General features: G+C 37.8%; 2 protein-coding genes and 1 non-coding gene across 3 annotated transcripts; 1 reads left to right on the top strand and 2 right to left on the bottom strand.

The window, feature by feature from the left end:
- Positions 1-32,268: 32,268 nt before the first annotated feature.
- On the bottom strand, positions 32,269-35,058 carry LOC130935790 (peptidyl-prolyl cis-trans isomerase CYP18-2). Its single transcript, XM_057865685.1, has 6 exons — positions 34,877-35,058; positions 34,682-34,777; positions 34,525-34,586; positions 34,281-34,414; positions 33,282-33,366; positions 32,269-32,622 (listed from the first exon to the last, which is right to left on the bottom strand). Exons 1-6 carry the CDS (start codon positions 34,946-34,948, stop codon positions 32,577-32,579), a joined length of 495 nt encoding a protein of 164 aa, XP_057721668.1. The 5' UTR covers positions 34,949-35,058; the 3' UTR covers positions 32,269-32,576.
- A 116-nt stretch (positions 35,059-35,174) lies between these two features.
- Positions 35,175-39,048, top strand: LOC130933109 (mitochondrial fission protein ELM1-like). Its single transcript, XM_057862622.1, has 11 exons — positions 35,175-35,384; positions 35,476-35,602; positions 35,707-35,773; positions 35,877-35,973; positions 36,261-36,410; positions 36,528-36,654; positions 37,413-37,525; positions 37,765-37,828; positions 37,914-38,007; positions 38,128-38,236; positions 38,511-39,048. Exons 1-11 carry the CDS (start codon positions 35,214-35,216, stop codon positions 38,610-38,612), a joined length of 1,221 nt encoding a protein of 406 aa, XP_057718605.1. The 5' UTR covers positions 35,175-35,213; the 3' UTR covers positions 38,613-39,048.
- Positions 39,049-52,416: 13,368 nt separating this feature from the next.
- Positions 52,417-52,520, bottom strand: LOC130937672 (small nucleolar RNA R71). Its single transcript, XR_009068879.1, has one exon. It is a non-coding gene; the product is annotated as a small nucleolar RNA R71 (small nucleolar RNA).
- Positions 52,521-72,089: the final 19,569 nt, after the last annotated feature.

The following is a 72,089-nucleotide window of genomic DNA, read 5'->3' on the forward strand; positions in this document are numbered from 1 at the left end:
CTTCTTTCAGATCAAATTTCACTTCCGGGATCACTGACCTCAGACCCATTATTTTGTGGTAATGGTCTCATGTTCTTTAGTTAAGAACTTCTCTTGATTCCAAAGATTCTTTGGATTATTCTCTTTCTTGCCTCTTAAATTGGTTGTGTTTTCCCTTAGGGGCCATGATATTGATGAATCTTGGCTTAGTGATCACGGAAAAGCACACCAAACTTAGAGGTTTGCTTGTCCTCAAGCAAAAGAAAGAAAGAAGAGAGAAAGAGGAAATTCGAATGGTGTGGGTAAAGGGGGTTCCAAACGTGAATTATAAGGGAGGGGAGAAGAGATTTCGAAAAAAAATAAAAATTTGAAAGGAGATTTGAGAAGATATGAAAAGAAATTGAGAAAAGGGTGAGTTTTTGAAGAAGATTGGGGTTAATTTGAAATAGATTGAAGAATGGTTTGATTTGTGAAGATTTGAAAGTGAATGATGAAAGGTTGAAGTGCATTTATGTAGAAGAGTATGGTTAAAAAGAGGAAAGTTTGAAAAAAAAATTGAGTTGAAAACAAAATGTGGTCCCCCCACCTTTCTGGCGTTAAACGCCAGAATGGCACCCATTCTGGCGTTAACGCCCATTTGCTACCCTTTTGGGCGTTTAACGCCCAGCCAGGTGCCTGGCTGGCGTTAAACGCCAGAAAATCCTTGTCACTGGGCTTTTTTCCAAAACGCCCAGGATGCTGCACACCTGGCGTTAAACGCCCAGAATGGTGCCCATTCTGGCGTTTAATGCCCAAAATGGTACCATTACTGGCGTTAAACGCCCAGAATGGTGCCCATTCTGGCATTTAACGCCCAAAATGCCCCCTTATTGGCGTTTTTTCGCCAGTAAGCTCATTTTCTCTGCTTTTTGAGCTGAATCCTTCTGTAACTCCGTGAATTCCTTCATTTTTGATACTTGCCTCTGTAAGAACAATTCATACAACTTTCTAATGACTGGGTTACCTCCCAGCAAGCGCTTCTTTACTGTCTTTAGCTGGACTTTTACTGAGAATCACTCAAGCCTCAGTTTTGAGCATTCCTGCTCAAAATTTCCTTCAAGATAGTGCTTGATTCTCTGTCCATTAACAATGAACTTTTTGTCAGAATCAACATCCTGAAGCTCAACATATCCATATGGTGAAACTCCTGTAATCACATACGGACCCCTCCACCGGGATTTGAGTTTTCTTGGAAACAATTTGAGCCTAGAGTTAAAGAGCAGAACTTTTTGTCCTGGCTCAAAGACTCTGGTTGACAACTTCTTGTCATGCCATTTCTTTGCCTTTTCCTTATAAATTTTTGCATTTTCAAAGGCATTGAGTCTGAACTCCTCTAGCTCATTTAACTGGAGCAATCTTTTTTCACCAGCTAACTGTGCATCCATGTTTAGGAATCTGGTTGCCCAGTAGGCTTTATGTTCCAGTTCCACAGGCAAATGACAGGCCTTCCCATACACCAGTTGGTATGGAGAGGTTCCTATAGGAGTCTTGAATGCTGTTCTGTATGCCCACAGAGCATCATCCAAGCTCTTTGCCCAATCCTTTCTCGGGCTATCACAGTCGTTCTAGGATTCTTTTTAGCTCTCTGTTAGAGACTTCAGCTTGCCATTTGTCTGTGGATGATATGCAGTTGCCACTTTATGGCTAATTCATATCTAACCATAGCAGAGTATAGCTGTTTGTTGCAGAAATGAGTGCCCCATCACTGATTAGCACTCTGGGGACGCCAAACCTGTTGAAAATGTTTTTCTGGAGGAATTTCAGTACGGTTTTGGTATCATTAGTGGGTGTAGCAATTGCTTCTACCCACTTAGATACATAGTCCACTGCCACCAGAATATAAGTGTTTGAGTATGATGGTGGGAATGGTCCCATGAAATCAATTCCCCATACATCAAACAATTCTATCTCTAATATCCCTTGTTGAGGCATGGCATATCCGTTAGGCAGGTTACCAGCTCTTTGGCAACTGTCACAGTTACGCACAAACTCTCGGAAATCTTTATAGAGAGTAGGCCAGTAGAAGCCGCACTGGAGAACTTTAGTGGCTGTTCACTCACTTCCAAAATGTCCCCCATACTGTGATCCATGGCAGTGCCACAGGATCCTTTGTGCTTCTTTTCTGGGTACACACCTGCGGATCACTCCGTCAGCACATCTCTTAAAGAGATATGGTTCATCCCAAAGGTAGTACTTGGCATCTGAAATTAGTTTCTTTCTCTGCACATAACTGTACTCTTTGGGTATGAACCTCACAGTTTTATAGTTTGCAATATCTGCAAACCATGGAGCTTCCTGAATGGCAAAGAGTTGCTCATCTGGGAAAGTCTCAGAGATCTCAGTAGAAGGGAGGGACGTCCCAGCTACTGGGTCTATCCGGGACAGATGATCAGCCACTTGGTTCTCTGTCCCTTTTCTGTCTCTTATTTCTATATCAAACTCTTGCAGAAGCAACATCCATCTTATAAGCCTGGGTTTTGAATCCTGCTTTGTGAGTAAGTATTTAAGAGCAGCATGGTCAGTGTACACAATCACCTTTGATCCCACTAGGTAGGATCTAAACTTGTCAATGGCATAGACCACTGCAAGTAATTCTTTTTCTGTGGTTGTGTAATTCTTCTGTGCATCATTTAGAACACGGCTAGCATAATAAATGACATGCAGAAGTTTGTTATGCCTCTGTCCCAACACTGCACCAATGGCATGATCACTGGCATCACACATTAATTCAAATGGTAATGCCCAATCTGGTGCAGAGATGACTGGTGCTGTGACCAGCTTAGCTTTCAGGGTCTCAAATGCCTGCAGACACTGTGTGTCAAACTCAAATGGTGTGTCAGCAGCTAACAGGTTACTCAGAGGTTTAGCAATTTTCGAAAAATCCTTAATAAACCTTCTGTAGAATCCTGCATGCCCCAGAAAGCTTCTGATTGCCTTAACATTGGCAGGTGGTGGTAATTTTTCAATTACCTCTACCTTTGCCTTATCCACCTCTATTCCCCTGCTTGAAATTTTGTGCCCAAGGACAATTCCTTCAGTCACCATAAAGTGACATTTCTCCCAGTTTAAAACCAGGTTAGTCTCTTGGCATCTTTTCAGGACAAGTGATAGGTGGTTAAGACAGGAGCTGAATGAATCTCCATATACTGAAAAGTCATCCATGAAGACTTCCAGAAATTTCTCTACCATATCTGAAAAAATAGAGAGCATGCACCTCTGAAAGGTTGCAGGTGCATTGCACAGACCAAAAGGCATCCTTCTGTAGGCAAACACGCCAGAAGGGCAAGTAAATGCTGTTTTCTCTTGATCCTGAGGATCTACTGCAATTTGGTTGTAGCCTGAATAGCCATCCAAAAAGCAGTAATAATCATGACCAGCTAGTCTTTCTAGCATTTGGTCTATGAATGGTAAAGGAAAATGATCCTTTCTGGTGGCTGTATTGAGCCTTCTGTAGTCAATACACATGCGCCACCCTGTGACTGTCCTTGTGGGAACCAGTTCATTTTTTTCATTATGAACCACTGTCATGCCTCCCTTTTTGGGAACAACTTGGACAGGGCTCACCCAGGGGCTATCAGAAATAGGATAAATAATCCCAGCCTCTAGTAATTTAGTGACCTCTTTCTGCACCACCTCCTTCATGGCTGGATTTAGCCTCCTCTGTGGTTGAACCACTGGTTTGGCATTATCCTCCAACAGGATCTTGTGCATGCATCTAGCTGGGCTAATACCCTTGAGATCACTTATGGACCACCCAAGAGCTGTCTTGTGCGTCCTTAGCACTTGAATCAGTGCTTCCTCTTCCTGTGGATCTAAAGCAGAGCTTATAATCACTGGAAAAGTGTCACCCTCTCCTAGAAATGCATATTTCAGAGATGGTGGTAGAGGTTTGAGTTCAGGTTTGGGAGGTTTATCCTCCTTCTGAGGAATTTTCGAAAATTCCTTTACTTCCTCTAGTCCTTCTTGATCAGGTTGAGCATCTTTGAAGATGTCCTCAAGCTCTGATTCTAGGCTTTCAGCCATATTGATCTCTTCTACCAGAGAGTCAATAATGTCAGCGCCCATGCAGTCATTTGGTGTGTCTGGATGCTGCATAGCTTTTACAGCATTCAACTTGAACTCATCCTCATTGACTCTCAAGGTTACTTCCCCCTTTTGTACATCAATGAGAGTTCGTCCAGTTGCTAGGAAAGGTCTTCCTAGAATGAGAGTTGCACTCTTGTGCTCCTCCATTTCCAGCACCACAAAGTCAGTTGGAAAGGCAAATGGCCCAACTTTGACAATCATGTCCTCTATTATGCCTGATGGGTGTTTAATGGAGCCATCAGCAAGTTGGAGGCATATCCTGGTTGGTTTGACTTCTCCAATCAACCCAAGCTTTCTGATAGTGGATGCAGGTATTAGATTGATGCTTGCTCCAAGATCACATAAAGCTGTCTTGGTGCAATTGCCTTCTAATGTGCATGGTATCAGAAAGCTTCCAGGATCTTGAAGCTTTCTGGTAAGCTTTTAGAATGACTGCACTGCATTCTTCAGTGAGAAACACTTTTTCAGTTTCTCTCCAATCCTTCTTATGACTTAAGATTTCCTTCATGAATTTAGCATAAGAAGGTATTTGCTCAAGTGCCTCTGCAAAAGGAATCTTTATTTCAAGAGTCCTTAAATAGTCTGTAAAGCGGGCAAATTGCTTATCCTGTTCCGCTTTGCGGAGTTTCTGAGGATAAGGCATCTTGGCTTGATATTCTTCAACCTTAGATGCTGCAGGTTTATTCCTTACAGAAGTGGTTGAAGAAGCCTTGTTAGAGGGATTACTGTCAGCACTCTCAGGTGTCTAATTTTCCCTTGGCGTTTGGACGCCAGGATTGGGTGGAAAATGGGCGTTTAACGCCAACTTTTCCCCCTTTTCTGGCGTTTGAACGCCAGAACTGGGCAAGGAATGGGCGTTTAACGCCAGCTTTCCTTCCCTTTCTGGCGTTTGAACGCCAATATTCCTCTCTGGGCTCTTATTGTCCTCAGAGGGATTTTTAACAGTGGTTTGGTTGTCCTCTGTCATTTGTTCCTTGTTTGGCTTTTTACTCTTTTGAACATTGTTATTCAAGGTCTTTCCACTCCTCAATTGAACTGCTTGACACTCCTCTGTTATTTGTTTAGATATTTGCTGTTTTGCTTGATTCAACTGTAGTTCTATGCTCTTATTAGCAACTTTAGTTTCATGGAGCATCTCTTTGAATTCTGCTAACTGTTCAGTCATCAGGAGCAATTGTTGATTAAGCTCATTCATCTGTTCTTGAGGATTAGGATCAGTGACTAATGCCATGACCTTCTCCTTTGGAACGAACTCATTGCTAGAATATAAGTATTGGTTTCTAGCAACAGTGTCTATAAGCTCTTGAGCTTCTTCAATTGTCTTCCTCATGTGTATAGATCCACCAGCTGAGTGGTCTAAAGACATCTGAGCTTTTTCTGTAAGCCCATAGTAGAAAATGTCTAACTGTACCCACTCTGAAAACATTTCAGAGGGACATTTCCTTAGCATACCTCTATACCTCTCCCAGGCATTGTAAAGGGATTCATTATCCTCTTGTTTAAAGCCTTGGATGTCCAGCCTTAGCTGTGTCATCCTCTTTGGAGGGTAAAAATGATTCAGGAATTTTTCTGACAACTGTTTCCATGTCTTTATGCTTGCTGTAGGTTGGTTATTTAACCACCTTTTAGCTTGATCTTTTACAGCAAATGGAAACAGTAATAGTCTGTAGACATCCTGATCTACCTCTTTATCATGTACTGTGTTAGCAATTTGCAAGAACTGTGCCAGAAACTCAGTAGGTTCTTCCTGTGGAAGACCGGAATACTGGCAATTTTGCTGCACTATGATAATGAGTTGAGGGTTTAGCTCAAAGCTGCTTGCTTTGATGGGGGGCGTGCAAATGCTACTCCCATATGCAGCTGTAATGGGGTTAGCATATGACCCCAGAGTCCTTCTGGACTGATTAATTCCACTTAAGTCCATAATGGACAAAAGGGAAATGATAATGATTGCAAAGAGATAAATTTTTTTTATTTATTTTATTGTATTTTTTTGAAATATCCAAAAAAAATTAAAATAAAATAAAGGAAAATTAAAATGAAAATTCGAAAATCAAAAGAGAATAAGATCAAAGTAAATTGAGAACTGAATCAATTAGTAAAAAAAAGATTTTGAAAACAGCAATTAAAAAGATATGATTGAAAAATTTTTATGAAAAAGATTTGATTTTTGAAAAGAGGAAAGAGAAAAACACAAAAAGACACCAAACTTAAAATTTTTAGAAAATCAAACACACAGTTTTCGAAAATTTTAAAGGAAAAACACAAAGAGGACACCAAACTTAGAATTTTTATGAATCAAAAAGGGACTAAGAACATACAAAAACGAAAATCAGAAGAAAAACAAAAGCATGCAATTGACACCAAACTTAAAATATGAAACTAGACTTAACTAAAAGACTCTAAACCAATAAAAACAAAACAGTCCTAATCTAAGCAACAAGATAAGCCGTCAGTTGTCCAAACTCGAACAATCCCCGGCAACGGCGCCAAAAACTTGGTGCACGAAATTGCAATCACACTTTTGCAAATCCGCACAACTAACCAGCAAGTGCACTGGGTCGTCCAAGTAATACCTTGCGTGAGCAATGGTCGATCCCACGGAGATTGTCGGCTTGAAGCAAGCTATGGTTATCTTGTAAATCTTAGTCAGGATATCAGAAATTATCAGGATTGATTGTAAAAAGCAAAAGAACATGAAAAAGGTACTTGTTTTGCAGTAATGGAGAATAGGTTGAGGTTTGGAGATGCTCCATCTTCTGAATCTCTGCTTTCCTACTGTCTTCTTCTTCAAACTCGCAAGTCTCCTTCCATGGCAAGCTGTGTGTAGGATTTCACCGTTGTCAGTGGCTACCTCCCATCCTCTCAGTGAAAGCGATTGCATATGCTCTGTCACAGCATAGCGGAATTCATCTGTCGGTTCTCAATCAGGCCGGAATAGAATCCAGTGATTCTTTTGCGTCTGTCACTAACGCCCCGCCTTCAGGAGATTGAAGCACGTCACAGTCATTCAATCATTGAATCCTACTCAGAATACCACAGACAAGGTTTAGACCTTCCGGATTCTCTTGAATACCGCCATCAGTCCTAGCTTATACCACGAAGATTCCGATTAAAGAATCCAAGAGATAACTACTTAATCTAAGGTAGAACGGAGGTGGTTGTCAGTCACACGTTCATGGTTGAGAATGATGATGATTGTCACAGATCATCACATTCATCCGGATTAAGAACAAGTATTATCTTAGAATGGAAGCAAGCATGATTGAATAAGAAATAGTGGTAATTGCATTAATCCATCAGGACACAGCAGAGCTCCTCACCCCCAACCATGGGGTTTAGAGGCTCATACTGTGGAAAGAAACGTGTAAGAAATGTTATGAGGTCATAAGGTACGGATACAATGTCAAAAGATCCTATTAATAGTAAACTAGTATCCTAAGGTTTACAGAAATGAGTAAATTACAGAAAAATCCACTTCCGGGCCCACTTGGTGTGTGCTTGGGCTGAGAAATGAAGCATTTTCGTGTAGAGACCTTTTCTGGAGTTAAACGCCAGCTTTCATGCCAGTTTGGGCGTTTAACTCCAAGTTTTATGCCAGTTCCGGCGTTTAACGCTGGAATTTCTGTAGGTGACTTTGAGCGCCGGTTTGGGCCATCAAATCTTGGGCAAAGTATGGACTATCATATATTGCTGGAAAGCCCAGGATGTCTACTTTCCAATGCCGTTGAGAGCGCGCCAATTGGGCTTCTGTAGCTCCAGAAAATCCACTTCGAGTGCAGGGAGGTCAGAATCCAACAGCATCTGCAGTCCTTTTCAGTCTCTGGATCAGATTTTTGCTCAGGACCCTCAATTTCAGCCAGAAAATACCTGAAATCACAGAAAAACACACAAACTCATAGTAAAGTCCAGAAAAGTGAATTTTAACTAAAAACTAATAAAAATATACTAAAAACTAATTAAAAGATACTAAAAACATACTAAAAACAATGCCAAAAAGCGTATAAATTATCCGCTCATCACAGGATCCCCACCTACCTCACCCTCTTTCTCTCTATTCACGGTCATCCCTTCTGTTTTTCACCACTCACATCCATCCATCTCTTCCCCACCCAAACCCACCCTACATAGCCGAATACACATCTCTCTCCCTCTCCTCCATATCTTCTTCTTCTTCTATTCTTTTTTCTTTTGCTCGAGGGCGAGCAACATTCTAAGTTTGGTGTGGTAAAAGCATAGCTTTTTGCTTTTCCATAACCATTGATGGCACCTAAGGCCAGAGAAACCTCAGAAAAAAAAGAGAAGAAGAAGAAACAGGGAAGACAATTGCTTCCACCTCTGAGTCATGGGAGATGGAGAGATTCATCTCAAGGGTCTATAGCTCAATGGTAGAACATTTGACTGCAAATCAAGAGATCCCTGAGATACCTCAGGGGATACATTTTCCTCCACACAACTATTGGGAGCAACTAAGGATAAGAGCACCAAAATCACTAGGAATCAAGCAACAGAGGCAAGGAAAAGACATAAAGGAGCTCAAAAAGTACCATTGGTCCTTCAAAAGGCGCCACCCTGACTAAGGTGGACTCATTCCTTAACTTCCTTGTTCTTATCTCTGTTTTTCGATTTTTTATGCTATATGTGTGTTTATGTTTTGTGTCTCTACTTCATGATCATTAGTATGTAGTAACTATGCCTTAAGGCTATAAATAATTCCATGAATCCTTCACCTCTCTTAAATGAAAAATGTTTTTGATTCAAAAGAACAAGAAGTACATGAATTTTGAAATTATCCTTGACTTTAGTTTAATTATATTGATGTGGTGACAATACTTTTTGTTTCTGAATGAATGCTTAAACAGTGCATATTTTTTATCTTGTTGTTTATGAATGTTAAAATTTTTGGCTCTTGAAAGAATGATGAACAAAGAGAAATGTTATTGATAATCTGAAAAATCATAAAATTGATTCTTGAAGCAAGAAAAAGCAGTGAAAAAACAAAAGCTTGCGGAAAAAAAAGTGGCAAAAAAAATTTAGAAAGAAAAAGAAAAAGCAAGCAGAAAAAGCCAATAACCCTTAAAACCAAAAGGCAAGGGTAAAAAGGATCCAAGGCTTTGAGCATCAATGGATAGGAGGGCCAAAGGAAATAAATCCAGGCCTAAGCGGCTAAATCAAGCTGTCCCTAACCATGTGCTTGTGTCATGAAGGCCCAAGTGAAAAGCTTGAGACTGAGTGGTTAAAGTCATGATCCAAAGCAAAAAGAGTGTGCTTAAGAGCTCTGGACACCTCTAACTGGGGACTCTAGCAAAGCTAAGTCACAATCTGAAAAGGTTCACCCAGTCATGTGTCTGTGGCATTTATGTATCCGGTGGTAATACTGGAAAACAAAGTGCTTAGGGCCACGGCCAAGACTCATAAAAGTAGTTGTGTTCAAGAATCAACATACTTAACTAGGAGAATCAATAATACTATCCGAAATTCTAAGTTCCTAGAGAAGCCAATCATTCTAAACTTCAAAGAAAAAAGTGAGATGTCAAAACTGTTCAGAAGCAAAAAGCTACAAGTCCTGCTCATCTAATTAGAATTAATATTCATTGATATTTTGAAATTTATAGTATATTCTCTTCTTTTTATCCTATTTGATTTTTAGTTGCTTGGGGACAAGCAACAATTTAAGTTTGGTGTTGTGATGAGCGGATAATTTATACGCTTTTTGGCATTGTTTTTAGGTAGTTTTTAGTATGATCTAGTTACTTTTAGGGGTGTTTTCATTAGTTTTTATGCTAAATTCATATTTCTGGACTTTACTGTGAGTTTGTGTGTTTTTCTGTGATTTCAGGTATTTTCTGGCTGAAATTGAGGGACCTGAGCAAAACTCTAAAAGAAGGCTGACAAAGGACTGCTGATGCTGTTGGAATCTAACCTCCCTGCACTTGAAATGGATTTTCTGGAGCTATAGAACTCCAAATGGCGCGCTCTTAATGGTGTTAAAAAGTAGACATCCAGAGCTTTCCAGCAATATATAATAGTTCATACTTTATTTGAGATTTGACGATGTAAACTGGCGCTCAACGCCAGCTCCATGCTGCATTTTGGAGTCAAACGCCAGAAACACGTCACGAACCAGAGTTGAACGCCCAAAACACGTTACAACTTGGCATTCAACTCCAAGAGAAGCCTCAGCTCATGGATAGATCAAGCTCAGCCCAAGCACACACCAAGTGGTCCCCGGAAGTGAATTTATGCATCAATTACTTACCTCTGTAAACCCTAGTAGCGAGTTTAGTATAAATATAACTTTTTACTAGTTTATTAGGATCTTTGATTGTATTATTAAATCTTTGGACGTTTAGTTCTTAGATCTGGGGGCTGGCCATTCGGCCATGCCTGGACCTTTCACTTATGTATTTTCAACGGTGGAGTTTCTACACACCATAGATTAAGCGTGTGGAGCTCTGCTGTACCTCAAGTTTTAATGCAATTACTACTATTTTCTATCCAATTCGATTTATTCCGGTTCTAAGATATTCGTTGCACTTCAACTTGATGAATGTGATGATCCATGACACTCATCATCATTCTCACGTATGAACGCGCGTGACTGACAACCACTTCCGTTCTACCTTAGACCGGGCGCATATCTCTTGGATTCCTTGATCAGAATCTTCGTGGTATAAGCTAGAATTGATGGCGGCATTCATGGGAATCCAGAAAGTCTAACCTTGTCTGTGGTATTCCGAGTAGGATTCCGGGATTGAATGACTGTGACGAGCTTCAAACTCCTGAAGGCTGGGTGTTAATGACAGATGCAAAAGAATCACTGGATTCTATTCCAACCTGATTGAGAACCGACAGATGATTAGCAGTGCTGTGACAGAGCATTTGGACCATTTTCACTGAGAGGATGGGATGTAGCCATTGACAACGGTGTTGCCCTACATACAGCTTGCCATAGAAAGGAGTGATGAAAAACTAGAAGGAAGAAGCAGGAAAGCAGAGATTCAGAAGGAACACAGCACCTCCATACACCTATCTGAAATTCCCACCATTGAATTACATGAGTAACTTTATCTTTATTTTCTATTTATTTTATTATCTTTATTTAAACCAATAATCTCTTAATCTAGTTAAATCCGCCTGACTGGGATTTACAAGATGACCATAGCTTGCTTCATACCAACAATCTCTGTGGGATCGACCCTTACTCACGTAAGGTATTACTTGGACGACCCAATACACTTGCTGGTTAGTTGTGCGGAGTTGTGACAAAGTGTGATTCACGTTTGAGAGCACCAAGCCTTTGGAGCCATTGTTGATGATCACAATTTCGTCCACCAATATGCCATTTGGAGAGGCTAGCCATTTGGCCATGCCTAGACCTTGTTCTTATGTATTTTCAACGGTGGAGTTTTTACACACCAAAGATTAAGGTGTGGAGTCCTGTTGTTCCTCGAGTATTAATACAAAGTACTATTGTTCTTCTATTCAATTCATGCTTATTCTTATTCTAAGATATTCAATCGCACACAAGAACATGATGAATGTGATGATTATGTGACACTCATCACCATTCTTTCTTATGAACGCGTGATTGACAACCACTTCTGTTCTACATGAAAACAAGCTTGAATGTATATCTCTTGGGTTTCTAATCAATGGTTCACATCGACTCCCCTCTGACAATAGGGCATCTGAATCTGAGATTAGAACCTTCGTGGTATAGGCTAGAATCAATTGGCATCATTCCTGAGATCCGGAAAGTCTAAATCCTGTCTGTGGTATTCTGAGTAGGATCTGGGAATGGATGACTGTGACGAGCTTCAAACTTGCGACTGTAGGGCATAGTGACAGAAGCAAAAGGATAGCAAATTCTATTCCTACATGATCGAGAACCAACAGCTGATTAGCCATACGATATCTGTGCATGGTATTTTTCATCTGAGACGAGCAATCCGACAGTTGATTAGCCGTACAGAAATCGTAGAGGACCATTTTCACTGAGAGGACGGGAAGTAGCCATTGACAACGGTGACACCCAACATACAGCTTGCCATAGAAAGGAGTATGAAGGATTGGATGAAGGCAATAGGAAAGTAGAGATTCAAAAGGAACAATGTATCTCCATACGCTTATCTGAAATTTTCACCAATGAATTACATAAGTATCTCTATCTTTATCTTTCATTTTATTTGAATTTTAATTATTAAAACTCTATAACCATTTGAATCCTCCTGACTGAGATTTACAAGATGACCATTGCTTGCTTCAAGCCAACAATCTCCGTGGGATCGACCCTTACTCACGTAGGGTTTATTACTTGGACGACCCAGTGCACTTGCTAGTTAGTTGTGCGATGTTGTGAAAAAGAGTGAGATTACAATTGTGTGTACCAAGTTGTTGACGCCATTGAGATCACAATTTTGTGCACCATTATGTGTAAGCATCATAATATTTTTCATGTGATTTATATGGTTTTTTCTTGATTTGTTAGAGAATTTTAGTGGATTATTCTCCCATTGGATGCTACTTTGAGTTTTGTGACTTTTGATCGATTTCAAGTAGCATTCGAATGAAGAATTGATGGAAAAGCGCATGAAGAAGCAAAGGAGGACCATGTGTACGCATCATGCACGCGTACACATCACTGGAGTAAAAAGGGAGATCGTGTGTACGCATGCGTTGTGTGTACAAACGACTACAAAGGCTTAAAAGAGACAATTTTCCTCTGGATGGTTGGCACTAAACACCGAGTGAGACAGTTCTCCTCTGGATGGTTGGCACTAATCACCACGACTCGGCGTTTAGCGCCCAAAGTTTCATCATTCGTACCACAATTCAGGAAACCTGGTGCTAAACGCCCAACCACTGGCGTTTAGTGCTCAAGTCCATATTTTGCATGCAAGCCTCGCTGCCTAGGTGGTGCTAAACGTCCAGTACCTGGCATTTATAACAAATCAATAAAGCTTTTGGAGATTTGATTTTGTAAATCAAATATCTATTAGAAAAGATCTCTTAGGGTTTTATTTGAGTTTTAAATCTCTTTTTAATTAGGACTATAAATAGGATTTGGATCTGCCCACGCGGGGACTTCTCTTTTTCAAATTTTAATTATGCACTTTTACATTTTTTTCTTTGCTAGAATTTTCTACACCATGAGCAACTAAACTTTCATTGCTAAGGTTAGGAGCTCTGTTTACTTGAATGGAATAATAAATATTTGTTCTTCTACCTTTGATTAACGCCTTGGTTATTGTTCAAGGATTGGTCTCGTTCTTCATCTTAGGGATTAGTGATTATTAGAAAATAACTCTAATTCTACTTGAATTCTATTTGAGTCTTGAAAAATTTATATCATTAGAATTACAGCTTGAAATCAACTCCTCATAACTTCTAAGTATCTAGACTTAGTGTGGTACATGACATATAACTGCATTATGCTTTGGGATTCTTAGGATTGTGTGGCTTATAAATCAGAAATTGGAGTTAACCCTCTAATGTAATTGAGTGATCAAGGAATTGACGGTCAGTTAGGTCAGAGGAGATTGGATTGCCTAGGAATAGGAATTTAATCACTTGAGGTTTGCCATAAACATAATCATTGCGTGATCAAGGTGTTCAACATCGAATATTAATCTAGACATTTAAACATATCTGAAGCCTTAACTCCCTTCTCATATTGTTTTCTCAACCATTTACTAATTGACAATCACAACTCTTATTCCAATTTGTCTAACTAGAATAGCTAATTAATCGTTGCTTGCTTAGTCCGTTAATCCTCGTGGGATTGAAACTCACTCACCGTGAGTTATTACTTGGTACGACCCAGTACACTTGCCGATAAGTTGTGGATTGTAATTTTTGCCAAGTTCTTCGCGTCGTTGTCCGGGATTAATTGTGACTAACAACTACTAGTTGATTATTTGCCTAAATTAGACCTTTTTCTTTGTTTTAGTCTTTGTTTAGTTGTTATTTTATTCTAATTTATCTCTCTTCCTTTTTAATTTTTGTTTCTTCTAGTCCTATTTTTCTTTAAATTTTTCCTTTTTTCTTTATTATTTTAGTTCTTTTTCTTCTATTTTCGTGTGCCTCACTGGGATCTTTTCACTGTGACGTTGAGAATCCCAATTTTCCTTATTCTAATTGTTTATGTACAGGAACAGGGATAAAGAGCTTCTTCTATATGACCCTGAGATTGAAAGGACTCTTCAGAAGTAAAGGAGACAAGTTAGAGCTCAAGAAGTTTAAGAAGTCTTTGGGGACGAGTCTGAGGAGGAAGCTGAATTCATTATGGTTGAGAATACTGAACATCTAGTGGTCAGCAACCCCAACAATGCTACGCCAGTCAGAAGAACTCCGGGCTCTTATACTAAGCCTAATCCCGAGAGTTGTGTGGAAATTATTGTACCACCGTTGTGCATGCGAACAACATTGAGTGGAAGCCTCCACTCATATCTTTCGTTCAACAAAATTGTCAGTTCGGTGGAAGCCTGCAGGAGGACCCTAATCTTTTTATATCCAATTTTTTGAGGATATATGATACAGTCAATACCAATGCGATTCCTGCAGATGTCAATAGGTTGATGTTATTCACTTTTGCTGTTAGGGACCGAGCTAATCGGTGGCTTGAGACACAACCTAAGAAGAGTATAGCAACTTGGACAGACTTGGTTAGTAAATTTTTAACCAAATTCTTTCTGCCTCATAGGTTGACCAAGTCGAGGACTGATATTCAGATATTCGAATAGCTTGAAGAAAAGTCTCTCTATGTAGCTTGTGAGAGATACAAGGTGGTGCACGAAATGCAATCTCACTCTTTGACAATTCGCACAACTAACCAGCAAGTGCACTGGGTCGTCCAAGTAATACCTTACGTGAGTAAGGGTCGATCCCACGGAGATTATTGGTTTGAAGCAAGCTATGTTTATTTTATTATTCTTAGTCAGGATATCAATTAAAATTATCGGTTGAAATTATTAGAAAAATAAAAGAGCGTGAATTAATTACTTGTAATACAGTAATGGAGGATATGTTGGAGTTTTGGAGATGCTTTGTCTTCTGAATTTTTGTAATGTAATATTCCATCCATGGAAAAGTGCAAAGTTCCTTCCATGGCAAGCTGTATGTAGGGTGTCACCATTGTCAGTGGCTACCTCCCATCCTCTCAGTGAAAACGGTCCAGATGCTCTGTCACAGCACGGCTAATCAGTTGTTGGTTCTCGATCATGTTGGAATAGGATCCATTGATCCTTTTGCGTTTCTCATCACACCCAGCAATCGCGAGTTTAAAGCTTGTCACAGCCATTCGATCCTTGAATCCTACTTGGAATACCACATACAAGGTTTAGACTTTTCGGATCCTCAAGAGTGGCTGCCATCAATTCTAGCTTATACCACGAAGATTCTGATTAAGGAATCTAAGAGAAGCTCATTCAATCTAATGTAGAACGGAGGTAGTTGTCAGGCACACGTTCATGGATTAAGGAAGGTGATGAGTGTCACGGATCATCACCTTCTTCATGATTAAGCGCGAATGAACATCTTAGATAGGAACACACACGTTTGAATGGAGAAATAGAAACAATTGCATTAATTCATCGAGACGCTGCAGAGCTCCTCACCCCCAGCAATGGAGTTTAGAGACTCATGCCGTCAAAGTGTATAAAATTCAGATCTGAAAATGTCATGAGATACAAAATAAGTCTCTAAAAGTTGTTTAAATAGTAAACTAGAAACCTAGGTTTACAGAACATGAGTAAACTAAGATAATTGGTGCAGAAATCCACTTCTGGGGCCCACTTGGTATGTGCTGGGGCTGAGACTTTAGCCTCTCACGTGCTTGGGCTGTTTCTGGAGTTGAATGCCAGGTTGTAACGTGATTTGGGCGTTGAACTCCAACTTGTAACCTGTTTCTGGCGCTGGACGCCAGACAGCAGCATAAAACTGGCGTTGAACGCCAGTTTACATCATCTATCTTCGCACAAAGTATAGACTATTGTATATTGCTGGAAAGCTCTGGATGTCTAATTTCCAACGCCATTGAGAGCGCGCCATTTGGAGTTCTGTAGCTCCAGAAAATCCATTTCGAGTGCAGGGAGGTCAGATTCCAACAGCATCAGCAGTCCTTTGTCAGCCTCCTATCAAAGTTTTGCTCAAGTCCCTCAATTTCAGCCAGAAAATATCTAAAATCACAGAAAAACACACAAACTCATAGTAAAGTCCAGAAATATGATTTTTGCCTAAAAACTAATAATATTCTACTAAAAACTAATTAAAACATACTAAAATCTACATGAAATTACCCCCAAAAAGCGTATAAAATATCCGCTCATCACAACACCAAACTTAAACCGTTGCTTGTCCCCAAGCAACTAGATAAATAAAAGAGGATAAAAAGAAGTCAAGAAGCAATAATATCTCAGAGTTTTAAGTGAAGCCCAGATTCTAATTAGATGAGCGGGACTAGTAGCTTTTTGCTTCTGAATAGTTTTGGCATCTCACTTTATCCTTTGAAATTCAGAATGGTTGGCATCCATAGGAACTTAGAATTCAGATAGTGTGATTAATTCTCCTAGTTTAGCATGTTGATTCTTGAACACAGCTACTTTTATGAGTCTTGGCCGTGACCCTAAGCATTTTGTTTTCCAGTATTACCACCGGATACATAAATGCCACAAACACATGACTGGGTGAACCTTTTCAGATTGTGACTCAGCTTTGCTAAAGTCCCCAATTAGAGGTGTCCAGAGCTCTTAAGCACACTCTTTTTACTTTGGATCACGACTTTAACCATTCAGTCTCAAGCTTTTCACTTGGACCTGCATGCCACAAGCACATGGTTAGGGACAGCTTGATTTAGCCGCTTAGGCCTGGATTTATTTTCTTGGGCCCTCCTATCCATTGATGCTCAAAACCTTGGATCCTTTTTACCCCTGCCTTTTAGTTTTAAGGGCTATTGGCTTTTTCTGCTTGCTTTTTCTTTTTCTTTCTATTTATTTATTTATTTATTTATTTTTTCACACAAGCTTTTGCTATTTCACTGCTTTTTCTTACTTCAAGAATCAATTTTTCTGATTTTTCAGATCATCAATAACATTTCTCTTTTTCATCATTCTTTCAAGAGCCAACAATTTTAACATTCATAAACAACAAGATCAAAAATATGCACTGTTCAAGCATTCATTCAGAAGACAAAAAGTATTGCCACCACATATAAATAATTAGAATTTTTCTTATTAAGAACTCAAAAAAAATATTGCCTCTTTATTCTAAAAATCTACTATTTTATTCATGTTTGATGATGATGAGAAAAATAAATTATAACTTAATTGGAAGTAAAATCAGAATAGATATGCTAATTACTACTACTACTACTACTGTATAACTTCTAAGGTAAATTTCTATAATAACACTATCACAGAGTTAAAGCTAAAATTAGAACTCAACAACCTGTGTTTTGGGAAGTGGATGTTCCTCTGATCTGTGGGGTGCTTGGTCCTTCAAGGATTAATTTCTGGCGCTTCAGCTCCCTTAAATCACGCCCTTGCTCTTCTTGTTCCCTAAGCAGTTTGCAAAGCATGCTACTTTGATTATTCTGTTCTTCCTTTATTTGGTTCATAGCTTCTTGCAACTTGGAAATAGATGCCTCAAGATGTTCCCAATATTCGAATTGAGGAAGTTCTGGGAGGACTTCTTGTGCTCTCCTCTTGATTGGATCATCCTGCAGCTATTGTCTTTCCATTGATATTTTAGTGATTGGCCTCTCAACTGAGATATACTCAGTTATTCCCATCTTCACTCCGGCATCTCTGCAGAGCATAGAAATTAAACTTGGATAGGCCAATCTGGCATCCTTGGAATTCTTGTTTGCTATTTTGTATATTTCATACGAGATCAGTTGATGGACTTCTACTTCTTTTCCCAACATGATGCAGTGAATCATCACTGCTCTTTTAACAGTAACTTCAGAACGGTTGCTAGTGGGCAATATAGAACGCCCAATGAAGTCCAGCCAGCCTCTGGCAGCTGGTTTGAGATCTTCTCTTTTGAGTTGATTTGGGATGCCAGTGGTGCTGGTGGTCCACCTGGCTTCAGGGATGCATATATCCTTTAGAATCTTGTCCAGGCCTTTGTTTACCCTCATCATTCTCCTAATAAAGGAGTCTGGGTCATCTTTCAGTTAAGGAAGCTTAAAGATCTCCCTTATTTTGTCAGGATGGGTGTGAACAATCTTTCCTCTGACTAAGGTCCGATGATCATAGAGGGCAGCTCCAATTATTCTTTGCCTGTCTGTCTGCCATAGATTAGCATAGAACTCCTGAACCATGTTCCTTCCCACTTTTGTTTCAGGATTAGCTAGGATTTCCCAGTTCCTGTTTCGAATTTGCTCTTGGATCTCCGGATATTCATCTTCTTTCAGATCGAACTTGACTTCCGGGATTACTGATCTTAGACTCATTATTTTATATTAATGGTCTGAATGTTCTTTAGTTAAGAACTTTTGTTGATTCCAAAGTGGCTTTGGAATATTCTCTTTCTTGCCTCTTGGGTTGGGTTGTTTTCCTTTAGGGGCCATGATCAAAGTGAGTATGTTTTTGTGATCACGGATAGGCACACCAAACTTAGAGGTTTGCTTGTTCTCAAGCAAAAGGAAAGAGAGGAAAGGGATAGGAGGAGAGCAAGTGCGGAATGGTGGATGATGAGAGGGGTGCCGAAAGTGGATATAAAGGGAGGGGGTGGGTTTTCAAAAATAAGAAAAAGATATAAGATAAAAGATAAATATGATAAGAAAAGGATATAATTTTAAAAAGATATGAATGATATTTAAAAATGAATCTGAATTTTTAATTTGAAAAAAATTTTAAAAGATAATTAAGTTTGAAAGAAAAAATGGAAAAAGGGTTGGATTGGATTGGAAAAAGGTTTATGTTCATGTATGAAGCTATATAATTTTTGAAAAAGGGATTTTAGAAATTAGGGTTCTTAGAGAACTATTTTGATTTGAAGGATGACATTTTGAAACATGTTCATGCAAGAAATCATGATTTGAAACATAAATAATTAGAAAATTTGTAAAGAAAAACGAATTTTACCTCCTCCCCACCATCCTGGCGTTAAACGCCCAACTGCTGCATGTTTTGGGCATTTAACGCCCAATTGCTGCTTCTCCTGGGCGTTCAACGCCCAGCTGTTGCTTCTTTCTGGCGTTGAACGCCAGGAAGTCCTTTGTCACTGGGCGTTTTTCTAAACGCCCAGGATGCTATAATTCTGGCGTTAAATGCCCAGAAGGAGCTTCTTTCTGGCGTTCAACGCCCAGAAGATGCTCCTTTCTGGCGTTCAACGCCCAGATGGCTATCCTTACTGGCGTTGAACGCCCAGTGGATGCTTCTTTTGGGCGTTCAACGCCCAAAACGTTTCTTACTGGCTTTTTCACGCCAGTGAGCTTCCAAATTCCCCTGTAACTCTGTGAATTCAATCAATTGCTATTTTACCTTTTGAATATACTTTGACCTATACCTGTAAAAATTAATTAACAAAAACAAATAAAATTAAATTTTGTGAATGGCTGGGTTGCCTCCCAACAAGCGCCTCTTTATTGTCTTTAGCTGGATTATTACTGAGCTCTAATCAAGTCTCAGTTTTGAGTATTCTTGCTCAAAATTACCTTCAAGATAATGTTTAACTCTCTGTCCATTAACAATGAACTTTTTGTTAGAGTCATTATCCTGAAGCTCTACGTATCCATATGGCGATACACTTGTAATCACATATGGACCTCTCCACCGGAACTTCAATTTCCCGGGGAATAATTTGAGCCTAGAATTGAATAGCAGAACTTTCTGCCCTGGCTCAAAGACTCTGGATGACAATTTCTTATATTGCCATCTTTTTGCTTTCTCTTTGTATATTTTTGCATTCTCGAAAGCATTGAGTCTAAATTCCTCTAGCTCATTTAACTAAAGCAATCGTTTTTCTCCAGCTAACTTGGCATCAAGGTTCAGGAATCTAGTTGCCCAGTAGGCCTTATGTTCCAGTTCCACTGGCAAGTGACATGCCTTTCCATACACAAGCTGGTATGGAGAGGTCCATATAGGAGTCTTGAATGCTGTTCTGTATGCCCACAGAGCATCATCCAAGCTTCTTGCCCAATCCCTTCTACGGTTAATTACAGTCCGTTCCAGGATTCTTTTGAGTTCTCTATTTGAGACTTCAGCTTGCCCATTTGTCTGTGGATGGTATGGAGTGGCTACCCTGTGGCTAACTCCATAACGAACCAAAGCAGAGTAAAGCTGTTTATTGCAGAAATGAGTGCCCCCATCACTGATTAATACTCTAGGGGTACCAAATCTGCTGAAGATGTGTTTCTGGAGGAATTTTAACACTGTTTTAGTGTCATTAGTAGGTGTTGCAATAGCTTCCACCCATTTGGATACATAATCAACTGCCACCAGAATATAAGTGTTTGAGTATGATGGTGGGAAAGGTCCCATGAAGTCAATACCCCATACATCAAACAACTCAATCTCTAAGATCCCTTGTTGAGGCATAGCATAACTGTGAGGCAGATTACCAGATCTTTGGCAACTGTCACAATTAAGTACAAACACTCGGGAGTCTTTATAGAGAGTAGGCCAGTAGAAGCCACATTGGAGGACTCTTGTGGCTGTTCGCTCACTTCCAAAATGTCCTCCATACTGTGATCCATGGCAGTGCCATAGGATCTTATGCGCTTCTTCTTTAGGCACACATCTACGGATTACTCCGTCTGTACATCTCTTAAAGAGATACGGCTCATCCCAAAGATAATACTTTGCATCCGTGATTAGCTTCTTTGATTGCTGCCTACTGTACTCTTTGCGTATGAATCTCACTGCCTTGTAGTTTGAAATGTCTGCAAACCACGGCACTTCCTGGATGGCAACGAGTTGCTCATCCGAAAAGGTCTCAGAGATCTCAGTAAGAGGGAGGGACGCCCCTTCTACTGGTTCTATTCGGGACAGGTGATCTACTACTTGGTTCTCTGTCCCTTTTCTGTCTCTTATTTCTATATCAAACTCTTGCAGAAGCAACACCCATCTGATGAGTCTAGGTTTTAAATCCTGCTTTGTGAGTAGATATTTAAGAGCAGCATGATCAGTGTACACAATCACTTTTGATCCTACTAAATAGGATCTGAACTTGTCAATGGCATAAACCACTGCAAGTAATTCTTTTTCTGTGGTAATGTCCAGTTTGGTGCAGAGATGACTAGTGCTGTGACCAGCTTAGCTTTCAGAGTCTTAAACGCCTGCAAACACTCCTTATCAAAGATAAATGGTGTGTCAGCAGCTAGCAGATTACTTAGAGGTTTGGCGATTTTTGAAAAATCCTTTATAAACCTCCTATAGAATCCTGCATGCCCCAGAAAGCTTCTGATTGCCTTAACATTGGCTGGTGGTGGTAATTTTTCAATTACCTCTACCTTAGCTTGATCCACCTCTATTCCCTTGTTCGAGATTTTGTGCCCAAGGACAATTCCTTCAGTCACCATAAAGTGACATTTCTCCCAGTTTAAAACTAGGTTGGCCTCTTGGCATCTCTTTAGAACAAGTGCTAGATGGTCAAGACAGGAGCTGAATGAGTCTCCAAATACTGAAAAGTCATCCATGAAGACTTCCAGAAATTTTTCCACCATATCAGAGAAAATTGAGAGCATGCACCTCCGAAAGGTTGCAGGTGCATTGCACAAACCAAATGGCATCCTTCTGTATGCAAATACTCTAGATGGACATGTGAATGCCGTTTTCTCTTGATCCTGGGGATCTACTGCAATTTGATTATAACCTGAATATCCATCCAGGAAGCAGTAGTATTCATGACCTGCTAGTCTTTCTAGCATCTGGTCTATGAATGGTAAAAGAAAATGATCCTTTCTGGTGGCTGTATTGAGCCGTCTATAATCAATACACATACGCCACCCTATAACTGTTCTTGTTGGAACAAGTTCATTTTTTTCATTATGAACCACTGTCATGCCTCCCTTCTTAGGGACGACTTGAACAGGGCTTACCCAAGGGCTATTAGAAATAGGATAAATAATCCCAGCCTCTAGTAATTTAGTGACTTCCTTCTGCACCACTTCCTTCATGGCTGGATTCAGCCGCCTTTATGGTTGGACCACTGGCTTAGCGTCACCCTCCAATAAGATCTTGTGCATGCATCTGGCTGGGCTAATGCCCTTAAGATCACTGATGGACCACCCAAGAGCTGTCTTGTGTGTCTTTAGCACTTGAATTAGTGCTTCCTCTTCCTGTGGCTCTAAGGTAGAGCTTATGATTACAGGAAAGGTATCACCTTCTCCCAGAAATGCATATTTCAGGGATGGTGGCAATGGTTTGAGCTCGGGTTTAGGAGGTTTCTCCTCTTCCTGAGGGATTTTCAGATGTTCTATTATTCTCTCTGATTCCACCAGATCAGGCTGAACATCTTTAAAGATGTCCTCTAGCTCTGATTCGAGACTCTCAGTCATATTGACCTCTCTTACCAGAGAGTCAATAATATCAACAGTCATGCAGTCATTTGGGGTGTCTGGATGTTGCATGGCTTTGACAACATTCAACTTGAACTCCTCCTCATTGACTCTCAGGGTTACTTCCTCTTTTTGGACGTCAATGAGGGTTCGGCCAGTTGCTAGGAAAGGTCTTCCTAGAATGAGAGTTACACTCTTGTGCTCCTCCATTTCCAGCACCACAAAGTCAGTAAGAAAGGCAAATGGCCCAACCTTAACAATCATGTCTTCAATCATGCCTGATGGGTATTTAATGGAGCCATCAGCAAGTTGAAGACATATCCGGGTTGGTTTGACTTCTTCAGTCAAACCAAGCTTTGTGATAATAGATGCAGGTATTAAGTTGATACTTGCCACAAGATCACATAGAGCTTGCTTGGTACAAGTACCCTATAATGTGCATGGTATCATAAAGCTTCCAGGATCCTTAAGCTTCTCAGGTAAGCTTTCCAAGATAACTGCACTGCATTGTTCAGTGAGGTAAACTTTTTCAGTTTCTCTCCAATCCTTCTTATGACTTAAGATCTCTTTCATGAACTTGGCATAAGAGGGTATTTGCTCAAGTGCTTCTGCAAACGGAATCTTTATTTCAAGAGTCCTGAGATAGTCTGCAAAGCGGGCAAATTGCTTATCCTGTTCCGCTTGGCGGAGTTTTTGAGGATAAGGCATTTTGGCTTTGTATTCCTCAACCTTAGTTGCTGCAGGTTTATTACTTGTAGAAGTGAGTTGGGAAGCCTTTTTAGAAGGGTTGTTATCAGCACTTGTATGTGTCTGATCCCCCACTGGTATTTGAATGCCAGGGGTGGAAGCTGGAGTGGCGTTAGGCGCCAGCTCTTTGCCTGTTTCTGGCATCTGAACGCCAGAACTGTGCTCCCTTTGGGCGTTCAACGCCAAGTCTTTGCTTGTTTCTGGCGTTGAACGCCAGGAATGAGCATGGTTTGGGCGTTCAGCGCCAGCATTATTCCTCTCTGGGCTCTGATTGTCCTCAGAGGGATTTTGAGTAGTCATTTGTTCATTTCTTGGCTTCCTGCTGCTTTGAAGTGAGGTATTTAATATTTTCCCACTTCTTAGTTGAACTGCTTGGCATTCTTCTGTTATTTGTTTTGACAGTTGCTTTTCTGTTTGCTTTAACTGTGCTTCCATATTTCTGTTAGCCATTCTTGTTTCTTGTAGTATTTCCTTGAATTCGGCTAGCTGCTGAGTTAGAAAATCCAGCTGCTGATTGAATTCATTAGCCTGATCTACAGGACTAGGTTCAGCAGTTACTGTTTTAGCTTCTTCTTTCATGGAAGATTCACTGCTTAGGTACAGATGCTGATTTCTGGCAACTGTATCAATAAGCTCTTGAGCTTCTTCAATTGTTTTTCTCATATGTATAGATCCACCAGCTGAGTGATCTAGAGAAATCTGAGCTTTTTCTGTAAGCCCATAGTAGAAGATGTCTAATTGCACCCACTCTGAAAACATTTCAAAGGGGCATTTTCTCAGCATCTCTCTGTATCTCTCCCAAGTATCATAAAGAGATTCATTATCTCCTTGTTTGAAGCCTTGGATGCTCAGCCTTAGCCGTGTCATCCGTTTTGGAGAAAAATAGTGATTCAAGAATTTTTCTAACAGCTGTTTCCATGTCCTTATGCTGTTCTTAGGTTGGTTATTTAACCACCTCTTAGCTTGATCTTTTACAGCAAATGGAAACAGTAATAATCTGTAGACATCCTGATCTACTTCCTTATCATGTACTGTGTCAGCAATTTGTAAAAATTGTGCCAGAAACTCTGTAGGTTCTTCATGTGGAAGACCAGAATACTGGCAGCTTTGCTGCACCATGATAATGAGCTGAGGATTCAACTCAAAGCTACTAACTCCAATGGAGGGTATACAGATACTACTCCCATATGAAGCAGTAGTGGGGTTAGCATATGACCCCAGAGTCCTCCTGGACTGTTCATTTCCACTTAGTTCCATGATGGAGCAAAGGAGATAGTATGGATGTTGATATTGTCTATTTTATTATAAGAATAATTTTTGAAATAATAAAATAAAACAAAAACCGAAATAAAAATAAAATAAATAAAGAAAGAAAATTAAAAATTAAAATTTATAAAAATTTGAAAAAGTTTATGAAGATTTTCGAAAAATTTGAGGAAAAAGAGAAAGTGGTTAGGATATTTTTGAAAAAGATAATAAAATATATATTAAAAATATCTCTCTTTTTTTTAAAAAAAAAACTTAAAAAGATAAGAATTGAAAAATTTTGAAATTGAAATCTGAATTTTTATATAAAAATTTTGAAAATATAGTTTAAAATTAGTTAGAAAGGATATTTTTTTTAATTTTGAATTTTATGATGAAAGAGAAAAACACACAAAAGACACAAGACTTAAAATTTTTAGATCTAATACTCCGTATTTTCGAAAATTTTGGAGGAAAAACACCAAGGAACACCAAACTTAAAAATTTTAAGATCAAAACACAAGAAAGACTCAAGAACACCTTGAAGATTCACAAGAACACGAAGAACAAAAGAAAGAACACCAAACTTAAAATTTTTAGAAAAACCAAGATAAATTTTTAAAATTAAAGAAAGATCAACAAGAAAACACCAAACTTAAAGTTTGGCACAAGATTAAATCAAGAAAAATTATTTTTGAAGAAAAGATTTTGAAAAGAAGATACCCAATTACCAAGAACATAAGCCAACGCTCTAACCAACTGAGCTAAAAATGTAACGTGTTTTAAAGATGTATTATCTTTATAGATAAAAATAAAAATTTTTGAAAACTAATGTTTTGAAAAAGCACAAGAAAAACAAGAAAAGACACAGAACAAGACAAACCAAAGATCAAATAAGAAAAATTGACAAGAACAATTTGAAGATCAAGGAAGAACAAGAACATGCAATTCGAAAAATTAAGAGACAAGGAAAAACATGCAATTGACACCAAACTTAGAACAAGACACTAAACTCACAAAAATTAGAAATTGATAAAGAAAAATAATATTTTTTTGAAAATTTTTTGAAAAGGGAATAGAGGACTCAGAATTTAATGACTCTATAAAAAAATAAATTATTCCTAATCTAAGCAACAAAATAAACCTTTAGTTGTTCAAACTCGAATAATCCCCGGCAACGGCGCCAAAAACTTGGTGCACGAAATGCAATCTCACTCTTTGACAATTCGCACAACTAACCAGCAAGTGCACTGGGTCGTCCAAGTAATACCTTACGTGAGTAAGGGTCGATCCCACGGAGATTATTGGTTTGAAGCAAGCTATATTTATTTTATTATTCTTAGTCAGGATATCAATTAAAATTATCAGTTGGAATTATTAGAAAAATAAAAGAGCGTGAATTAATTACTTGTAATGCAGTAATTGAGGATATATTGGAGTTTTGGAGATGCTTTGTCTTCTGAATTTCTGTAATGTAATATTCCATCCATGGAAAAGTGCAAAGTTCCTTCCATGGCAAGCTGTATGTAGGGTGTCACCATTGTCAGTGGCTACCTCCCATCCTCTCAGTAAAAACGGTACAGATGCTCTGTCACAGCACGGCTAATCAGCTGTTGGTTCTCGATCATGTTGAAATAGGATCCATTGATCCTTTTGCGTTTGTCATCACGCCCAGCAATCGCGAGTTTGAAACTCGTCACAGCCATTTGATCCTTGAATCCTACTCGGAATACCACAAACAAGGTTTAGACTTTCGGGATCCTCAAGAGTGGCCGCCATCAATTCTAGCTTATACCACGAAGATTTTGATTAAGGAATCTAAGAGAAGCTCATTCAATATAATGTAGAACGGAGGTGGTTGTCAGGCACACGTTCATGGATTGAGGAAGGTGATGAGTGTCACGGATCATCACCTTCTTCATGATTAAGCGCGAATGAACATCTTAGATAGGAACACACACATTTGAATGGAGAAATAGAAATAATTGCATTAATTCATCGAGACGCTGCAGAGCTCCTCACCCCCAACAATGGAGTTTAGAGACTCATGCCGTCAAAGTGTATAAAATTTAGATCTGAAAATGTCATGAGATACAAAATAAGTCTCTAAAAGTTGTTTAAATAGTAAACTAGAAACCTAGGTTTACAGAACATGAGTAAACTAAGATATTTGGTGCAGAAATCCACTCTTGGGGCCCACTTGGTATGTGCTGGGACTGAGACTTTAGCCTCCCACGTGCTTGGGCTGTTTCTGGAGTTGAACGCCAGGTTGTAACGTGTTTTGGGCGTTGAACTCCAACTTGTAACCTGTTTCTGGCGCTGGACGCCAGACAGCAGCATAAAACTGGCGTTGAACGCCAGTTTACATCATCTATCTTCGCACAAAGTATAGACTATTGTATATTGCTGGAAAGCTCTGGATGTCTAATTTCCAACGCCATTGAGAGCGCGCCATTTGGAGTTCTGTAGCTCCAGAAAATCCATTTCGAGTGCAGGGAGGTCAGATTCCAACAGCATCAGCAGTCCTTTGTCAGCCTCCTATCAAAGTTTTGCTCAAGTCCCTCAATTTCAGCCAGAAAATACCTGAAATCACAGAAAAACACACAAACTCATAGTAAAGTCCAGAAATATGATTTTTGCCTAAAAACTAATAATATTCTACTAAAAACTAATTAAAACATACTAAAATCTACATGAAATTACCCCCAAAAAGCGTATAAAATATCCGCTCATCACAAGGCTATGATCAAGAAGTGCTCTCGGACATGTTTGTGGATTGAGTACAATTGTAGATTTTCTATGATGGTATCACTCCGGCTTTGAAGCTTTCTCTAGATAATTCTGCAGGAGGCTTTTTGCATATGAAGACCACTGATAAGGCTAGATAATTCTGCAGGAGGCTTTTTGCATATGAAGACCACTGATAAGGCCTTGGACTTGATAGAGATTATGACCAATAATCGGTACCTCTATTCTTTTGAGAGAACCGTGAAGAAAGATATCATGGATTTAGATGCCTTGGATGCTATTTTGGCTCAAAACGAAGCTATGTTTCAACAGATTGCCATCATCACTCAACACTTGGGAGTTATACAAGCGTCATCTATTGCTACCCAAGATCCTTCTTTTGATTTGAGTGGTGGAATGTCTTAATTCGAAACCTATGGTTATGAGCAAACCCCTCCTAAGCAAACCAAATATGAATTGTTAGGTAATTTTAGGAAATAGTATGTGCTACTTTTGCCCTTCTGTCTGTGATTTGAACTCTTGCTATATCTCATATTTGTAAATTGTTTTTTTCTTTGGAATATAAATTTAGAACTAAAAAGGAGAGAACATATTTTGTCCAGTAGATGAAAGAAAGGAAGATGTGCCAACTCTCAAAATAGAGAAGAAAAAAAGGAGCAAGATTTTTTTTTTTTGCCAAATTTGACTAACAAATCAAATTTTAATCTATATTCATCTCTCTCCTTAAATTTCTCTCTTATTTACTTTTGTGATTAGTCTCCTTTTTTCAAAATATTGCCTCTTATTCTCCTTTCTGATTTCAAAACTCTTCCCGTTTTCCCTCCTCTCATCAGAGTGCAAGAAAATTTGTCTTTGGTTACTCAGTAAGGCTGGCATATCCAAGAACACCAGAATGAAAGATATCTCTATATTTCATGCAAGTGAAAACTTTGATATTTAGATACATAAGGTATTGGTTCAGAAGAAAAAAAAAAGAGGAAAGAGAAGCTAGTGGAGGGTGAGAACAAAATCAAGCGCAAAATGAAGAGTGTTTCACAGTTGAAAATTACAGAGAAAACTTATTATGGTAAGTGGAAGTTTTTTAGCCATTTTTTAACAATTTTGTAGTACCTTTTTGTTTTTTGGTTTTTTCCCATTATTTTAGTGGATTGTAGAATGAGTTTTGTATTGAAATGTGAAACTATGTTGTAATGTTGTACATTTCATTCATTCAGGGGAGGCTTACTCTTTAGAAGTAGTGCGAGCTAAGTTATTTTAAGCATAGTTTTGAATAATGATAAGTGGTAACTGATGCGTAAGCATCTTTCCTATCTTTTCCTAGTGAATTTGCATCTGAATTGTTAAGTTTAATCAAGATTTAAATATCTTTTAGCCACTATGAATTCTACTTTGAGTTGTGTGTAATTCTGTTTATTTCAGGTAGCATTTGGATGGACATGGCGGAGTTTTTGCAGAAGAAAAGAAGAAAGTGAATGATGTTGTCAACCCTGACCTCCCTGCACTCTAACGGACATAACGTGAGCTACAGAGGTCCAATTAACGTGATTCAACTGGCATTCGAAATCTAACTTCTAGATCTTTCCAACGATATATGATAGTATGCCCTTCTTCTTCATTCTATATGGCCAAGGTGGCACCTAAGTTGGAATTTCCCAAGTTAGGCGCCATGATTTCAAAGTTAGGTGCACAACTCTTGAAGTTAGGTGCCATTCCAAGGAGAAAAAAGTGGTCCCGTGTCTATGTGATGATGGCAACAAATTCTTTATTTTATTTTTGACTAAATTTTTATTTTAATTACAAATAGGAAAACATATTATTTAGTTTTAGAAAAAATATTTTACATTAATTAAGATTAGATATAAAATCGAAAAGATTCAGCCCTTCGGGCGCCTCTCTTCTATTCTCTTACCTCATTCCGCAATTTATAGTTTTTTAGAATCCTTATTTTCTCTCTAAACCATGAGCAACTAAACCTCCATTGTTAAGGTTAGAAGCTCTGTTTATTCTATGGATTAATACTATTAATGTTCTATTTTAATTCATGTATTGATTTCAATTTCAAGAATTGTTTTCGTTTTTTATCTTATGAATTTGGGTGGAACGAAAGTATGACCCTTGTTCTAATTTAATTCTTGTAAAACTTGGAAAAGCTCTTTGCTTGAACAACAGCTTGAAAATAATTTCTCCTAAATTTCTAATTATCTGGACTTAATGGGATACGTGACATATAATCCTCTTATATTTGGGCAATTAGGGTTTCTGTGGCATATAAACTAGAATTGAACTTAACCCTCTAATTGGAATCAAGTGACCAAGAAATTGGCAGTTGATGAAGGTTAGAGGAGACTAAAAAGGTCTAAAGAATTAGGGTTTAGTCATATATAGTTTGCCATGAATTGAATCTTGCATGATTAAAATAGTTGGTAAGAAAAGTTAATCTGGAAAATAAATATCTCTGAAACTTTAACTGTTTTCTCTATATATTTCATAACCCGTTTACTGCCTGCTTTATTAATTCTCTGATTTTACTGTTTAATACAATTGAACTCTCAAAACACCATTTTCTGTTTGTCTAACTAATTGAATCACTCAATCATTGTTGCTTAGTCTATATATCCTCGTGGGATCGACCTTCACTCACCTGATGTATTACTTGGTACGACCTGGTGCACTTGCCGGTTAGTTTGTGGGTTATAAATTCCGTACCAGTAACTAAGAGCTTCGTTGTTAATCTCATTACAGAGAAGATTCCTTTTGAGTAAGGAGGATGGGAGGAATGACATGACGATGGTGAGGTGGGAAGTTGTGCAGACTCCAAATAAGCTGGGTGTGTTGGGGTGAGTGATGTGATGATTACTTCTATTTAAGTGGTGATGGTATTTTTCAAAAGAAAAGCATCCGTTATGGAAGATTATTGTATGCTCTTGTAATAATCTAAATCCCAATGAGATGTTATCCAATCAAATGTTACCTAGTAGAGGGGTCATATAAGGATATTTGTTAGCTATAGATTAAGGAACAATATGTGAGATATAAAATGATTTCTGACTTGTCTTTAGAGGTAGGTGATGGAAGAAAGACTCGATTCTGAAAAAATATTTGGCTTCAATGCAAGTCTCTGAAAGATAGATTTTTGAGACTTTTCTTAGTTTCAAACCAAAGAGGATCTGTCATAGAGGATTGTGGTTTTTGGGATGAGTTAGAGTAGATTTGAAACTTCCAATGAAGGCGAGAGTTATACCAATGGGAGTTGAAAACTGAACCAGCCACATGATACTCTAATGACAGTTAAATTAGCAACTGACAGAAAGGATAGAATTGTACGAAAATTTGATAAAAAAAAATGTGCATTTTCTACTAACTCATTTATATAGGTGTTGCAGGCAGAAATGCTACCAAAAGAAGTAATGAATTAAAGCTTTACTAGAACTATTTGGAGAGGTTTGATTTTACTAAGAGTGAAATTTTGTGCTTGGTTTGTTTTGATAGTCAAAGTGAATATCAAGGAAAGACTGAGCAAGCTAGGACTTGTTCATCTCGGAGATAATGTCTTTGTATTATGTAAAAAAGATGTTATTAACCACTTCATTCATTAAAAAATTTAGATGTATAACATTACTCTATTCAATATAGACTAAATAGCCAAAATTGTCCTTAAAAAATACCTCGATCTCCATTTTGGTCCTCGAAAGATAAAGTTAATTAAAATCGTCCCCGAAAGATATATGATTGGTCACGTTAGTCCTTCCGTCAGTTGGATGATGACGTGTCACGTTAAGTGCCACGTGGCATAGGATGATGTGGAGGGTTAATGCCACGTGTCAGGTTAGCGACGCATGGCATGCCACGTGTCAGATCAGTGACACGTGGCACTTGACATGTAAAAAAATTATTTATAATCAAAATAGTCCTTGAAAGTTCAAACGTAAATTCTTTTCAACCCTAAAATTTTAAAAATTAATCAAATTAGTCCTTATATAATTTTTTTTTATTTTTTTGATAATATTAAATTTAAAATATTTTTTTATACTACTAATTTTAATAGAAATATAATTGACAATAAAAAAATTAGTAATTGTATCTTTTCTTCTTAAAAATTTTTTAATAAAGTTATCTCTCTCTTTTAATTCTTGTCAAAATCTCTCTTATTCTTTTCTATTCTAAAACATTTTTCTTACATTATTACATTTTACCGGAATATATATATATAAGGAGAGAGATATTTTTATTAAAAAAATCTTTAAGAAGAAAAGATACAATTACTAATTTTTTTATTGTCAATTACATTTCTATTAAAATTAGTAGTATAAAAAAATATTTTAAATTTAATATTATCAAGAAAAAATAAAAAAAATTATATAAGGACTATTTTAATTATAAATAACTTTTTTACATGTCAAATGTCACGTATCACTAACCTGACACGTGACATGCCAGGTGTCACTAATCTGACACATCAACCAATCATCTTGTGACACGTCATCATCCAATAATGAAAGGACTAACGTGACCAATCGTGTATCTTTTAGAAACGATTTTGATTAACTTTATCTTTCGAGAACTAAAATAGAGATCGAAGTATCTTTCAAAAACGATTTTGGCTATTTACTCATTCAATATACCTGCTTTAGAAGCTGTAGAGCATGAAGCTATCTGTATTGGCATATTCAGCTACATCAGAAACGATAAACATTTCACATCTTTGATGGTACCACTATATGAATAAGGTTTAAGGTTCACCAGACTTTGTAACGTAGTTTATGCTCGAGGTAACATACCAAATTTTGTATCACAGCTCTATTCTCGATCAATAATCTACTATAAAGTTAATAAAAAAAAAAGATAAACAAAAAACTACTGTCAGGCCAATTTTTCCATTGGAATTTAGATCCTCTCAAGTAAAAAAATTGGTAAAATAATAAAATAAAGTTAATCATTATTGATTTTATAACTTTGAACTATGTCCAACTATCTTAATTTAAAAATAATCAACTCTTTACTTTATCACTTTGTCAACTTCTTTACTTTAGAAAATCTTAATCCTTTCCATTGATGCTACATTCGGCATTATAGCCGAATCTCTAGATATTCTTGCAATACTACAGTCTACAGGTCAAAGCAGGCACTACGGATAAATCTTAGTGCTTAATATAGGGGAATTTCAAGTCACAACTGTTTGCTGGAACTGGTGATAGAACCACAATTATCGACGTCATAGATATACATCTCAATCCTTGACTGATGTCCGTAAAATCTTCACGTCATGGATGGGCCTGAATAAGTATAAGATCAAAATTAGAATTGAAGTGGTTCTTAAGGAATTTCTATAAAATACTTCCATTTCAATCATTGATGCAGCTGATAATTTTTGGTGTATCAAGATCCAAATTCAATTTGGTTTATCATAGAACCTGAATGTTCATTGGCCAAAGCCGAAAAGCTTTCTCTTTGACCATGTATTCACAAAAATAAACATGAAAACAAAATGATGATGAATGGATCAATTCATGGCTATGTTCCACATATGATAAAAGGAATAAAGGATAAAACATAGGTTGTGGAATTCTAGAACACTGAATACCCAGCAAATAGGCGAGCTCAATATCTGTAGAAGCTTTGTAATTCATATAACCAGTTTAATTCAGAGGTTTACTGCTAATTTTAGGATGAGTTTGGTTTGCGTTTTCAATTTTTGTTTCCATTTTCAGTGTTTTCTGTTTTCTGAATTTTGTGAAGGAAAAAGTGAAAACAATAAAATCCTATTGTTTTTACTATTTTCACTTTTTCCTTCACAAAATCCAAAAATCAGAAAACAGTGAAAATGAAAACCAAAAATGAAAATGCAAACCAAACACACCCATATTCCTTGATTGTTGGTTTATGTATAGCATATGTTACTTTAAATAGCTATCTTGATATATGTTTGACATACCTATCATTGTTATCTGTTTGGACACTGCCAAGTCTTTTGATAATTTCCATCCCGCGGCATACTCTCCCAAATATTGTGTGTTTTCCTGAAAATTGAAACAATAGGTATTCTAAATTTTTCATGAAAATTGAAACAATCAATCATAAAATGACCAAGAAAGTCTCGGTCTATGCCTGAAAATGTGTCAACCTTTAAAGCAAAGATATATCAGAGAACTCTCTTAAAAGAGAAAAGAAATATTTAGTTGGATGAGGAAACAAACTAAACTATGCATGCATTTGTATCCACCAAGAAATGATAACAATTAAGAAACATAAGCAAGAAGCTGCATCCTAATCCATAAGCTTTGTTGACACTTGACACAATCATTAAAACACACAAGAAGAGAGATTCTAATCCATCTTAAATCCTCCACATTTGGACAGGACCACATGTTGTGATATAACTTCACTAGTTGCTCCTTGCTCGCATGCTTGGAATATATCTATACCTTTGGCCTCTAGTGACCTTAGGGCTTAGAGAGACTACACCCGATCATGATATAAGCAGTCATACAACAGCAAATTGTAAGGTGAATTATGTCGATCTACCTCTCACCTAAAAGCTGAAACGGAAAAAGGGAACATGAATGGAACAGAGTTGCAAAACCAATTTTCTTTCCATGACTCTACTATGGGAAAGAGATTACATTTCATCATTATCTGAGTTTCATGCACAAGACAGTTTGCATTCACAATGTGTGTGCCACTGTGTCAACAATCCAGCAATTGTGCATGCTTCTCACTGAACCAAACTACTCACGGTACATGGACAATTTCAAGTTACCATATTGGTGGGGAAAAAACATTCAAATTAAAGCACAGAATCCTCACAGTGCAATAGGTATGGTAAACTATAAATATTGGAAAAACAAAAACAAATTTAATCATAAACTTCAGAAGTAGTGCCTTACAATTTCCAATTTCTAAAGGTAATATACAGAAAAAAGGAAAACATTACCATCAAGAGAAGGGCATGGTGCTAGAGTAATAAAGAATTGACTGCCATTAGTATTTGGGCCAGCATTTGCCATGGATAAGATACCAGCTCCAGTGTGCTTCAACTCTTGTCTAATCTCGTCTTCAAATTTCGGTCTGCGACAAAGAACAAGCGAAACAATGCAATAAATCATCAATGAAAAGTGCATTACAATCAACATGAAAAATAAAACAGAATATAATCACTAAAAATAAAAAAGACATACCCATATATAGACTCTCCTCCCCTTCCAGTCCCAGTGGGATCCCCTCCTTGTACAATGAAGTCCTACTCAACAATTAAACCAAATGAATCCATGTATCAACATTCAAAAAAAAAAAAAGGGCACATACTCATACACAGAGGGAGAAAAATTGAAGTACCTTGATGATTCTGTGGAACTTAACATTGTTGTAATAACCTCTGCGAGACAATTCAATGAAGTTCCTGCAAGTCCTTGGTGCGTGCTTGTAGTACAGCTGAACCCAACATTGAAAAAATAAATTAAAATAAAATAATTGTTGCCATTGGCAAACCAAAAAAGGAAAATTAACAAAAACTGAAAAAAAGACAAGTACTTCAACAGTGAAAGAACCCATGGAAGTTTCTAGAGTAACCTCCGGAGCACCACCTTCTGCGTTTGCCCACATTTTTTTTTTATTTTCGCTTCGTCAGTCACAAAAAGCAAATGCTAATAATAAGTTGATTCCGTTTCTCTCTCTGAGCCAAAGAAAGAAAAGCGTCAAGACTCAAGAGAGTGAAAGACTCTCCGTGACTATAAAATTGCCAATGTTTTATACTGGGCGGGGCCTTTTATGGGCCTAGGCCCATATATCGCCTGGCCCATTTTGTTTTCTCTTCCATCTGAAAAGCTCCAAACTGTGGTTTTTCCATTTGAATATTGGAATCGTGGCGATGAGACCCATCAACCTTCCCGAACCGCCGAACCATTTCTTCAGCTTGCCGAAGTTCTTCGACGGCGCCGTCCGGCGAGCCGTCGTCATCGGTAACGGCTTCGCCGGCGCTGAGAACCAGTGCATCGGGTTGGTCCGTGCTCTCGGTCTCTCCAATCTTCACTCCCTATACGTAAGCTTTGGAACTAAGCTGAATTGTATCACTGGATTGTGTTTGGTTGCTGAGAAAAATTGATTTATTATTATTATTTTTTTATGTGCAGCGCGTGACGAGGCCCCATGGAGGAATCAATAGGTGGCTTCATTGGCTTCCGGTTTCGGTTCATAAGATGTTGGATTCTGTTATCAGAAGGCTCTGTGGGAATTCGCGGTTTCAAGCTTCGAAGATTGGTATGCCAATCATATTTTCCTAACTTTTATTTTGTTCATGTGATTGTTGTTTGTGCTGATTCGTGTGCTAAGTTGTATTTGAAAATGATGGTTGCTTAGTTCAGGCATATCAAGCGTTTTAGAAGCTGATGCTTACCATATTGCAACAATGGCGCGTGAAACGTTCCACAAGTAGGTTGTTGTGGTCTTATTGTGCTTTCTGAAAGTGAAATTCAGAGGTGTGGTGAATTTGTATTAGAAAGACTAATGAATTGCGGTTGTATTTTATTCATAGGGATGGTCCCTTGTTGGTGGTTGCATCTGGGAGAGACACTATTCATGTCGCAAGCTCCATTAAACGGTTAGCCCCAGAAAATGTTTTTGTTGTTCAGGTTATGCTTTGTACTTATTCTAATTTTGTAACTTGACGCATAAGTTCATTTCATGATTGAATGCGATCATAGTACATGTATATCTGTTGTATGCTTGAGTGAAATTATAATCTTTTTGCTATCGGTTGAGTGGAAATTGAATTAGACTTGTTTCTTGGTAAATAGTAATATTTAAAGAGAATGGATATTGTTTGCATTTTTGAGAAATTGCTTGGACATATTATTTCTATGATACCTGTTGGGGTGATAAGTTCCAAATGTTTCACATGCTGTGATGCCTATTTCAGATACAACATCCAAGAGTGCGCCTGAATCGATTTGATCTTGTTATCACTCCACGCCATGATTATTATCCGCTGACTCTGGAAGGCCGGCGGCAAATTCCATGGTTTCTTCGGAAGTGGGTCACTCCATGGGAACCTCCTGGCAGCAATGTGGTAGGTACTGTGGTTGTGTGATGTTTGTTGCTTTAGTATTTGTCTCTTCCCTGTGATGTTGTCTTACATTATACACCTTTTCCCATCTTTCAAGTCCCTGATTTTACATTATAATAGTTCCTCACTGTGGGAGCGCTTCATCTAGCTGATTCCACTACTCTTAGGGCTGCTGCTTCTGCTTGGCATGATGAGTTAGCAGCTCTGCCCAAGCCTTTGCTTGTTGTTAATGTTGGGGGTCCTACAGGTATTTTATTTTGCACTGAGGAACTTAAGATGCTTTGCCTGTTGAACGTTTTAAAAAGTATCATATGTTCATATTAATATTTGCTTTTCGTATGTAAGAAATCAATCAATTTTTAGATGTTCTCTTGCACCTTGTAATTGTTTGACATTTGTAGTAAAATTCTTCTTGTTGATGTTTTAGTGTTTATCATTATTGAGATTGTTGTCATTGTCTGTAGAAATCTGGTCAAGAATCTTTCATTTGTGTGTTAGTATTTATTTTGTCTGTTATTCCTACTGAATTGATGATCGTCCCTTGCATATTGGTGACTCTCTTAAATGACTCCATAGCCTAGTTTCTGTTTACAGGATTGATTGCATTACTAACTGGCAAATGTTTGCATTGGATTGATTGCATTACTAACTGTCAAATGTTTGCATTGTATACTGCATAGTTGGAAATTTACTGAAGTTGACTAGGCCAATTTTGCATACATTACGGTTTGTTTGAGTAAAGCCTCAAAGATTCTGAGCTTAAAATTTGAAACTTTTTAATATTTTTATGGCCTACCCCCTATGTTTCTTGATTATAATATGTATTTTACAGTTAACACATTACCGTTGGTTATATCTATGTTATGTGTTAGAGTAGAATTTACTTTTTCTAGTCCTACTTTTGCTGTGCCCTGTATTGCTCTTGTTTTTTTTTATTATTACTATTATTATTATTATTATTATTATTATTATTATTATTATTAAATTTTGATAACTTTTTATCAGGAAATTGCTGCTATGGTGTGGATCTCGCAAAGCAGTTGGTGGTAATGCTTCAAAATGTGTTATGGGGTTGTGGAACTATCCGAATATCTTTCTCTAGAAGAACACCTGCGAAGGTATAAAATATTACACAATTAGTAAGAATATTTTTTTATTCAATAGGTCGTGATTATAATAAGCTTTGGCTTCTACCATGAGCATGCTTCTGGTTGGTGGGTTTGTTTGTAAAGCCTTGAAAGCTGGCATTCGCGACATACAGATGATGTTGCCATAAGGGATGGAGACCCCATTCATTTTTATACTTTGATATATTTTGATCTGTTCAACAAATTCAGTTTTGCCATCCTTATTGCAGATCTCCAACATTTTGGTCAAAGAATTTGCCACAAATCCTAAGGTCCATATCTGGGATGGTGAAGGTACTTATACCTGTAATGTTCATAGCCATAAAACCATGTCCCAGTATTGAAGATCGCATTATGTGATGCACTTTATTACATTCAGGTCCAAATCCGCATATGGGACATCTGGCCTGGGCTGATGCCTTTGTTATCACAGCTGATTCCGTTAGTATGTTAAGTGAGGCCTGCAGTACCGGGTACGTAAGATCACCTGATGATTAGCATCTACCATTAAAGAGGAAAAAAGAAACCTCATTTCATCATTCACTCCTTAATGGGATATCTATAGTTCCATGACTGTGTATATTGTGCTACAGGAAGCCTGTGTATGTAATCGGAGCGGAACTCTGTACATGGAAATTTGCGGACTTCCAAAATTCTTTGCAGAAGCAAGGAGTCACTCGACCCTTCACTGGGCAAGAAAATGTGAGTAGGCAGCTGTCCTATGATATTCTCTTTCTTTTTTAGTTGCAATTAGTTCTCATCATTAGATTGCAAAGTTAGATATGGAAATTGGGTTTTTATTTCGTGATACATTTCCTATATATAACTTTCGAAGTTGCCTTATGAGAAATAATGTAGACTGGTTTTAGATGGGAACGGCCTCTTATGTGCTGTCATGTCATCTTCAGTACTTGGTGATATTTTTTGTTGTTGAACAGGCATTGCATTTTACTTATTTGTGTTTTGGATTATACAGATGAGTGAAAGTTGGAGTTATCCTCCACTAAATGACACTGCAGAAGCCGCCAATCAAGTTATTGCCGCACTTGCTCAGCGTGGATGGACTATTCATACCTAATGGTTTTCTAAATGAATTAAGCTTCCTTTGGAACTCATGGAATTTATAAATGAGGTGGTGGCTGAAGAGGAAATACTTTCCAATTCCCACTGGGCACTAGCTTATGTATATGTATATTTATATAGCTTTGGAGTGCTCAATGTCTGGGAATTTCCTGTTAAGAAAGGTCACTAGAAATAGTTATAATGACATGCTTTTTTTTTTCCTTTTTAATAGGTGGTGCGGCCAATGAGTGATCTCACCAATTTTCGCTTGTAATAGAAATTTGAAGCAATAATTTTGGATCTAATCTAGCTCCTTTCTTTTCTTCTTATTTGGTGATAGTTTTATATTTTTTGGTGAGTTGTAATGATATAAGTTATACAGCACTTTGGCTGCCTTTATTTTTAAGAACAAGACAAGACATTGAGAACAGGACAGGATAAGATATTGATGGACAGAGATACAAAATTTTATGTTCTTGTATTCTGTTTGGTGATAAATTAAAATAAATTATGAAAATTTAATTTATTCTCATTTTTTTTCATTCAAAAAATTTGAAATGAAAAATATAACAATAAAAAATATAATTATGAAAAATTAACAAGAATAATAAAAAAAATAAAAAATAAGTTGTGTTTCTTGTTAGTGTCTTCGTGTCCTTCTTGTCAGGATGGATACAAAATATACTAATTCAGTGTTTCTAGACACATTGTTTCTGTCCATGTTTCTGCCAAATACGATTTTGTGTCTCAGTGTTTTTGTCTCAGTGTCCTGTCTTTATAAACAAACGCAGCTTTAGGATGTAAGACTCAATGACAAATCCCCCGGGATGTAACACTTAATCACAAATCTCCGTTTCTTTGAAGTCGATCTTTATTATTTTCTAAAGAAAAAACTCAACCTAGGAACTGTACTATAATGAAAAGGAAAAATCTATCGTGCTTATTTCATTTGTCAGCATTGTATGTTGTTATTTCGTGTCACAAATAGCGAACGACGCATGGAGGAGCAGGTAACATCTGTGTGCAATAAGTTTCGTTCGGTTTACCAGTTTGATTAGGGTCATATTTTGACTAATGAAGTATCTTAATGTAGGTGGAAAAATCGGCCGTATTTGTATGGGCTCATAATACTTTAATAATTGCGATGTGAATGGAGCTCCAGAACAATTGAATAATACACGCCGGAAATAAAGACGGTATAAGGGTGACATTCGTTTTTGTAGAGATGGGTCACAAAATATGTGAAGTTGAATGTGCTTTGTAAGATTAGGATTATGTAAATATCTTTAGGGAATAGGAAATGATTTAAATATCTCTAGGAATTAGGATTATAACGAGCTGTTTTTTTTTTTTCTTAAGTTAGGAATGAGATTCGAACTCAAAATTTTTAGGTGAGAAAGAGAGACTGTCATTTGAACTATAATGAACTGTTTTTTTTTAGGAGTGAAATTCGAACCTAAGATCTCTAGATAAAGAGAAAAGATTATGTCATTTAAATTATAACTCGTTAGCTATAACGAGCTATTTTATTATTTAGCATGATTAGCATGATTAGCTAATGTATAGAATTTATTAGAAAAATATCTTATAACTTTAATTACTAATTCATGAAAAAACTTACCTGCGAAATGCCTAAATCACACTCTCCTCCTTTTTATTTTTAAAATGTACACTTCCCTATATACAAGAGTTTTTTTTTTTTTTGGTCATGGGTTTAGCCCTACAATGACTTAACCCGCCCAGAAAACCCAACCCACCCAAACACCCAAGATGCTATCCAAGTCCCAACCAAAATGAAGCAAATCACGCTCTTCTTCCTCAGTGCTACCAAATTGAAAGACAATCTCCATGGATGCCTGACTCTCCCTTCCTCCTACCTAAATTAGCGACAGCTTCATGCCCAAACAACAATCCGAATGCCGATCCTTTTTAATACCATCGTCGTCCTCAGAGGGTTGTTCAGCGCCGTCTTCCTCAGTTGCAGGATTGTCTTCTTCGTCAACCTGGTATCAATTGCCATTGCCGCCTTCAATTGTATGGCACATTGTTCCTCTTTTATTAAAGCCTAGTTCTTTGTTGATCCTCAAATTTTAATCAAATTGAATTTCGCTTCTGATGATACTGTGAATGTTTGCAGGTGGTTGAGTGCTCCAGTTATATTGCAATGTCCCTATTTCTGCTGCCTTGGCTATTTCATGGGCGAGGAGATTCCCGTTTCTAGGAGTCCAAGTTAATCCCTTTTCCGGTAATTGTTCCATTAACATATCGATGTCCTGAATAATTGCTGAAATTTTCCCTATTGAACCCTTTGATTTAATTGCTTGTATGAGTTTCAAATTATCCGATTCAATTAGAGTCTTTTCCATCTGGAGATTATTAACTATGATAATGGCTTGTCTAACTGCTGTTGCTTCTGCTGCAATACTTGAATTTGCTTGAATTCTCCCTGTAAAGCCTAATACAATTCTTCCTCGGTTATCCCTGACTACCACAGATATTGCACCAGAATCCTTTTCTTTCCTGAATGCTGCATCGACGTTTGCCTTCAGCCAACCAGTTGGAGGAAGTCTCCATCTTACCAGGTTTGTTCTGTTCTCTTTTTCTCTAATCTTCGTTCCTGCTTGTTTTTCTCTTAGTCTTCAGTGAACATTTTTCATAATATTTGCTTGTTTTATTTTTCACATTGGATTTATTTCTAGATGTTGAAGAAGTTTGTCGTTTCTGGTCTTCCATATTTCCCACATCAAGAACCCAAAATTACTAATTCTCTTCTCTTGTTCTTCACCTCCTGCTACTCTTATTTTTCTTATATTTTCCAATAACCAATTCCCAATAGATGTGACTGTCTCTCTAGTTGGAATACTTTGACATTCAGCCCCAAACCATGTAGCTCTTACCCACTCGCATAGCAAGAAAGCTTGTTCCACTGTTTCCATTTCTTTAGAACAAACTTGGCAAATTGGATTTTGTATTATCTTTCTCTTATACAGATTGTGGCCCACTGGTAATATATCCTGGCTTGCTCTCCATAGCAGCATTCTGATTTTTGGTGGGACATCCATTTTCCATATTTCTTTCCATAGGTCCCTTCTATCTTCACTTGTTGACGGATTTTCTTGGTTCAATTCTTGACTTGCCGTTTTAGCCACATGATATCCTGTCCTAACTGTGTAACTCCCATCCTCTTTCCATGGCCAATACAAGCAATCAATTTTGTTCACGACACTAATAGGGGTCTTTAAAATTGCTGTGCTGATCTCGTGGGGAAACATTCCTACAATTTTCCTTTCATTCCATCCCTCTCCCTCCATAATCAGATCGCTAACTTTGGTCTCATCACTACTTTCTGCATTTAGAGCCTTGTTCTTTCCGGCAATCCAATTGTCTTTCCAAATGTATACTTTTGACCCATCTCCTATGCTCCACTTGCCTCTTGCACTAAGAAGTTCTCTTCCATGCAAAATACTTCTCCAAACCCATGATGATCCTTTTCCTTTTTTTGCTGTCCAGAAATTGCCTTCTGGAAAGTATAGCGATCTTAGAATTTGGACCCAAATCAAATTCGGGTTTTTGACAGCTCTCCAAGCTTGTTTTACAAGAAAAGCAGTGTTTTGTGATTCCAGATCCTTGAAACCCAACCCCCCATCCAACTTACCCTTAGTAATGGATTCCCACTTTTTCCAATGGATACCTCGGTCTCTTCCTGATGCTGCCCACCAAAATTGTGCCACCTTAGCGCATATTCTTCTGCAAAATTATTTTGGAAACTTTATGACGTTCATAGCGTATGATGGTACTGCTTGAATTACTGCTTTGATTAGTGTTTCCTTACCCGCTTGATTTAATAGCTTCTCCTTCCATCCTTCCAATTTATGCATTATTTTCTCTTCAATCCATGCTAAAGCCTTGGTTTGAGATCTTCCCCAAGTAGCTGGAATACCAAGGTACTTTCCAGGTGTCTCCTACGATGCCATGCCTAGTATCTCCTCAATGTCAACCCTTTTCTGAATTGATACATGACTCCCAAAGGTGATACCCGACTTATTCAGATTTATCCTCTGTCCAGACACCTCTGTGTATTCATTCAGCACTGAAATAATTTGATATGCTTCTTCCTCTTTAGCTTCTGCAAAAATAATACAGTCGTCTGCAAACAAAAGATGAGTAATTGTAGGGGCCGTAGGAGCAATCCTTAATCCAGAGATGTTGCCTTCATTCTGTGCTTCCTGCATCAAAATAGTAAAAACTTCGGCTGCCAAAATGAATAGGTAGGGAGACAAAGGATCACCATGTCTTAGGCCTCTTTGCGGCTTGATTTTTTTGGACAACTCGCCATTGACCTTAAATCTGTAATTGGCACTTCTCATACATTTCATCACTAATTCCACCCATCTTTCATTAAAACCAAACTTCTTTAATACATTCTCAAGAAAATCCCATTCTAATCTATCATACGCTTTATTCATGTCTAACTTGATTGCCATGTTATTAGATCCTCTTCTTCCCTTTCTGTTCAGGCTATGATATATCTCTTGCACGATCACCACGTTATCTTGTATCAATCTCCCTCCTACAAATGCACTTTGAATTGGTGAAATTATGTCCTCCATTAGTCCTTTCATCCTCACCACTAAAATCCTTGATATAATCTTATATATGAAATTACAACAACTAATGGGTCTTAGCTGGTTAAGTCCTTCTGGATTTTTAATTTTCGGGATCAAGACCACTGTGGTTTCACTAATATATTCCGGCAGTAGACCACTTCTGAAAAATTCTTTGACAACCTCACATACCTCTTTCTTGATTACCTTCCAATATTTTTGATAGAATAACCCATTTAAGCCATCTGGCCCTGGAACTTTGAGACTCCCCATGCTGAAAACTGCATTCCTTATCTCATCGTCTGATACTTCAGAAATCAACCCTCTGTTCATTTCTCCCGTGACCCTCACTGGAATCTTACTTAGGGTGTTGTCATACCTTTATCTTGTAGTCGAAGTGAACAATGCTTCAAAATGCTCTTCAATGTGCCTCATTATTTCTTCCCTCTCCTCCAACCAATAACCTGCTTCATTTTTTAATCTTTCAATGCGGTTTCTCTCTCTTCTCTGGATAGTTGTTGCATGAAAGAAGGATGTGTTCTTATCGCCCCACTTCAACCATTTCAATCTGGATCTCTGGCCCCAAAATTTCTCCTCCTGCTTCCATAATGCTGTTATTTTCTCCTTTAAAACTTGCACCCGGTTCTGCTTCTCTTCAGTGAAATCTGAATCTTGTAACTTTTTCAACTCTTCTTTCAACCTATTTATTTCCTTATCTGCCCGTTTAAATGTAGATTTACTCCACTTTTTCAGTTCTTCCTTGCAATTATTCATCCTCCTTGTTATCCTTGTCCATTCGCAGCTCTGTGAGACCTCTTTCTCCCATTCCTTCTTAACAATTTTTTCACATTCCTCATTGTCCGCCCAAAATGCCTCAAATTTAAAGCTTTTTCTTATCCTATATACTGCTTTTAGCTCCAAGATTAACGGGCAATGATCCGAGCTTATAGCAGGCATAGTTGTAAGTAAAGCATTCTCAAACAAAAGTCTCCATTCCCAATTAACTAATGCCCTATCAATCCTTTCTCTAGTTACAAACCCATTTCTTGGATTACTAAACCAAGTAAATCTACCCCCTTTGAGATCTAAATCCATTAGAAAGTTTGAATCAACAAAGCTTCTGAACTCTCTTACTTGGCTATGTGGCTTTGGGTGTAAACCCATCTTCTCCTCTTGAGTCAAAACGTCATTAAAATCGCCTATAAAAAGTTGAGGTTCAGCCTTGTTATAATTGATTGCTGTGATTTCCTTCCATTGCTCTCTCCTCCTGCCAAAATTAGGATTACCATAAATAAAATTACAAAAGTAAACATCAACGTTATATATATTATTCCAAAAGAGACATAGCCCTCCGGACAAACCCCGGGGTTCTATACAAAAGGTATTCTCAAACTGTAGTTTTTTCTTTAATTTCATAATAGATTTTTCTTTCGCTCTTGTTTCAATAAGAAAAACTAAAGCTGGCTTGATTTGCTTGCACATATTGTGCAATTCATAAACTGTCGCAGGGGCTGCTACCCCGCGACAGTTCCAGCTTATGATACTCATGGCTGAGTTGGGGGCATGTTTAGGCCCGCCTCCTCAGCCATTGGGTCTTCTATGATCTCTTCTTTGTTCTGCTGGTCTTCCTCTATTGACATTGCTCCATCTGGTCCTGATGATTGCTTGCTTCTTTTACCAGCTTTCCAAACTTGTAGGGCAGCTTTCTCTCCAATCATATTTTCCATCAGCAATTGTTGCTCGTCCTCCCTTTTTCTTTTTAATTTCAGCTTTTTCTCCATTCCTTGTACAAGTTCCATTTCATATCCTGTAGCCACTACTAATACTTTGCTATTTTTGGGCTCTAATTCTTCCTCTTCATTTGCAAGTTCAACGTAATAAACACCCTTATCAGCTGCTGTATATATCTGCTTGTTATCCTGTTCTAATTCTTTGTTATTGAGCCTTTTAAGTGGTTGTCCAATAGTGAGATTATTGTCTTCTTCTTGTGGCCCAATTCTAAAGAGATAAATATTTTCATTGGGCCTTTGGCAGAAGTCAGCCCATGTACTCTTAATTACAGATTCCTCTCTTAATACACTTGGCCCACCCATTTCTTTGCCCTTCTCATAGATCCTTTTGCTGCCCTTAACATTTTTATTCTCCTTTACCCAATCCCTAGCATCTCTCTCCACTTCTTCTGTTTCAGTTTCTGTGACAAGCAGATCTTCTAGGATATTCTTCCCCTTTTCCACATCTCTATGATCTTCTTTGTCAGTTCTTCTAGGAGCTTCGGCTATACTATCCTCTTCTATTCCCCATTCTTTTTCCTGTGCACTGTCAGCTTTACTCTCTGCAGTCTCCTGTGTTGACTCACCTCCCTTCCTCCAATCGTGTTCTTCACACGCCACTTCCCTCTGATTCTGCCCTGAGCTACTCTCTTCCCTGCTTACCCTGTATTCTTTTGGCTTCAACTCTCTTGCTTGTGCCACTCCCAAACCAGCTGAATACCTTGGTTCATTTGGGTTCCAGGTTGATATTGCTGTTGGATTCTTGCACTCCTTCTTGTTATGACCGATAATACCACAGTTCAGACAATAACTCTCCAAGATTCTTTCATATTTAAACTGTATCTATGTCTTTGGTAGTCTGTCTCTGTTCAAATAAAAACCAGTGGGTATGGGTTTTAAAACTGGTATTGCTACTTTAACTCTAAGAAAAATTCTTTCTAGAGTGTCTCCCACCATTGGGTCTTCAGCCTCTACAACCAAACCTATTTTATTCCCAATCTCCTTTGCTGATTCCACATTAATGAACTCTTGGGGAAGTCCATGTATTTGGACCCAGATTTCCAAAAAATCATGTCTAACCTCAGATATGGAATCTCCATGCATCCACATTTGTAATTTTAGAATATGGCCTCTAACATTCCAAGGACCTCCTTTTAATATTTGTAACCCTTTCATCTTGTTCTTGAAGCTGACTAACACTTTGTTTTTGTCTACTTCAGAAATTGACATACCTTCAGGATTTCCCCAGACTCCAATCAGAGTATTTTTGATGGTTTTGAAAGCAAGCTCCTTGTTGGTGATCACTTTTCCAACTAGATTCAAGCAGTCTGCCTTGAACTCTTGTTGTGCCGTCTTCTGCAAAGAGATTGTTTTTCCTTCTATGGATTCAAGACCAAAGTTCTCCATTGGATCTGAATAGGCTTTAGGATATAGTTGTTCAAGTATTTGTTGGTTTTGCAATTTGTATGCTGGTGATTTGTGGATGATGGTGGATATTGTGTAAGGATGGATGTGTTAGTAGAATATGTGTAATAGTAAATAAGTCAGAAGATTTTCTTGTGTGATATTTGATTAAATGTGAACAAGAAGAACCATGTGTTCTTAGAAAACTCTCCTATCCTGAGAGAAACATTCTCCTAGAGAGAAAGGTATATATTGCTTTATTCAATTCATGCTTTGTCCTATATACAAGAGTTAAATAACATACAATTTAGTAGGGGTGGCAAAGGGGGACGGGCCGTCCCAACCTGCCCCGCCCCCGCTAGGTTCGGCCCACCTCGCCAACTAAAATGGGTTCAAAATGATAGTCTGTCCTGCTTTATGGTGGATTGGCGGGTCGGCGAGCTAACCCGCCTGACTCTTTTTTTTTTTGAAAAATAAAATTAATTAAAATTAACCAAAAAACAATAATTAAAAAATTAAATACAAATAAAAAATAGTCAAATTATGATATTATTTTTTTATTTTTTTATTTTTAACTTCAATAAAATTGTTTAAAATAATATTTGTCAATAGAACCATCTTTATTTTAAAAAATAAATCACATAATTTGAGCATATATATGAAATTATAAAATAAAATAAATAACTAAAAGAAGAATAAAAACAAAAAATGAAAACAAAGTGTTTCAAAATTATATAATTATTAATTTTGTAGTAATAATTATTATTTTATTTAATAAAAAAAGAAAAATAAAAAATCTTTGGCCCGGCGAGCCGGTTCGCCCTATCCCACCAAAACCCGCAAATTTGGCGGTGCGGGTTTGGCGAATTTTTTTAAGTTAACAGGTTCTAAATCCTAACTCGACCTATCCTTTTTAACGGGTTCGGCGGGTCGGACCGATGGGTTTCGACTTGTTTTGCCACCCCTACACTTTAGTCTATTTGACTACAATACTTTTAATAATTATTATTATAATTATATATTAGTAATAAAAATATAATATATATATATATATTTATTATTAATAAAATTAATAGAATTTATTTTAAATATTTTAAATTGTTACAAAAAATTTAAATTTAAATTTTTTATATATTTCATGATTAATGATAAAATAAAAAAATAAATAGAATATATAATAATAAATATATTTCATATTATTAATTTTACTACTATAATAATATTAATAATATAAAATATATATTACTATTGACGGAAAAATTTTAATTATTTTTAATATTTTTATTAATAATAAAATATATAAAAATGTTTTAATTAAATATTTTTATAACAAGTTAAAATATTAAAAATAAATAAAAATTATTACAATAATATTAAGTATATATTATGTATTATTATTTCTATTTTTGAAACATTAATATAATTATGGTTAATTTATATGTAAAATAATTATAAATAAATATTTTAATCAAATAGACTAAAGCGAATATTATTTAACTTTTGTAATTGAAAAAAATGTAAGTTTTATAAATAGAAAAAAATATCATTTTTCTCGTTTTGGACTTTTAAGAGCTTTTTTTTTGTAATTACATGTTGAGAAAAAAAACGGGTTTATTCATGCCCTCTATGGCGGTTTGGAGAAGGTGGCTGACACACTTCACATAGACAGAGTTGTTAGGCAGTGCCATCAGGCCGGGTCTGACAGCGTGCTCACCTGCCACACCTTTCACAAGATTAGAGAAATTTATTTTTTGGCTAATGATGATGGGTTTAGGGAATACGTTAATGTATTTTTTGGGTTGAAAATTGCAAAAGCTTAATAAGGTTGAAAGAAATTATCATATATTAGACTAATCATGTAACAACATTTTGTCAATAAATTACAAAGTAGTATCAAGTGATTATTTTTTAGATATGACAATTGTTTTATAACACTTGAATTACAAAGTAGCGTTTTTTTTTTCAGATAACAGTAACATATATTTGAATATATAGCACAAGTTTTTAGCAGTACCATGTGGGACGTTCATGATTTGCTTTATTTTAATGTAGAGATTATGTTGATGCTTTTTACAAGAGATCCTTCATTTGATTTAGTATTGTGTGACATGCATTGTGAAATGGAAATACTAAATATTCTGGTTTAACTTGTTATCTTTGTTGTACATGGGTGTGCTTTGCCATCGTAGTGCAATTAACAAGTTAGTCTTTGTTCACGTCTTAGATATTAGAAACATGGTTTGAAAAATTCATGCTAAATTGTATTCCCAGGACATATCTAGCATCTAGCTTCATGATAATAGAAGTGATTGTGCCCAGCCTAACCTGACACATACTGATGTAATTTCGTTTATTGTGTATGTGATGAGCGGATAATTTATACGCTTTTTGGCATTGTTTTTAGGTAGTTTTTAGTAAGTTCAAGCTACTTTTAGGGATGTTTTCATTAGTTTTTATGTTAAATTCACATTTCTGGACTTTACTATGAGTTTGTGTGTTTTTCTGTGATTTCAGGTAATTTCTGGCTGAAATTGAGGGACTTGAGCAAAACTCTGAAAAAGGCTGACAAAAGGACTGCTGATGCTGTTGGAATCTGACCTCCCTGCACTCAAAATAGATTTTTTGGAGCTACAGAATTCCAAATGGCGTGCTCTCAACGGCGTTGGAAAGTAGACATCCAGAGCTTTCCACCAATATATAATAGTTCATACTTTATTCGGAAATTGACGATGTAACTTGGCGTTGAACGCCAAGTACATGCTGCTGTCTGGAGTTAAACGCCAGAAACACGTCATGATCCGGAGTTGAACGCCCAAAACACGTCATAACTTGGAGTTCAACTCCAATAAAAGCCTCAGCTCGTGGATAGATCAAGCTCGACCCAAACATACACCAAGTGGGCCCCGGAAGTGGATTTATGCATCAATTACTTACTCATGTAAACCCTAGGAGCTAGTTTATTATAAATAGAACTTTTTACTATCATAATCTCATCCTGGATTGTAATTTGAATCCTGTGATCACGTTTTGGAGGCTGGCCATTCGGCCATGCCTGAACCTTTTACTTATGTATTTTTAACAGTGGAGTTTCTGCACACCATAGATTAAGGGTGTGGAGCTCTGCTGTACCTCAAGTTTCAATACAATTACTATTACTTTCTATTCAATTCTTTTTTATTCTTATTCCAAGATATACGTTGCACTACACTTTGATGAATGTGATGATCCGTGACACTCATCATCATTCTCACCTATGAACGCGCGTGATTGACAACCACTTCCGTTCTACCTTAGGCCGGGCGCATATCTCTTAGATTCCCCAACAGAATCTTCGTGGTATAAGCTAGATAGATGGCGGCATTCATGAGGATCCGAAAAGTCTAAACCTTGTCTGTGGTATTCCGAGTAGGATTCTGGGATTGAATGACTGTGACTAGCTTCAAACTCTTGAAGGCTGGGCGTGATGACAAACGCAAAAGAATCAAGGGATTCTATTCCAACCTGATTGAGAACCGACAGATGATTAGCCGTGCTGTGACAGAGCATAGGAACGTTTTCACTGAGAGGATGGGATGTAGCCACTGACAACGGTGATGCCCTACATACAGCTTGCCATGGAAAGGAGTAAGAAGGATTGGATGAATGTAATAAGAAAGTAGAGATTCAAGAGGAGCACAGCATCTCCATACACTTATCTGAAATTCCTACGATTAATTTACATAAGTATTTCTATCCCTTTTATTTTCTTCTTATTATTAATTTTCGAAACCTAAAACTATTCAATCTGCCTAACTGAGATTTACAAGGTGACCATAGCTTGCTTCATACCAACAATCTCTGTGGGATCGACCCTTACTCACGTAAGGTATTACTTGGATGACCCAGTACACTTGTTGGTTAAGTTGAACGGAGTTGTGATCACACGTGCCAATTTTAAATTCCATACAAGTACAACTTTAAGGATCACAATTTCGTCCACCAAGTTTTTGGCACCGTTGCCGGGGATTGTTCGAGTTTGGACAACTGACGGTTCATCTTGTTGCTCAGATTAGGTAATTTTCTTTTCAAAAATCTTTTTCAAAATTTTTCTTTTATTTTTTGTTTTTCTAAGCTTTATTTTCGAAAAAAATTAATAAAAATTCAAAAAAAAATCATAAAATCATAAAAATGAAAAATATTTTATGTTTCTTGTTTGAGTCCTGAGTCAATTTTTAAGTTTGGTGTCAATTGCATGCTTTAAACATTTTTTTTCTTGCAATTTTCAAAAATTCCATGCATTCATAGTGTTCTTCATAATCTTCAAGTTGTTCTTGGTAAGTCTTCTTGTTTGATCTTGATATTTTCTTGTTTTGTGTCTTTTCTTGTTTTTTATGTGCATTCTTGCATTCATAGTGTCTAAACATGAAAAATTTCTAAGTTTGGTGTCTTGTATGTTTTCTTTGCATCAAAAATTTTTCAAAATTGTGTTCTTGATGTTCATCATGATCTTCAAAGTGTTCTTGGTGTTCATCTTGACATTCATAGCATTCTTGCATGCATTCATTGTTTTGATCTAAAAATTTCATGCATTGAGTATTTTTGTTGTTTTTCTCTCTCATAATTAAAAATTCAAAAATAAAAAAATATCTTTTCCTTATTTCCCTCTAAATTTTCGAAAATTTGAGTTGACTTAGTCAAAAAATTTTGAAAATTAGTTGTTTCTTACAAGTCAAGTCAAATTTTCAATTTTAAAAATCTTATATTTTCAAAATCTTTTTCAAAATCATATCTTTTTCATTTTTTTCTATTTTTCGAAAATTTTGAAAAATTATTTTTCAAAAATCTTTTTCTTATCTTTATATCAAATTTTCGAAAATTAGCTAACAATTAATGTGATTGGTTCAAAAATTTGAAGTTTGTTACTTTCTTGTTAAGAAAGGTTCAATCTTTAAGTTCTAGAATCTTATCTTGTAGTTTCTTGTTAGTGAAGTAAATAATTTCAAAATTTTTTTGAATTAAATCTTTTTATCTTTTATTTTATCTTTTTCAAAAATTTTATCTTTTTCAAAATTTGATTTCAAAATATCTTATCTAACTTATTATCTTCTTATCTTTTTCAAATTTGATTTCAAATCTTTTTCAATCAACTAACTAACTTTTGGTTTGTTTCTTATCTCTTTCAAAACCACCTAACTACTTTTCCCTCTTCAATTTTCGAAAATACCTCTCTCTTTTTCAAAAATTCTTTTTAATTAATTATTTGTTTTAAATTTTAATTTCAATTATATCTTATCTTTAATTTTCGAAAATTACTAACCCCTTTTTCAAAATTATTTTCGAAATTTCCCTTCTCTTTTCTTATTCTATTTAATTATTTAATTACTAACACTTCTCTTCACCTCTCTCCATCTAAATATCCGAATCCCCTCTTCTACTTTCTTCTCCACTTTCTTTTTCAACTAACATAAAGGAATCTCTATACTATGACATAGAGGATTCCTCTTTCTTTTCTTGTTTTCTTTTCTTTCATATGAGCAGGAACAGGGAAAAAGGCACTCTTGTTGAAATTGATCCTGAACCTGAAAGGACTCTGAAAAGGAAACTAAGAGAAACTAAATTACAACAATCCAGAAACAACCTTTCAGAAATTTTCGAACAAGAGAAGGAGATGGCAGCCGATAATAATAATAATGCAAGGAGAATGCTTGGTGACTTCACAAAGCCAACATCCAAATTTGATGGAAGAAGCATCTCCATTCCTGCCATTGGAGACAATAATTTTGAGCTTAAGCCTCAACTAGTTGCCTTAATGCAACAAAACTGCAAGTTTTATGGACTTCCATCTGAAGATCCTTATCAGTTTTTAACTGAATTTTTACAGATCTGTGAGACTGTAAAGACGAATGGAGTTGATCCTGAAGTCTACAGACTCATGCTTTTCCCTTTTGCTGTGAGAGACAGAGCTAGAATATGGTTGGATTCACAACCTAAGGATAGCCTGGACTCCTGGGATAAGCTGGTCACAGCCTTCTTGGATAAATTCTTTCCTCCTCAAAAGCTGAGCAAGCTGAGAGTGGATGTTTAAACCTTCAAACAAAAAGATGGTGAATCCCTCTATGAAGCTTGGGAAAGATACAAGCAGCTGACCAAAAGATGTCCATCTGACATGTTTTCAGAATGGACCATATTAGATATATTCTATTATGGTCTCTCTGAATTTTCGAAAATGTCATTGGACCATTCTGCAGGTGGATCTATTCACCTGAAGAAAATGCCTGAAGAGGCTCAAGAACTCATTGATATGGTTACAAACAACCAATTCATGTACACTTCTTAGAGGAATTTCGTGAATAATGGGATACCTCAGAAGAAAGGAGTTCTTGAAATTGATACTCTGAATGCCATATTGGCTCAGAACAAAGTGTTGACTCAACAGGTCAACATGATCTCTCAAAGTCTGAATGGATGGCAACATGCATCCAACAGTACTAAAGAGGCAGCTTCTGAAGAAGCTTATAATCCTGAGAACCCTGCCATGGCAGAGGTTAATTACATGGGTGAACCTTATGGAAACACCTATAACTCATCATGGAGAAATCATCCAAATTTCTCATGGAAGGATCAACAAAAGCCTCAACAAGGCTTTAACAATGGTGGATGCAATAGGCTGAGTAATGGCAAGCCTTTTCCATCATCTTCTCAGCAACAGACAGAGAATTCTGAACAAAACACTTCTAATTTAGCCAATATAGTCTCTGATCTGTCAAAGGCCACTTTCAGTTTCATGAGTGAAACAAGATCCTCCATCAGAAATCTGGAGGCACAAGTGGGCCAGCTGAGTAAGAAAGTCATTGAAACTCCTCCCAGTATTCTCCCAAGCAATGCAGAAGAGAATCCAAAAGGAGAGTGCAAGGCCATTGATATAATCAATGTGGCCGAATGCACAAAGGAGGAGGAGGACAAAATCCTAGTGAGGAAACCTCCTGGACGTCCCTCAAGCAAGAAGGAGTTTTCTATTAAGGATCCAAGGAATCTGAGGCTCATATAGAGACCATAGAGATTCCATTAAATCTCCTTCTGCCATTCATGAGCTCTGAAGACTATTCTTCCTGAAGAGGATGAAGATGTGACTGGAGAGCAAGTTGCTCAATATTTAGGAGCTATCATGAAGCTGAATGCCAAGTTGTTTGGTATGAGACTTGGAAAGTAAACCTCCCTTGCTCATAGTGAAGTTTCTATTAAGGATCCAAAGGAATCTGAGGCTCATATAGAGACCATAGAGATTCCATTAAATCTCCTTCTGCCATTCATGAGCTCTGAAGACTATTCTTCCTCTGAAGAGGATGAAGATGTGACTGGAGAGCAGTTGCTCAATATTTAGGAGCTATCATGAAGCTGAATGCCAAGTTGTTTGGTAATGAGACTTGGGAAAGTAAACCTCCTTGCTCCATTAGTGACTAGATACTGGATTCAGAAAACTCTACCTCAAAAGAAACAAGATCCTGGCAGTTCTTAATACCTTGTACCATAGGCACCATGACCTTTGAGAAAGCTCTGTGTGATCTAGGGTCAGGTATAATCTTATGCCACTCTCTGTAATGGAGAAGCTGGGGATCATTGAGGTACAACCTGCCTTGTTCTCATTACAATTGGCAGACAAGTCATTGAGACAAGCTTATGGAATAGTAGAGGACGTGCTAGTAAAGGTTGAAGGCCTTTACATCCTACGATTTCATAATCTTAGACACTAGGAAGGAAGAGGATGATTGCATCATCCTTGGAAGACCTTTCCTAGCCACAGCGGAGCTGTGATAGATGTCAACAGAGGTGAATTAGTCCTTCAATTGAATGGGACTACCTTGTGTTTAAGGCACATAGCATCCTTCTGTGACAAAAGAGAGTAAGCATGAAGAGCTTCTCTCAGTTCAGAGTCCAGAAGAGCCCCCACAGTCAACTCTAAGTTTGGTGTTGGGAGGCCACAACCAAACTCTAAGTTTGGTGTTAAGACCCCTATCCAAACTCTAAGTTTGGTGTTGGGACTATACAACATTGACCTGATCACCTTTGTGGCTCCATGAGAGCCACTGTCAAGCTATTGACAAAGAAGCGCTTGTGGGAGGCAACCCAATTTTATTTAATTTTTATTTTATTCTATATTATTGTTATTTTGTGTTTTATTAGGTGCATGATCATGAGGAGTCACGAAAAAATCATAAAAATTAAAAACAGAATCAAAAACAGCAGAAGAAAAAAATCACACCCTGGAGGAAGCACAGGCTGGCGTTCAACGCCAGAACAGAGCATTATTCTGGCGCTGAATGCCAGAAACAAGCAACATTCTGGCGCTGAACGCCAGGAATGTGCCTAGAGAGGAAAAACTGGCGCTGAACGCCAGTAACAAGCATGAAACTGGCGTTCAACGCCAGGAACATGCTTTACATGGGCGTTGAACGCCCAGAATTTGCACCAATGGGCGTCTAAACGCCATAATGGTGTGCAAAGGCATTTTACATGCCTATTTGGTGTAGGGATGGAATTCCTTGACACCTCAGATCCTGTGGACCCCACAGGATCACCTCAGGATCTGTGGACCCCACAGGATCCCCACCTACTATATTCCCACCTTACCTCCTAATCCTATTTTTGTGATTACTCTTCCCCATGTTACACTTCCCAACACTCTTCACCAATCACCTCAATTCCTCTTCCCAATCACCCCCTTCACCACTCACATCCATCCACTCTTCCCCATAAACCCCACCCACCTTCAAAAATTCAAAACCACTTTCCCACCCATTCCCACCCTAAATGGCCGAACATACCCTCCCCCCCCTCTGAGAACCTCTAGAAAAGGAAAAGGGAAGACAAAGGCTTCCACCTCCGAGTCATGGGAGATGGAAAGATTCATCTCCAAGAGCCATCAAGACCACTTCTACGATGTTGTGGCAAAGAAGAAGGTGATCCCTGAAGTCCCTTTCAAGCTCAAGAAAAATGAGTATCCGGAGATCCGACATGAAATCCGAAGAAGAGGTTGGGAAGTCCTAACCAACCCCATGCAACAAGTCGGAATCTTAATGGTTCAAGAGTTCTATGCCAATGCTTGGATCACTAGGAACCATGATCAAAGTATGAACCCGAATCCAAAGAATTATCTCACAATGGTTCGGGAGAAATACTTAGATTTTAGTCCGGAAAATGTGAGGTTGGCGTTTCACTTGCCCATGATGCAAGGAGATGAACTCCCCTACACTAGAAGGGTCAACTTTAATCAAAGGTTGGACCAAGTCCTTATGGACATATGTGTAGAAGGAGCTCAATGGAGGAGAGACTCCAAAGGCAAGCCAGTCCAACTAAGAAGACTGGACCTCAAGCCTGTGGCTAGAGGATGGTTGGAGTTCATTCAACGCTCCATCATTCCCACTAGCAACCGATCTGAAGTTACTGTGGATCGGGCCATCATGATTCATAGCATCATGATTGGAGAGGAAGTAGAAGTTCATGAGGTCATCTCCAATGAAATCTACAAAATAGCCGACAAGCCCTCCACCATGGCACGGCTAGCTTTTCCTCACCTTATTTGCCATCTATGTTACTCAGCTGGAGTTATCATAGAAGGAGACATCCCCATTGAAGAGGATAAGCCCATCACCAAGAAGAGGATGGAGCAAGCAAGAGAGACCCTTCACGGTTCTCAAGAGATGCATGAGGAAGCTCATCATCAAGAAATCCCTGAGATGCCTCAAGGGATGCACTTTCCTCCCAATAACTATTGGGAACAACTCAACACTTCCTTAGAAGATTTGAGCCACAATGTTGAACAATTAAGGGTGGAACATCATGAGCACTCCATCATTCTCCAAGAAATAAGAGAAGATCAAAGAGCAATGAGGGAGGAGCAACAAAGGCAAGGAAGGGACACATAGAAGAGCTTAAGGACATTGTTGGTCCTTCAAGAAGAAGACGCCACTAAAGGTAGATTCATTCCTTGTTCTTATTTCTTTCTGCTTTTCGGTTTTTAATGTTGTGTTTATCTATGTTTTGTGTCTTTATTTCATGATCATTAGTATGTAGTAACTATGTCTTAAAGCTATGAATAAATTTCATTAATCCTTCACCTCTCTTAAATGAAAAATGTTTTAATTCAAAAGAACAAGAAGTACATGAATTTCGAATTTATCCTTGAATTTAATTTAATTATATTGATGTGGTGTGACAATACTTTTTGTTTTCTGAATGAATGCTTGAACAGTGCATATTTTTGATCTTGTTGTTTATGAATGTTAAAATTGTTGGCTCTTGAAAGAATGATGAACAAAGAGAAATGTTATTGATGATCTGAAAAATCATGAAATTGATTCTTGAAGCAAGAAAAAGCAGTGAAAAAGAAGAAAGCTTGCAAAAAAAAAAATAAATAAATAAAGAAAAAGAAAAAGCAAGCAGAAAAAGCCAATAGCCCTTTAAACCAAAAGGCAAGGGTAAAAAGGATCCAAGGCTTTGAGCATCAATGGATAGGAGGGCCCAGGGAAATAAAATCCAGGCCTAAGGGGCTAAATCAAGCTGTCCCTAACCATGTGCTTGTGTCATGAAGGTCCAAGTGAAAAGCTTGAGACTGAGTGGTTAAAGTCGTGATCCAAAGCAAAAAGAGTGTGCTTAAGAGCTCTGAACACCACTAACTGGGGACTCTAGCAAAGCTGAGTCACAATCTGAAAAGGTTCACCCAGTTATGTGTCTGTGGCATTTATGTATCCGGTGGTAATACTGGAAAACAAAGTGCTTAGGGCCATGGCCAAGACTCATAAGTAGCTGTGTTCAAGAATCAACATGCTTAACTAAGAAAGTCAATAACACTATCCGAAATTCTAAGTTCCTAGAGAAGCCAATCATTCAGAACTTCAAAGGAAAAAGTGAGATGCCAAAACTGTTCAGAAGCAAAAAGCTACAAGTCCCGCTCATCTAATTAGAATTAATATTCATTGATATTTTGGAATTCACAGTATATTCTCTTCTTTTTATCCTAATTGATTTTCAGTTGCTTGGGGACAAGCAACAATTTAAGTTTGGTGTTGTGATGAGCGGATAATTTATACGCTTTTTGGCATTGTTTTTAGGTAGTTTTTAGTAAGTTCAAGCTACTTTTAGGGATGTTTTCATTAGTTTTTATGTTAAATTCACATTTCTGGACTTTACTATGAGTTTGTGTGTTTTTCTATGATTTTAGGTAATTTCTGGCTGAAATTGAGGGACTTGAGCAAAACTCTGAAAAAGGCTGACAAAAGGACTGCTGATGCTGTTAGAATCTGACCTCTTTGCACTCAAAATGGATTTTCTGGAACTATAGAATTCCAAATAGCGCGCTCTCAACGGAGTTGGAAATTAGACATCCAGAGCTTTCCAGCAATATATAATAGTCCATACTTTATTTGGAAATTGATGACTTAACTTGGAGTTGAACGCCAAGTACATGCTGCTGTCTGGAGTTAAACGCCAGAAACACGTCATGATCCGGAGTTGAACGCCCAAAACACGTCATAACTTGGAGTTCAACTCCAATAAAAGCCTCAGCTCGTGGATAGATCAAGCTCGGCCCAAACATACACCAAGTGGGCCCCGGAAGTGGATTTATGCATCAATTACTTACTCATGTAAACCCTAGGAGCTAGTTTATTATAAATAGAACTTTTTACTATCATAATCTCATCCTGGATTGTAATTTGAATCCTGTGATCACGTTTTGGGGGCTGGCCATTCGGCCATGCCTGAACCTTTTACTTATGTATTTTCAACAGTGGAGTTTCTGCACACCGTAGATTAAGGGTGTGGAGCTCTGCTGTACCTCAAGTTTCAATACAATTACTATTACTTTCTATTCAATTCTCTTTTATTCTTATTCCAAGATATATGTTGCACTACACTTTGATGAATGTGATGATCCGTGACACTCATCATCACTCTCACCTATGAACGCGCGTGATTGACAACCACTTTCGTTCTACCTTAGGCCGGGCGCATATCTCTTAGATTCTCCAACAGAATCTTCGTGGTATAAGCTAGATAGATGGCGGCATTCATGATGATCCGGAAAGTCTAAACCTTGTCTGTGGTATTCCGAGTAGGATTCTGGGATTGAATGACTGTGACGAGCTTCAAACTCCTGAAGGCTGGGCGTGATGACAAACGCAAAAGAATCAAGGGATTCTATTCCAACCTGATTGAGAACCGACAGATGATTAGCCGTGCTGTGACAGAGCATAGGAACGTTTTCACTGAGAGGATGGGATGTAGCCACTGACAACGGTGATGCCCTACATACAGCTTGCCATGGAAAGGAGTAAGAAGGATTGGATGAATGTAATAAGAAAGTAGAGATTCAAGAGGAGCACAGCATCTCCATACACTTATCTGAAATTCCCACTATTAATTTACATAAGTATTTCTATCCCTTTTATTTTCTTCTTATTATTAATTTTTGAAACCCAAAACTATTCAATCTGCCTAACTGAGATTTACAAGGTGACCATAGCTTGCTTCATACCAACAATCTCTGTGGGATCGACCCTTACTCACATAAGGTATTACTTGGATGACCCAGTACACTTGCTGGTTAAGTTGAACGGAGTTGTGATCACACGTGCCAATTTTAAATTCCATACAAGTACAACTTTAAGGATCACAATTTTGTCCACCAGTATGTTGAGGTCCCAAGGTAAAAGGAATTTTGTTACATGTGGCACCAAAATACGTTAATTGGAATCAAATCTTATTGCAAAAAATTACTTATTAGCTCTTTGTGAAAGTGATCTGAAGATCCAGATTACAGATGTGTTGAAAAATATAGACATAGAAATGCTTTCATTTGCAAAATCTATAGCAAGTGTATTTCAATCATTAGGAAGGCTACAGTTGGAAACTCTTGCCGAGAATTTATTTTTGGATTTGAGAGCACGAGGTATGATTATGACCTTATACTTAATTAAGCTCCTTTGAATTAGTACAAGAAGAGGATCATTGTTCTGTTTTGAAAAAGAGTCTTTATACAAGTGTATGTTAGTATGTATGCATGCATGTATTTGTTTCTTTTTTGTGTTTTGGATTCCCTTGCACTAATATATAGTACACGGATCCACTGCTGATAAAGTATAATCCAACTATTGCACTTACTTAAGTAGTTATTATATTGATAGTAATACATTGAGGGTATAAAAATATCAGGCATTATTAGGCACTAATATCTAATTGATCTTTCATGTTGTATTTTCTTGAAAGTAAATTCTATCTAATCAAACTGAAGTTATTTTCTGAACCATTATAAGGCACTAGACTTGACTTTGGAGTCCTTTTCAGAGAAAAAAAAAGAGGGGGGGGGGGCAGGGGAAGGGGAAGTGTATTTCAATCCTTAGTGTATTTTAACTGGTTATTTTTCGGATATGACAATTGTTTTATAACATCTGAATTGGTTGTTTCATTGTTTTACCTTTGACTTTTTCATAGTGACCAAGTTTGTATTTGAGTTTAGACACAACTTTAAAGAGACTTTCATTATTATTTTCCTTTGAAGTTTTAGCAAATATGTTAAGATCTTATTATTGGCTTCATCATCATCTTACTGAGAGTCACTAAGGAGGTGAGTATTACAATAAATTCTTTACAATGACTAACATTTACACAACTCAAAATTGGCAAGTACTTACCAAAAACTAGAGACATCTGTATTATTGTAGGGCATATATTCACAAAATATAAATGAACACAATGAACTTGCTATCCATTATCTAAAGCAATTTTAACTTAATAAATATTAATTAAACATTTTTTGAATACAGTATTACACATGAACAAATTAAAACACTCAAAAGAAAATTTCATGAAATAAAGGCAAGCTACCAAAATTGTAATTTAACAGTACAGGCTCAACCGAACAAAATTTTTCTTACAATAATGAAGAGTCCTAATTTCTAACTATTTTATACAACACTCAGTAATATGATCTTCTTGGCTATATACAAAATGAATTGTGACCTATGTAAAATATATCAATAAAGAAGAAGGACAATCTTAAATTCTAATTATATACAAATATGAGTGAGTCTTAAGTTTTATTCTGTAATTGCTTCAATAAACCCTCCATTGATTCAATCTTTTGACTGAGTTCTTTAGCAATAGTAAGTTGCTGCCCAGAGGATTCTGAAATACCAAAATCACTTATTAAGGCATTGATATTTTCCTGTGAATCTGCAATTGCTTCCTCGAGCAAAGTTAATGTCGGTTCCATCGTCAATTTGTGGAAGATTTTGTTTACCAGCTTCGGTGATGGAAAAAATCCTCTATTGTGGACACAATCATCTCTGCTGTGCTTAGCAGAGAAAATCTTGTCAATGCCTTAACTTCCTACATGCCATCACAAAGTTACTAGAGAAGGATAATGGAAGACATATATGAGTTTAATAAAAAGACTGCAATATTAAAAGATATTAATGTGCTCAAAGTTACAGTTTGCTAGGTCCAAAATTATAATTCTAGCTGCTATCCGGCCCATGGAATTAACTTCAGATTTGAACAGAAAGGTAAGGTGTTGAGCCTCATCATTGGTTAAAACCACTTCTATCTGCATAGTAAAATCTTAATCTGATAGGACCAGTAGTAGCAGAATGATCAAGCTTTATTGATATACCGGGATGGCCAATTAGCTCACCCTAGAAGGTTCTACACAGCTGGAACTACCAGCTCAGAGAGAGAGAGAGAGAGAGAGATCCTCTCCAATTTCTAATAGAATTCACAACAGAAAAACTATGCTCCCTAAACTACTATATCCTGGCTATTTATAACAACCTATCAGCCAGCTGGATATCCTAACAACTCCTAAAACACTTCTACTTGACCTCTACTTACCTCTCCTTTTGTAACACAGTCCAAACCTGTTAGTAGTAGGCGCCTCTCTATCAGTACTCCCCCCTCGGACAACCACCTTGTCCTCAAGGTGGAGCTCCGGAAAGGTGGCCCGCAGTGTCGCTGCTTGCTCCCAGCTGTCCTCACAAGGAAATAGGCCCACCCTGTGCACCAAATACTCCAAGGCCCCATCCTCTGCGGTTCGCGATGCCACAATCTGGGATGGCTGCATCACCAGCTCACCGTCCTCAGCCAGCCCTGGTGGAAGCATCTGTACTTGCTGCTGCGGCGGGACAGCCTTTTTCAACTTGCTAACATGGAAGACCGGGTGAAGTCTGCACCCTTGAGGCATGGCTAACCTGTATGCCACTGCCCCTATCCTCTCAACCACTTCAAACGATCCATAGTACCGAGGGCTTAGCTTTTCATTGACCCTTCGCGCTAGTGTCCGCATCCGATAAGGTTGCATTTTCAAATAAACCCACTCACCCGGCTTGAACTCGATATCTCTTCGATGCCTATCCGCTGCTTGTTTCATCCGCTGCTGAGCCTGCACCAAGTGCATCTTCAACTCTGCCAACACCGCATCCCTGGCTGCAGTCAATGCTGCCACCTCCTCAACATGTGATGGAAATGTCTCTCCCCGGAAAAGAATAGGTGCCGGCACCCCATAAAGTGCTTGAAATAGAGTTGTTTGGGCTGAGGCATTGTAGGAGGTATTAAACCAAAACTCAGCCCATGGTAGCCACTCCAACCATTTCTTTGGGTAGCCCCCCACAAAGCACCACAAATAAGTCTCCAAATAGCGATTCACCACCTCGGTTTGGCCATCGGTTTGTGGATGAAATGTCGTGCTGTACTTCAATTTTGTCCCTGCTGCTTGGAACAGTTCGGACCAAAACTTACTCATGAACACGCTATCCCTATCCGATATGATTGACTTTGGGAACCCGTGCAGTTTAACTACCTCTTTAATAAAGGCTAGTGCCACCTCCTTGGCTGAAAATGGATGAGCTAAGGGGATAAAGTGAGCATATTTAGTTAACCGATCGACCACTACTAGGATAGTGTCCATGCCTTTGGATTTTGGCAATGCCACCACAAAATCCATCGTAACGTGCTCCCAAACTCGCTCCGGGACTGGTAGTGGCTGCAACAGCCCCGCCGGTTTCATTGTTACATGCTTGTTTTGCTGGCAAGTATGGCAGCCCGCAACATACTCCCTGATCCGTTGCCTCATGCCACGCCAATGGACCGCTGCTACCAGCCGCTTATAGGTTCAAAAGAAGCCTGAATGTCCACCCGCCCTGGTGTCATGGGACTCAGCCAGCAAAAATGGGATCTGAGAAGAATTTGCAGGCAACACTGCTCTCCCTTGATAAAACAGCTGACCCTTGTGTAGGAAATACCCCGGATAGTCATCTCGCCCCTGCTGCAAGGTGACCACAATCTTTTGTAGCTCTTGGTCGTGAGCCACCTCCTCTTCCACCGTTTCCCAGAGGTTCACATGTACTACTGAAATCGCCCTTGCCATCATTTGCCGTGACAACGCATCTGCTGCCTTATTCTCAAGGCCTGGCCGGTATCGGATCTCAAAATCCAAGCCTAACAATTTAGTGGTCCACTTCAAGTAAGTTGGGTCCATAAGTCGCTGGTCCGTGAGGAACTTTAGACTTTGCTGATCTGTGAGAACAATAAAATGGCGACCCAACAAGTAATGCCGCCACTTTTGGACAGAGAAGACAATGGCCATCAACTCCCTTTCATATGCAGATTTTTGTTGGGCCCTTGGAGATAGTGCTTGGCTTAGGAATGCTATTGGTCTTCCTTGCTGGGACAACATCGCATCCAACCCCTCACTCGATGCATCCGTTTCCAAAACAGAGTCTTGATTGAAATCCGAAACTGCTAGAGTCGGTAGTTTTGCCATCAGCCTCTTCAATCTCTCGAAAGCCTTCTGTGCCTTGTCATTCCATTCAAACGCATTTCGCTTTGTCAGCTCCGTTAACGGATTGGCGATTACCCCATATCCTTGCACAAATCGCCTATAGTAGCCGGTAAGGCCCAAGAATCCCCGTAAAGCTCGCTGATCAGTAGGCACCGGCCACTCTAGCATCGCTGTGGTTTTGTTAGGATCCGCTGAGACCCCTTGTGCCGAGATAATATGGCCCAAGTACTCCACCGAGCTCACTGCGAATGTGCATTTCTTCTCATTCAACACCAGCTGGTTCTCCACTAAAATCTGGAAAACTTGTTGGAGATGAAGGGCATGGCTAGCCATATCCTGACTGTAGATGAGGATATCATAAAAAAAACTAGGACAAATTTCCGTAATAGAGGCTTAAGAATGTCATTCATCAAGGCTTGGAAGGAGCTAGGGGCATTGGTCAAGCCGAAGGGCATGACTAGAAACTCATAATGGCCCTCATGAGTGCGGAAGGCGGTCTTGTGGATGTCTTGATCCCTCATCCGAATTTGGTGGTACCCCAATTTTAAATCCAGCTTAGAGAAAACTGCAGCTCCCGCCAATTCATCGAGTAGCTCATCAATGATGGGAATAGGAAATTTATCCGGCATCGTAATACCATTTAACGCCCTATAATCGACACAAAATCTCCAGCTACCGTCCTTTTTATTCACCAACAATATCGAACTCGCATAGGGACTGGAGCTTGGCCGAATTATCCCTGAGGCCAGCATTTCTCGTACCATTAGTTCAATTACTGCTTTCTGATGGTGCGGGTAATGATAAGGTCTTATATTCGGAACTAAAGCTCCTTCTATTAGTGGAATGGCATGATCATGGTAATGATGTGGTGGCAGTCCCAGTAATGCCTGAAACACCTTAGCATGAGATGCTAACACTGATTCGATTACCTGTGGCACCTGCGATACCATAGCCACTTGCAAAGTCATGGGCCACAGCTGGACCATAAATCCTTCTCCCCCTTCTTGAATGGACAAAACTGCAGATTGAAGGTGCATATCTCCATAGCACAGCTCCGGGTCCCCCTGCATTGTAACCATGATGTCCCCATTCCGAAATCGAAGGTGTGATTTTTTGAAGTTTGCGAGAACGTCTCCTAACTTATCTAGCCACGCCAGTCCCAGGACAAATTCCGCTTCGTCAGTTGGGAAGATGAAGAAGTCTTCCTTGATTGCCACTTCCTTGAATTGGAGTGTGACACCCAAACACCTTCCCTGTCCCTCTGTATTGGTAGTCTGCTACCCTGACCTGGAACTTACGGGTGTTGTCAATTCTCAGGCCCAACTCGGTGATAATCTCTGGTGTCGCAAAGTTGTCCGAAGCTCCACAATCTATGAGAACGCGTACACCGCGGCCATTTACCTCTGCCCAGGCTTTGATTGACTTGTGATGTCCACTCAAGCTCATGAATTTGAGCTCCAATTGTCCCTGTTCCCCTGTTTCTGGAACTGCCTCGTGCTGTAACCAATCCGCTTCAAAGTTTGGCTCCATGATTAACAGCTTGAACTCTCTATTCTTGCAATTGTGATCTGCAGTGTATGGTTCGTCACAGAGGAAGCATTCCCCCTTGGCCCGCTTAGCTCTATATTCCTCGTTGCTGAGATGTCTCAGTCCGCGCCGTCGCAAGGGGTCCGTCGTCGACTCCACGCTGTTGCTTGCTGCAGAGGTGGACGCTGTAGTGGGATGCACCACTTTGGTGGCGGTTGAATTGGCAACGGCAAAGTTGGGAGCCAGTGATTTACCGTGTCTCGATGCCCCTCGCAAGGCAATGTTGCGGTTTTTGACCTTCTGTGTCAGTTCCATTAACTCGTCCACTGACTGGTATGGGAACAATTTACATTCTTCCCATACTTCTGGTTTCAGCCCATTCAAGAAGAGATCCATCAGCAATTCTGGTGCAATTCCACGGAGGGGCCGCGCGTGAAGCACGAAATGGTCAACATAGTCCTGCACTGAGTTCGTCTGTTTCAGCTTCAGCAGCGCTTGATAAGGGCTCTGTAGCCATTCCGGTTGAAAATGCCGCAGCAGCGCCGCACTGAAAAACCGCCACTGCAACACCGGCGCCGTCGCCTCCCACCACCTGAACCACGTGAATGCCCTTCCTTCCATTGCAAAGGTGGCGACTGTGAGCCATTCCTCCTCTGGCACTGTGCGCAGCAAGAAGAATTGCTCCATGCATTCAACCCAAACCACCGCGTCGTCTCCGCGGAAGATCAGAAGTTCCAGCTTTCGCCATTGCTCCGGCGCGCCGCGGCTTCCAGCCGATGAGCCTGCGGCCAGGTGCGATCCCGGTGAATCACGCTCATTCCGATTAGGCACGCGATTTTCAAACGCATCAATTCGAGAATCGAAGCGCTGTAGCGTCTCCTTCATCGATCGGAACATCTTCTCCATGCGCGATTCAATCGTGTCAAATTGTGACTCCATTTTCCTCGATCTCGATTGCACCATTCAGCGTCGGGGTCCTCAAGCTCTTGATACCAATTGATAGGATCAGTAGTAGCAGAATGATCAAGCTTTATTGATATACCGGGATGGCCAATTAGCTCACCATAGAAGGTTCTACACAGCTGGAACTACCAGCTCAGAGAGAGAGAGAGAGATCCTCTCCAATTTCTAACAGAATTCACAACAGAAAAACTATGCTCCCTAAACTACTATATCCTGGCTATTTATAACAACCTATTAGCCAGCTGGATATCCTAACAACTCCTAAAACACTTCTACTTGACCTCTACTTACCTCTCATTTTGTAACACAGTCCAAACCTGTTAGTAGTAGGCGCCTCTCTATCATAATCACACAATGATCATAGAGAGAGAGAGATAATGAGGTCATGATTACATATGTAATTCCCATTAAATATGTAATTCCACTTCCCAATTAGCCATTTCAACTTCAACCTTATCCTCACTTGATACCAAGTCCAACTGAAGACAGATTCCTGTAGCAGTGTCAATAACTTCTTTAGCACCATTTGCATTTGATTTTTGACAAATGAATCTCTTTCAGTCTCTGCAGCTTCATGATCTATAGCTTTTGGATTCCGACAAATTGCACAGAGATATCATCAATTAGTATCTGAGTTTCAGTTTATTTTTAAGACTTCCAGTGCAAGTAGACAATTGTTGACAACCCTATTAACACAGCCACTACCAAACCTTATCTCAGTGTGTAGTTGCATGGACTACGCTAGTGTCTTCTTATGGATCATGTCTTATCGTAAAAATCTAAATTCATCTAAATACTTTTTTATGTAGGTGTGCTTGGTCTCCCCCTATCTTTCACTATTAAGCTACCCTTAGCCTAATTTAATTTACTTACTAGAACTTCCACTAACCCAACTTTTTCTCACGTCTAGCTGTGCCATAAATTTTCTCTTTAAACTTGAGTGGTAGATTTTTATCACAAATAACACTCGTAGCATCACTCAGCTTCTTTCATTTTACTTTAATTTCCCATGTTGTGTTTTATTGCAAACCTCTACACTGCTAGTTCCAGGACAAAAGAGTTAGGAAATCAATAACTAGTGTAAAAAAGTTATTGAATATTATTAACATGGATTGATGATTTAAGTCATAGTAAAAGAAATAATTATAAATTGATTTTTTACAAGAGTATGTCACACAGAATAAACGAAAATTACAGCCACTGACTTGACTTCCAAGCAGCCATAGATTGAATTTATAAGAGAGGATCACTAACCTTTATTTATAATAATAGTGAAACCCTATTCCTAGTTAAATAAGGAAATAATCATATAATCAAAACTATATCTAGATAATATTTGATACTCTTTTAGATTATTAAAGATGCTAACACTCTTTTATATTTAAAAGATTCTGTGAAGATATTATGTGATATATTTTTTATTTCAAACAAAAAATATTTTAATTTTAAAATAAATTTTGCAATAATATGTAAGTGAAAATCCTAAATTTACTAGGAATTTTGTATCTTAATGTTATAAGATGCATTCTAAAATTCACAACTATAACTTGGCAGCTTCTACTTACTTCTTTGTTTGTTTTAACTGAACCTGACTTTTTATTCTTGGAACTTCTGCTTCTTTAAGAAATTTCAATGATATAAAGTCTTTCAGATTTGGTAATCCTCTTAGATCTCCTTGATTCTTTCATACTGTATTGTCCAACAAAAGGTCTTAGCCAATCTGTATACTATCTTTTTTATAGGTTGCTAAAATAGAGCAACATAAAATCCCACTTGCGAAATTGATTTTTATGGCCCTTATTAATTCATATGCAGCTTGTGGCTAAGTTATTTGTGTTAAATTAAATCAGAGCAAATCTAAGTCTAGTAACGGTAAAATCTAAAAAATCAGTTTACAATTTAGGAAACACCGATACGACACGCTATATGGACATGACACGACACAGATACGCTGACACGTTTTTTTTATAAAAAATTAGATACGACACGTTTAGGATACGTTGTGAATTAAAATTTAAATAATATATTAAATTAATAAAATATCATATTTAAATATAAAAGTAAATATAATTGTATAAAAAAGTATTAAAATGATGCAATTATTAAAAAATAAAAAATTTTAATCTACTCTTACCATCTTGTTAACATAAAATATATCAATTTCTTCTCGTCTAAATCTATCATTTGCAAACACCACAGCTTCCATCATTTGCAAATACCACGCACCATACAATGTAGTTTTTCAGTTCATCTTCAACCTCTATATCTTCTATTCTTCTTCTTCTTCAATATATCGCAGAGAACCAAGAACGGCTAAGCTAGTGAGTAAGTAAGATATCAAAGACAAACGGTAAATAGATTTAGGTTTTGATTTATATTAATTATTTTATTTTTAAATTTAAATTTTGATTTGTTTTAATTTTAGAATATTTTAAAATTAGAAAGAAAAAATTGGTTAGTCGGGCCATAAAATTACATAATCAATTGAAGATTTGCAGTCCAGCAAAAAGATCTGTCTCATGAACATCTTAATCGAGTCGAACTCGTTCGTGACCGCCACCGTGTGTCAGCGTCAGATTCGTGTCCGACACAGATACGCCGACACCATAAAAGAATTCGTGCTTCATAGTTTACATTAAAGAAATTGTTAGTTTATAAAATTTTGGTGCATATATTATGCAGTACATTGGTTTTTTCTTTTATTCTTCTTACTTAATTAATAATTATACCTTTGTTCTATCTTTTTCTTCGGCTTCTAAGAATTTAAAGTATTTGCTTTTTAGAATTATGTTAGAAAGAATATGACGACCATATATACAAGAATAACGAGGGTAGATGATAAAGGAGAACCGCTACAACAACGACCAAGAATTTTTTTCTGATGCAACAGTCCATGGTGGTTGGTTTTCTGCCATTTTACTGTGTTGCTCAGTGACTGCCGCTTCTAGAGCCTAGTCCAGGTGTGGGCTGCCAACGGTGATTCTGAGTTCCGAAGCAGCCTGATTGACAAATATCAATTTGTCTCCATTGACACTGAATTTTCCGGCGTAGTCATCCAGCCCCGCAATAAGAACTATCGGAGTTTTGTCACAGAAGAAACTTACTAAGTCATGAAGGCCAATGTAGTCATGCTCAAAATCATTCAACTTGGACTCATTCGACATAGGATTTGACGGTTCCAGAACATTTGGATTATTAAATGGTTCAATAACAATATATATTTTTTTAAGTCTTTTAATAATGCTAAATAATCCTTAATTAATTTTAACTATAATTTAATCCTTTGTATATTATTTAATTATTAAATCTATCCTCTATTTTATAAATTATTATTTTTTATTCATCTATGATATTTATTAACCATTAGAAAAAAACAATAAAATAGATCTTCTATTAATCGTAACCTTCATCAATATTTTGGTAATGTGAATTAACGATGTTTCTTTTTTTTTCTTTTTTCTTACATTGCCAAGGAAATCATGTTTTTTGGTAATTCAATCGATTGAAATTATTACACATAATCGATTGAATTTTGTAAAACAACAAGGGTATTTTCTTATTCAATTGATTGGTATTATAATACCATCGATTAAAATTTGTACGAAATTAAAGTTTTTTATGTATTCAATCGATTGGTACTATAATATATATATATATATATATATATATCTTAGTTTAAAAAAATTCATATTTTTATTATGAAGTAATGTCATTTCCATTTATTATTTCAACAACCATGTCATATAAATATTATGTCTTGTCAATTATATTTTATTTTATATAATTAATTTATTTATAAAAAAATATTTTGTTTTCATTCTATTTATATGTTTGTATATATTAATGTTATTTTCATTTTTTAGATGTTTGTGATATAAATTGATATTTTTTAATTCTTATGTAATTTTTTTTTAATTTTCTACTATTTTTTAGAATAATGTGTTTTGCATTGATTAACTATTGGAATAGAGTTCTCTACAGAATTGAAATTCTATTTCTTGTTTTGGTATAAAAAAATAGCACTTATTTCAATTCTCATGTTAAGGCTATATACAAATCAGACTAAAATATGTTTGATTTCTAATTCAATTTGATTTGTTACTCTTCGTATTCCATTCAGTGTAACTGCTCAAGCATTTACACTTTATCAAAGTAAAAAAAGAAAAGGAAATTCTAGAAAAAAATCGAAGAAAAACAAGAACAGATAATAAAAATGGTAGAGTATGAAGTGCAAACAATTGAAGAAGAAAAATGTAGCATTATTTGAGTGTCTTTTTGCTGTTGCTAACATGAAATTTTTTTATTTTTGTTTCAAAAATTTGTAATTTTTATAATTATTTAATCGGGCTAATTAAACAGTTTTAATATCTTAAAAGTTATATTTCAAATAATATCTATATACTTTTAATATATGATAAAGACTGCCATAACTAATAAAATAAGAAATTGCAAAATAAAAAATTGTATTCACTGACTTTAATTTTAGAATAAAAATCATGTATTATTTCCTAAACGGACATAAGATGAAAGACTCTTTTACGAACTAATTGATTACTATAATAAAGAAATTGATTGGATTTACTGCAACTGTGAAGATCATATACGATGAATAAAAATTAGATATTGTTCCGGGGCTTACCTAGAACTAGATGGTGGTTGGGCTTGTTTGTGAGGCCCAAGCGCTGGAGGAAGGTGGTCTTCGACTTGGTTTACGTCTGGGAGCCGCCTCCGAGTTGTATATGTGAAAGAATGGGGGGTGGTACCTGCAAAAACACTCCATGCCTAAGTTAGCAAGGGTGTAAGCAGGTCTAGAGAGTATTGAGCTTAGAGATACCTGAGGGATGTCAGTGTATTTATAGTGGTAAACCCATAACCACCATTGAAGTAGTTCTGCCTTTTAAGGGGAATAACCGTCCCTTTATCTTAGGGAAGTTGAGATATGGCTCCTGGAAGTGGTTAGAGAGATTTTAGGGGCAGTTATCCTCTTGAGTGAGGGTTTATCTGCCAGCTAATCCCTCGTTCTCGACTTCTTTAGAGCAAGTCGTGGTAAGCACCGACTTCATAGATTGAAGGTCGGTGTAGGGTGAGGCTCAATCCTTTGGATTGGGCCTTTCGTTGAGTCCTGGGCCTTATCATTGGGCCAGGGTATGAACAGTGCCCCTATTCGAGCCTAATTTCTTTTAAGATTTGGGTTCGAGTATTCTACTCGGGGTCGTAGCCGACCTAGGAGGGGACCGACGTGATTATTGGGAACCGACGTGACTTTTCGTGGCTTTTGATTTTCACAGTTACGTCTAATCAAACGTCGCGTCTGTTAGAGGTTTGCGTAGGGATTGATTACCTTGGTAACGGTGCACTCATTAATGACCGCTTCTGTGTTTACCATTATGCCCCTAACATGTTTATAAATACTTTCCCTCTCTTTCGTTGTTTCGTTTCTGCGATTTTTTGAATTTTCATCTTCTCATCCGTTCGTGGGGCATTCCTTGTTTGAAGGCTTTCATCTTCCTCTACCTTATTTCCTGATAAAGGTTAGTCTTTTCTTCTCTTCTCTTTTTACAACGTGCTTTCTGTTTGCATGCTTTTATTTTTTAGAGAGAGAGAAGTTGATTCGTAGGCTTCTGTTTGATTCTGTACCCCCCTTAGAGACCATGTCTTTGATTTTCTTTTCTTTTTCCTTTGTAGGTTTCACTAACCCTTTTTAGGAAAAGAAATGTCTTCCGTAGAAATTCTTGCTCAGTGGGTCGATGTCACAGTCTTAGGGGAGGAACCTTGGGTTGACACTGATTTTATTACTGATTTTCACACTCGTCACCGGCTCCGCACCTCTGATGAGGATGAGCCAAAGTATGAATTACTTGTCCCGGGCCCAGAAGACCGGGTTTGCTTCGGGAGGGCTTCGGAGGCAGTCCCTCATTTCTTTTATATGTATGAGAGCATGATCACCCGCTTGGGCGTTTTTCTTCCTTTCTCTGATTTTGAGATTGCTGTTTTACGTTACTGTCGTGTTGCACCTACCCAGCTTCATCCCAATTCTTGGGGTTTTCTGAAAATTTATCAGTTTGTCAGCCATGCCTTAGACTTTCCGACTTCTTTGAGGATTTTCTTTTTTCTTTTTCACATGACCAAGCCCTTCAGTGGGCAAAATAACAAGCAGCAGTGGGTGTCCTTCCGAGCTATACAAGGTCGGAGGGTCTTCACCCTTTTTGATGAATCTTTTCATGATTTCAAAAATTACTTTTTCAAAGTTCAAGCCGTAGAGGATCACCACCCCTTTTTCTTAGATGAGAATTCTTCTCCTCGCTTTTCTCTGTATTGGTTAGAGGCCTCCCCCTGTGAGAAATATAGTTTAGACGACTTGGATGAGGTGGAGGCAGCCATTGTGGGGTTCCTTCGAGAAGTGTGGGGAGGGCCCC

The sequence above is a fragment of the Arachis stenosperma genome, chromosome 6 (genome assembly GCF_014773155.1).
Source record: "Arachis stenosperma cultivar V10309 chromosome 6, arast.V10309.gnm1.PFL2, whole genome shotgun sequence".
Classification (NCBI taxonomy): Eukaryota; Viridiplantae; Streptophyta; class Magnoliopsida; order Fabales; family Fabaceae; genus Arachis; species Arachis stenosperma.

Coding starts and splice junctions, on each gene's coding strand:
- LOC130935790 (XM_057865685.1), bottom strand. CDS start 34,948: ATGTGGGCAAACGCAGAAGGTGGTGCTCCGGAGGTTACTCTAGAAACT. Junction 34,415..34,524: donor GGAGGAGAGTCTATATATGG/GTATGTCTTTTT, acceptor TCTTTGTCGCAG/ACCGAAATTTGAAGACGAGA. Junction 33,367..34,280: donor ACCATGCCCTTCTCTTGATG/GTAATGTTTTCC, acceptor TTCAATTTTCAG/GAAAACACACAATATTTGGG.
- LOC130933109 (XM_057862622.1), top strand. CDS start 35,214: ATGAGACCCATCAACCTTCCCGAACCGCCGAACCATTTCTTCAGCTTG. Junction 37,829..37,913: donor CCATATCTGGGATGGTGAAG/GTACTTATACCT, acceptor TATTACATTCAG/GTCCAAATCCGCATATGGGA. Junction 38,008..38,127: donor AGTGAGGCCTGCAGTACCGG/GTACGTAAGATC, acceptor ATTGTGCTACAG/GAAGCCTGTGTATGTAATCG.